The 72,089-nt window shown below is 39.5% G+C and overlaps 5 protein-coding genes across 5 annotated transcripts; 4 read left to right on the forward strand and 1 right to left on the reverse strand.

Moving 5' to 3' along the window:
- Positions 1-3,313: 3,313 nt before the first annotated feature.
- On the forward strand, positions 3,314-6,115 carry LOC308705939 (C-type mannose receptor 2-like; the record flags this gene model as incomplete). Its single annotated transcript, XM_081391255.1, has 4 exons — positions 3,314-3,350; positions 3,443-3,775; positions 5,259-5,579; positions 5,748-6,115. The coding sequence occupies 4 exons, from the start codon at positions 3,314-3,316 to the stop codon at positions 6,113-6,115; spliced, it is 1,059 nt and encodes a 352-aa protein (XP_081247381.1).
- A 25,463-nt stretch (positions 6,116-31,578) lies between these two features.
- On the forward strand, positions 31,579-35,167 carry LOC308705946 (C-type mannose receptor 2-like; the record flags this gene model as incomplete). Its single annotated transcript, XM_081391265.1, has 4 exons — positions 31,579-31,615; positions 31,708-32,040; positions 34,291-34,647; positions 34,812-35,167. 4 exons carry the CDS (start codon positions 31,579-31,581, stop codon positions 35,165-35,167), a joined length of 1,083 nt encoding a protein of 360 aa, XP_081247391.1.
- Positions 35,168-38,189: 3,022 nt separating this feature from the next.
- On the reverse strand, positions 38,190-41,022 carry LOC308687426 (uncharacterized protein). The gene is made up of 5 exons (XM_081359981.1): positions 40,676-41,022; positions 40,404-40,525; positions 39,944-40,107; positions 39,720-39,852; positions 38,190-38,994 (listed from the first exon to the last, which is right to left on the reverse strand). The coding sequence occupies exons 1-4, from the start codon at positions 40,755-40,757 to the stop codon at positions 39,777-39,779; spliced, it is 444 nt and encodes a 147-aa protein (XP_081216107.1). The 5' UTR covers positions 40,758-41,022; the 3' UTR covers positions 38,190-38,994; positions 39,720-39,776.
- A 3,148-nt stretch (positions 41,023-44,170) lies between these two features.
- Positions 44,171-47,261, forward strand: LOC308705954 (C-type mannose receptor 2-like; the record flags this gene model as incomplete). The annotated part of the gene is made up of 4 exons (XM_081391278.1): positions 44,171-44,207; positions 44,299-44,655; positions 46,358-46,741; positions 46,906-47,261. The coding sequence occupies 4 exons, from the start codon at positions 44,171-44,173 to the stop codon at positions 47,259-47,261; spliced, it is 1,134 nt and encodes a 377-aa protein (XP_081247404.1).
- A 367-nt stretch (positions 47,262-47,628) lies between these two features.
- LOC308705964 (C-type mannose receptor 2-like) lies at positions 47,629-57,880 on the forward strand (the record flags this gene model as incomplete). The annotated part of the gene is made up of 6 exons (XM_081391288.1): positions 47,629-47,787; positions 48,571-48,676; positions 49,506-49,544; positions 49,637-49,993; positions 55,268-55,621; positions 57,513-57,880. The coding sequence occupies 6 exons, from the start codon at positions 47,629-47,631 to the stop codon at positions 57,878-57,880; spliced, it is 1,383 nt and encodes a 460-aa protein (XP_081247414.1).
- Between the last annotated feature and the right edge of the window lie 14,209 nt (positions 57,881-72,089).

Genomic DNA, 72,089 nt, shown 5'->3' on the forward strand with positions numbered 1-72,089 from the left:
GTAACAGATGATCGGTTCACGTGCACTTGAACTGAGGCGCTCAGCGATCTGTCACGTCACATTTACAAGCGCCAAACGTATTTTTGTCTGAATTTCGTAATAAAATTGACGGAATCTAAGAGCTGAGAATTAGTTTAATATTAAAAGTACCTCTTTGCTCCGCAATTTTTCTGTGCGTGAGAAAATGGATGTGTGGCGTGAGAGCGTGTGAAAAGTGTCAATTGCGTGAGTCTCACGCTCAATGCGTGAGAGTTGGCAGCCCTGTATATATATACCCCAATCGTATCGTTAGTACAGCAGCAGCACAACACAACCCGGTTCCGTTGCAGGAAAGGTCGGGTTTATGACAGGAGAAACACTGTCCAATAACCACAACTGCCCCACGAACGCGAGAGGACCCACAGCGGAAGTGCGCCTCTGACAACACCGTAGTGTCACGAGTGCTCACCCTCTGCCCATATAGCACGCAGCTACGTCCTGATTGGTCCAAAGGGTGTGATGACAACACCAATCAACCAATCAACCTGCTACATGAGCAAAACAGTTTATACCTTTTGTCCACAGGAAAAAAAACAAAACAAAACAATTGTCTTCCTTTACTCTTCATTATGTCTATTTTAATTCCTCAAAGCCTCAAGCCCCAAACTCCCTCACTAGTCAAACTCACTCCTTCATCTCACACGTTTCTTTCTCTTTGACTGGAGCCTGAAACATGGGTTTTTAAAGGCTCTCAGTAACCAGTATCACCAGTCTTCACTACTGAACTCAACCCTTCTCTGTTCAGGTCAAACAGCAACAGATAAAAGTGGCCCAAAACAGAGAAACTCAAACATGGGGTCTGTCCAAATACCCACACTTGGCCACTAGAGAGTATGTGCACGCAACAGGCTATAAGTGAGCACATTTTACTGGTGCAAAGACGAGTATTTTGTTATTTGTACAACATTTGCAACTGCTTTTTATCACTTAAAGCTGTAGTCCGTAGCTTTTTAGGGTTAAAAATTATCCAAAATAATTTTTTGAGCAAGTACATAACCAGCCAGTGTTCAAAACTCTCTGCTCGACGTAGCTCGATTCAAAACGGTAAGCTTGTAATAATGTGTTTAATTCCAGTGGTACTGGTGGATTTCCACTGGAAATTCAAGCATGTCTTTGCGTCATTACGTCACATCTGTACACATAAAGAAGAGTCTCGGCTAGTAGGCTATGAGTGTGAGGATGCTGGAGGTGGAGATTTATAGCCTTTACCCACAGCACTTGATATAATTAAACTTATTAATTTGATGGCGGATCCAGAAAGGTTAAAACGACAATAACCAGTGACAACTGGAGATTCACCCATTGTAAAACACGAAAGACTTCGGACTTGGGAGAAAAAACTGGCAAAACAAGGATAAATAACAGAAGGGCATTAAATGTAGTCACGCAATGCTGACATTAACAATTTGAGAACAAAGAATAATTTGCACGGTTTGACGTGATATGATAAGTGATCGTTAGATTTAATCAGCGCGATTTACTGCAATGCTTTATTCCCCTTGGTTGGTCAGAACAAAAGTGGATGTTACTTACTTGTTTAGACGACATTTTCCGGTGAAAATTCTAATGTTGTTCATATTTCCAAAACTTAGAATCTGTGATTGCGAATGACAGTATCCACACCGGCGCGGTGATTGATAGCCGCTCATTCTCTTCAAAAATTGTATTCATCTGCGCTGTGCCGTGCCGAGGCACAACGCCAGAGGAGAACTGGCCCCCGACTGAGCCTGGGTTCTCCCAAGTTTTTTTTTTTCTCCATTAGGTCACTTGATGGAGTTTTTCGGTTCCTTGCCACTGTTGCCTTTTGGCGCTTTTCCACTGCATGGTACGGTACGGTACGGCTCGCTTCGGCTCGCTTTAAATGGTACCACCTCTGTTGAGGTTCCAAGCGTACCGTACCGATACTAAAATGTGACGTGAAAACACTGCAGATCACTGATTGGTCAGACAGAATCATCTCTACCAGTATTTACAACACCCTAAACCCGCTAGATTTAAATAGCCAGTAGACAACGGCAAACGCTGTAGCACCTGTTTTCAAAGTATTTGCTTCAAAAAAATAAATAAAAAAAAGAGTATAAATTTCATAAAAAGAAATGGCTGAATCGTGCGGTCAGTGGACAAGGTGCAGACGTTCCTCTCGTTGGTTGCCGAGGAGGGGAAACACGGAATTAAAAATTCGCATTTAATATGATGATGTCATGGTAGTAGAGACGGCAACTATAACGATCAGTCCCACCCACTTTGAAGCGGTACTAACTGCAGTGGAAAAGCAAACGAGCTAAAGCGAGCCGAACCGTGCCGTACCGAGTTGAGTCGTACCACGCAGTGGAAAAGCGAAGCGAGCCGAACCGTTCCGCGCCGAGTCGAACCGTACCGAGCCAAACCGAGCCGTACCATGCAGTGGAAAAGCGCAATTAGCTTGCTCAGTTGGGGATATTTTGGGGATATTTAATTTAATTTAACCTTGTTGTATTATTTTAATGTGATAATGTGAAGCTGCTTTGATACAATTTGTATTGTGAAAAGCGCTATACAAATATACTTGACTTGACAACGCTCGTAAAGTTGATAATTCCGCGAATAACTGCAGTTGCAGATTTCGAACAGAGATGGCGACTAAGAGGAAAAACTGCGGACTGTAGCTTTAATTAAAGCACCATCATTACTTGTAAATCGTGTTACAAACAGTATATGTATATGCCTATACAGCTCTGCTGTACAGACACTTAGAGGTTGCCATTTATGTCAAGATGATCAGGGATGAAACACGAGTTATGCAGTTCAGCAATATCATTAAAGCGGCTGTTTAGTTGTGAATGTTCAAATGTAAATTGTAAATGTTCATATAATTTTTTGATTAAGGTTCATATTAATATAGACTAATACTGACACAGACGTCAATATGCAAATATAGAGAAACAGAGGAAGACAAACACAAATAAGGAGGAAAGTAAAATATGAAAATTAGTTTTAGAGAAATACACAAATGATGTGATGAGCTGAATGAGGGATGAGAGCAGATATAATAATAGCGTAGTGTAAATCTGCAGACAGAAACATCAGACTCAGGACAGAAACACACGACCTCTAAAGTAAGAACATGTTCATTCTTCAAACACAATTACACTTTCAGGTGTTAATATTGTCTGAATGATTATGTACAGTGAATTCATGCTGCTGTTCAGATACTAAATGAAATTGTCATATTTTACTCCAAAATGAATCTGGGAATGTTTGATGTCTGAGTTTTTCTCTGTGTTTTTCCTCAGAAATGGACCAAACTCTATATTTGATTCTTCTTCTCATTGGTGAGTGTGTTTGTTGTATTATTTATGGTATATAGTTTCATCAGGTTTGACTCTGTTATGAAAAGCATTAAATCAAACGCTCTCTTTCACAGCTCTCTGCTCCGTATCTGAATGTGTTCAGCGTCAGTATCACTTTATAAACGAGAGGAAGACCTGGACTGAAGCTCAGAGATTCTGCAGAGAGAATTACACAGATCTGGCCACCGTTGACAACATGAACGAGCTGAAGAAGAGTGTGAATGGTGGACGTGTCTGGATTGGGCTGCAGAGGAAATGGCAGTGGTCTTCAGGTGAACCTGCGCTCTATCTGAACTGGGGATCTGGACAACCTGATGGCAAAGATGAGTGTGCTATGATGAGAAATGGACAATGGCATGATGCGTCATGTAGTGACAGCCTGACTTTCATTTGCAATTCATCTAACAGTAAGTGCAGCTCCATACAATCACAATAAACATTCATTTATAAAAGATACACCATATTCTGTACTGTACAATCTAATTAGTTAGACTTATTTAGAAGCATGCAAACTAATTGCCTTAAAAATAAATAAATAAAGTGAAATAGAAATAGTATGTTCTATTGACAAAAGCTCAGCCAGATTTAAAAAAGGCTACCTTTAAAAATAACCACAGGTATAAAATCACAAAAAAATAAAATAAATAAATAAATAAATTACAACACATTGTGGTTAATAAATACAATTCATGTAAAATAATATATAATGTTTAAATGCACATATAACGCATTAGTGGCCACAAGTGTGGCTGTCTACAAGCCATTTTTTTGCATTATTTTTGAATGAAAAGAATGACAAAGACTCTCTAATGGTTGCCGGTTCTGTGTTCCATTGCTGTATTGCATTGAGAGAGTACTTGGGCCACAAAAGATAACGTTACATACGAACACAAGTACAGACAAGAACACAGATAGAGAAAGGCCCTTTATTTCAGCCATTTAACCAAAATCCCATTCAAAAAACCCACTGACTTCGGGACGATGGAACCAGAAGTGCTAAAATGCTAAACTCTACACAGTGATGTCATACTTGAACCACTCTATTTGATCTTGCCACTTCATAATGTAGTTCTTTTAATGATTTGCTTTTGGATTTATTATAAAATAGATTTAATAACAAATTCTTAATGCTAATAAGTAAATAATGCATTAAATATTTTTTTTGATTTAACAAATTTTTTTTTTAATTAAACTGATTTTTAAACATCTCTAAAGGACACATGTGGAAAAAATTTGTATTAAAAAAATCTTTAAAGCTGCTGTTCTGGTCTGTGTTGCTGTGGGTGTATTAGTCTGCATTTACACTACAGCACTAAATGCACAGGTTTATTTTGACAAATGTATTGTCCCGTCCATTTGCTACGGTTATCACTGTCAATCACAGCAATTTCAGGAGTGACTGAGGAACAGTGTAGCTGATTCATTCCCGTAATTACATATTTTTTTCTTGGCAATTTGGAGTGCAGTTTTCATACTCTATGCTTTTCCTATCCAGTTTTATAAAGTCCATTCCATTTCTGGCCTCACCCTCTCTCTCTGTGTGTGTGTGTGTGTGTGTGTGTGTGTGTGTGTGTGTGTGTGTGTGTGTGTGTGTGTGTGCGTATGTGTGTGTGTGTGTGTGTGTGTGTGTGTGTGTGTGTGTGTGTGTGTGTGTGTTTAAGTTTCCTCGGAAACTTACTTGAAATACTTCCATATTAATTAAAGTGTTTTCCTTACAAATTATATTATCAGCATGACAATTTGAGTAAATGTAACTGTGTAAAATATAATAACAAAATTAGTGTATGTAATTCATGTAATGTGTTAGTGAATATAGAACAGACTGTGGATAAATGTCACACTTTCAATGTTGAGTCAATTTCTGAATAGATTTTTTTTATGAAAACACAGGACTCGTCTTTGTCGATCAGAAGAAGAACTGGACAGACGCTCAGAGTTACTGCAGACAGAATCACATTGATCTGGTCAGTGTGAGGAACCAGAATGAGAATCAACAGATTCAGAAGTTGACATCTAATGATGTCTGGATCGGTCTGTTCAGAGACTCATGGCAGTGGTCAGATCAGAGTAACTACACATTCAGAGACTGGGCTCCTGGTGAACCTAATAATAGTGGAGGAAATGAAAACTGTGCAGTGATCATTCCGAACGCTCAGGGTCAATGGCATGACATCTCTTGCAACAGCCAATTTCCTTTTGTGTGTCATGAAGGTGAGCAGATCCTCACAAACACACACACTCCATCCATCACCTCCAGATATCTTAAAGTTCACGCTACATGTCAGACATGACAGATTCCTCCACAGTGTTTGTTCTGCATGTTGTTTTTGATCAGTCTCTCTCTCTCTAGTTTTTGCTTGTGGTTTGTTTTGTGTCCAGATAAACTGATTCTGATCAAAGAGACTCTGACGTGGCCTGAAGCTCTGAGATACTGCAGACAGAATTATACGGATCTGGTCTCGGTTCATTCAGTCGAGATGCAGCGTCGTGTGATGAATGTGGTTAAACGTGCGTCTACTGAGGCGGTGTGGTTGGGTTTACGTCACTCCTGCACTGTGGGCCTCTGGTTCTGGGTGAGCGGAGAGACCGTGTGCTATCAGAACTGGGCTCCAGGGAACGGCACAGGAGACGAGGACTGTGAGTCTGGAGTGAGATCTGGAGCAGTTCAGTCTGGAGGAGACCAGCGCTGGAACAGCCGTCCTGAACACGTCAAACTCAACTTCATCTGCAGCAGATCTGAGGAGTGAAGGATGTGTTTGTGTTCAACTGGTGAATGTTTTTTAACTGGCAAAAACTTTTTGCATTGTTTTAATCATCAGATAATGTGCTTATATCAGTACAATAAAATTTATTTATGTTATTTAAAAGTATCATATGAGTAATTAAAATACTAATGTGCACTATATGTTTTAAAGACCCCATGACATCAAAACATGAGTTTTCATCTGTGACTGTTCAGTCAAACATACTTGCTGTTAAATAGAAAGTAGAAGATCATGATTCGAGGATGTGGCTCAAAGCATATCGGCTATTTAAAATAAAAGCAAAGCACAAACCACAAAATGTTTTTATCATTCAGCATCTTCAAACAAAATCGTTCTAAAAGTGATTCCAACGATTGTTCTTCTGTGCTGTTATAGACCTTATGCGCCAGAGAAACAAGTGCGCAGCATCTTCAGAATATTGACTTTGAGCTTCAGTTTTAGCGGCAGCTCTGTATATCTGTGGCATCGCTGTGGAAGAGTAATTAGCTGGTGAAGTGGATTTACTTTTTGTAGAGTTAACGAAAGTTATCATGAGCATTGTAATGTTTAAAGCAGATGTCTTAACAAAAGTCAGTAGACCAGGAAGATTTTAAAAAGAACAGTTCATTCATAAATACTTAAGATCGCTGTGGAAATACAAACTGGAAGACAAAAGACAACAAGCGCAGCGCTGAAAAGGTGCAGGGCTACATAAGGTCTATAGTTGTGATGTAAGGTGTGTTGGACATCGGCTGCGGCTGGATGTTGAAGTACATTGCTTTGATCAACTGTGGTAATTAACACATTCATTTACACTTTTAGTTAATAAAATAAGTTATTAAGGAATTAATACACTGACACATTTCATTAATAACAATTCATATATTACTTAATCTATTAATCATTTAGAATCTGTATTAGTTGCTGATGCAATAATCATTAATTAATGGTTTAGTTCTTCCTGAGTCATACATTAACACATGATTATCTGTGCATTAGTTAAGCATGAATTAATGCATATTAGTGCCCCCGTATTGTAAAGTGTTACCAAATAAAGTTCAACATAAGCTTATATATAAAAAACAATGTAGTGGGGTCTACGTTTTTATATCAGTTATATTTTGATAAACTTGACACAATATAACATCGACTAGATGAAAAGAGATTTTACTTTTATAAAAACAAATTTGTGAACAAACTTTAGTCTCTGTTGTCCTCTTGATAATTTTCTTCTCCTCTTAAGTGTTGGATTGGGTAGCTCGCCATCAGTGGAACTTTCCGGTAAATAATAAAAAAAAAAAACTGACCACATCCAGTATTTTCACACGATATACTTCAAGATTTACATCCACACGAACATAAAAATGAACTGGATTCTTTCAACATAACGGTCTCTTCATGAAATCCAAACGTTTTTAGACAAAATCAACAGTTTACAAATATATATTCCCTTCTTTGTATATAATTCTTGCTCTTGCTTATTGCTCTGCTTTAGTTGCTTCGTTAGATCAGCTTCTACTGCCTCAGCAGGGCAGAGTTTCTCAGTCTTCTTTCATTGGTCAATTCTATTATACATCTTATTCAAATTATTCTATTATACATCTTATTCTTCCTCTTTCACATTTTTTCCCCTCCTACATTATATTTCAGTTAACAATCATATATTGTATATAATATATACCTAGAGATTGACATGGGGTACTTTCCATAAGATCATCTCTCAATGCAGATCAAACCAGCTATTAGGCTAACTGAAATAAAACCATGCCAATCTCTAGGTATGGTGAAGGCTATGTGATGATATGGGGCTATTTTAATTCCAAGGGCCAAGGTAACTTTATCAGGATGCATAGTATCCTGGATGAAGTAACTGGCCTTTAAAAATAAAAATCTGCTCTTGAACAAGACACCGAACCCCCAATCGCTCCCCGTGCGCCGTAGCAAAAATGGCTGCCCACTGTGTGTTCGCGTTGTGTGTGTTCAATACTCTTTACAACTAATGTCCAGACACGCTGGAAAAAAAAATGTAAAATGTACTTAATATTTATTTTGCGCACATACTTTTGAAGTAAACTTTTAACTAAATACTCTCTTAACTAAGTTAAGTTAACAAAGAAAATAAGTAACTTTACCTTTGCCAGTAAAAGTTTGTTGAATAATTTGTACTTAGTGGAAGTTTAGTTTGTAATACTTTTTAGTAATTTCACAGAATTACACCACACTTTTAAACTGTATGCTTTACTTAGAAACAGCTATATAAATATTACAATAGATATAGTGCAGACAGCATATCTACATAATAGAAGTAACACTGTACTCACCCAAACACAGAGACCTCAATATTTGGTACACAATACACAATGAGGATAGTCAAGTCACCTTTATTTAAATAGTTGTTTCAAAGCAGCTTTACAGTGATAGCAGAGAGATAATGCAATAAAGTTTGTTTCTGCTGTTCAAGTTCATTGACGGTATCATTCGATGGATCATTTTGAGTAGAAAATGAACCCCAGATGTCACAAAACAGCAAGTCACTAAACCTAAACTGTAGGATAAAACTGTATAAACAAAATCATTTTCATCATATTATTGCACTTATTATTAACCAGTTAGACTTTATTTCTGCCATACATCTATAGAAGCTCTTGTTGAGAATTAAATGTTGATATTTTATTGAAAATGTTTGGTTTCACGTCACCATTATGGCGATTAGTGTTTGTTTAGTTGTGCTCTTGACCCTTGACTTTTTTAATATTAGTTATTCTTTGACTGCTGCAACTTTGTGTTTGTAAAGCACATTTGTTATAGCAAGAGAAAATATGATCTGGTCATAATGGTCATGTTTTGATCATCATTGACATGCTATCAACATAATTTCTTTTCTCTGATTGCTGTAACAGTGTTTGTGAAGCACATTTGTTATTGCAAGAAAAATGTGAACAGGTGATGGTGATGTAATCATCATTTAGTGACCTGATTCAGTCATTTGATCTAATTCTAATCTTTGATTAAGTAAGTGTGTTATTAATTGTATATTATTGATTGTAGCATCCCTGTGGTTATACAGCAATATGAGCTCCTGCATCAGTCAGACACACAGACATCACAAATCAGCATATGAATCTCAACATGTTAATAATGATCAACAAAAAGTTTCATGCTGCAATGCATGCTGGGAGCCACCATGTGTGACGTGCCTCTGAGCCTGTCCTCCTCTAGCCGGCTGTGTGATGGGACTCTGTCACAGTGTCTGTTTGTGTATCACTGGTGTTCACTAGAGGTCCTCGTCTCCACGGTGTCATCCCATTCATGAACTGCATTTCCCACAATCCTTGTCAATACCAATCACTGTTCATTGCACTCAGCTGTTCCCTGTCATCATTGTACCCAGCTGTTCCCTGTTATTCATTGTTAGTTCTTGTTATATATACCCTGCCTGTCTAGTGTTTGTCACGGATTCCTTGTCTTATATCACGCCACTTCCGTTTCCTGTATTTCCTGTTTTTCCTGTTTGTGTTCTTGTTTCTTGGATGGATTAATTGGATTTTGACCTCTGCCTGGAAGACTACGATTTTGGATTATCCTAATAAACCCTTACTGCACTTGGATCTTTCCTTTTCCAGTTCCTTTGTGTGTGGATCGTGACAGAAGGAATCCGTCACAATGTACAGATCCAGCAGTACGGGCATTCGTATCGCTCCTCCTAGAAGTGCTGAGGAGAGGATGGAAAGATTAAGAAATCTGACCAATCTACGTCAGCAGGGCCAGTCGGTGGGTGGTCTATCCCAATTTTTTTGGACTCTCTCGAGAGGTTTGGGGTACAATGACACTCTACTAAAAGATATTTTTAATAACTGTCTTGACGAACCTCTGCCTCGTTGGGAGATGAAGGGGCTGGAGATCCTGGACTTTTGGGGGTTCACAAGATACCTAGATCATCGTAGCCAGTGGGATACCCCAGTCCCGCCACCGGTGGTCCCGATTCCGGTGGTGCCGGTGGTCCCAGTTCCGGTGGTCCCGAGTCCAGTGGTCCCAGGTCCGGGGGTCCCAGTTCCGGTGGTCCCGAGTCTGGCAGTCCCAGTTCCGGTGGTCCCGAAACGGAGGAGGAGAAGAAAGACTCCCTCCGTGACTGTTCCGGTGGATCCTGTTCCGGTGGTCCCTGTTCCGGTGGTTCCAGTTCCTCTGCCCGCACCGCCCAGGCGTCTTGCTCTGCCCGCATCGCCCAGGTGTCATGCTCTTCTGGCCCCGCCCGAGCTGCTCGCACTGCCTACACCACACCAGCGATCCTTCACGCCTGCTCAGTCAGAGACTGTTCACGTCACATCTGCTGGGCCTGTGTCTTCGGACAAGATGGCCGCCACAGAGACTGTTCACGTCACACCTGCTGAGCCTGTGTCTTCAGACAAGATGGCCGACGCCGAGCCTGTTCACGTCACGTCTGTCGAGCCTGTGTCTTCGGACAAGATGGCCGCCGCCGAGCCTGTTCACGTCAGGTTTGCCGAGCCTGTGTCTTCGGACAAGATGGTCGCAGCCGAGCCTGTGTCTTTGGACAAGATGGCCGCCTCCGAGCCTGTTCAAGTCACGTCTGCCGAGCCTGTGTCTTCAGACAAGATGGCCGCCGCCGAGCCGGTGGTGTCTGTTCCTGAGCCGGAGCCAGTGTCTGTTCCTGAGCCGGAGCCAGTGTCTGTTCCTGAGCCGGAGCCTTTGGTGTCTGTTCCTGAGCCGGAGCCGTTGGTGTCTGTTCCTGAGCCGGAGCCGTTGGTGTCTGTTCCTGAGCCGGAGCCGTTGGTGTCTGTTCCTGAGCCGGAGCCGTTGGTGTCTGTTCCTGAGCCGGAGCCGTTGGTGTCTGTTCCTGAGCCGGAGCCGTTGGTGTCTGTTCCTGAGCCGGAGCCGTTGGTGTCTGTTCCAGTGCCTGAGCCAGTGGTGCCAGTTCCAGTGCCACTTCCGGTGGTGCCAGTTCCAGTGCCACTTCCGGTGGTGCCAGTTCCACTTCCGGTGGTGCCAGTTCCAGTGCCACTTCCGGTGGTGCCAGTTCCAGTGCCACTTCCGGTGGTGCCAGTTCCAGTGCCTGAGTCGGTGGTGCCAGTTCCAGTGCCTGAGTCGATGGTGCCAGTTCCTGTTCCTGAGCCGGTGGTGCCAGTTCCAGCGCCTGAGCCGGTGGTGCCAGCTCCAGTTCCAGCGCCTGAGCCGGTGGTGCCAGTTCCAGTTCCAGCGCCTGAGCCGTTGGTGCCAGTTCCAACGCCTGAGCCGGTGGTGCCAGTTCCAGCTCCTGAGCCAGTGGTGTCTGTTCCAGTTCCTGAGCCATGGCCGCCCGAGGGGTCGTCTCCACCGTGGCCGCCCGATGGACTGTCTTCTGCTCCACCTTGGCCGCCCGAGGGAAAGTCTCCGCCCTGGCCGCCCGAGGGAAAGTCTCCACCCTGGCCGCCCGAGGGAAAGTCTCCGCCCTGGCCGCCCGCGGGAAAGTCTCCGCCCTGGCCGCCCGAGGGAAAGTCTCCGCCCTGGCCGCCCGAGGGAAAGTCTCCGCCCTGGCCGCCAGATGGACTGTCTGCTCTGCCCTGGCCTGAGTGGAATTCTCCGCCGTGGCCGCCCGAGGGGTCGTCTCCGCCCTGGCGGCCCGATGGACTGTCTGTTCCGCCCTGGCCGCCCGATGAGTCGTCTGTTTTGCCCTTGCCGTCGGCTAAGCTGTCAACCCTTGTCCTTGTTCCCCTTCATGGACCTGGCCCTCCATCCCTCCCCCTGATCCTCCACCATTCCACCTCCCGCCTGGACTCTTGTTTTGTCTGTTGTCACGACTTGGAGCGTCTGGTAGCCGCTCCGTTGAGGGAGGGTTATGTCACAGTGTCTGTTTGTGTATCACTGGTGTTCACTAGAGGTCCTCGTCTCCACGGTGTCATCCCATTCATGAACTGCATTTCCCACAATCCTTGTCAATACCAATCACTGTTCATTGCACTCAGCTGTTCCCTGTCATCATTGTTCCCAGCTGTTGCCTGTTATTCATTGTTAGTTCTTGTTATATATACCCTGCCTGTCTAGTGTTTGTCACGGATTCCTTGTCTTATATCACGCCACTTCCGTTTCCTGTATTTCCTGTTTTTCCTGTTTGTGTTCTTGTTTCTTGGATGGATTAATTGGATTTTGACCTCTGCCTGGAAGACTACGATTTTGGATTATCCTAATAAACCCTTACTGCACTTGGATCTTTCCTTTTCCAGTTCCTTTGTGTGTGGATCGTGACAGACTCATAATGTGAAACACCAGCAGAGAATTATATAATGTTTTGGTTCTCTGACTTCACTCTCTTCGGTTGCCCTTTTGTCTTCTGTTGCTCCTTTGTTATTTGTTTATCATTCATTTGCTTCATGTATTAGTTTCATTTGGGGATTTATGTTTATAGGCCTGTACTGTATGTATGTGGGAACATGTCTTTAATATGTTGTGCTGTAAATTACGCTGCTTATTCTTTATTTACGTTGATGTTCCGAGTGGAATGTTTTCCGTAGCTGTGTTTTTCTCATTTAGTTATGAGTTTTAAACTTTATTTTTATTAATAAATACTTTTTGATTCGCTTTGCCTCCTTCATTTGTCGTGGCTCTGAGCCGGTCGTGACTCCATGGTAGAAAACTCCCAGCATGCACTGCAGCATGAATAAATGCAGCTGAATAGTCTTACTATTTTATTTATTTGTTTTTATTTTTTTATTTGCTTTTATTTGCTGCTGTTTTTTTGTGACTTTCTGTAGCCTGCTTTGTTATGTTCAGAGTGTATATTTTTGTGTAAAAAAAAGATCAAGTTTTTGATCTCTGTGAAGTACATTAATTTTTTATATGAACGACGTGTTTAAAAAGCTGATTGTTGTAGTTTCACAGTGGTACTAATGTAGAATTTAAGTGTGTTTGTTAGAGCCATAATATACATTGTGCAAATCTGATAATATTGAAGTGTTGTTAGATTATTACTAATTGTACTTGTATTTTTTACAAAGATTAATAATGTTTATACTGTAATTATTTATGCTTTTGTTATGTCCTTGCTAACGGATGAGGGGATTAAGACGTCATATCCGTGTGGTGGGTAGTAGCAACTGACGGAGCGATACAGTTTTTTGACCGCCGTTCCATATTTTGTTGTTATATAAAGTTAAAAGGTTGTTCTTGCTTTGAAGTACAAAATAAACAGGAATGAAAAAGGAATATAACGACTTGGATGAGTTTGTCACATCAGACTGGTTGCTTTGAACGAATGGTACATATTGTAGAAGGAGTGCCGTTTCAGTGTTCACAATATGACACATATGTGGCGAGCAGGACGAGGCGGAGGGCCGTGAGAGAGCGTCGCGAGGCCGGTGGCGTGAATGCTAATGAGCAACACCTGCGCGACACACTGGTCTCGTATCTCTCACGGAGGAGCGGAAGCATAAAAGGAGGAGCGACGTCCCTGGAGGCACATCGAGAGAGGCCAGGCCTATTTGATGTTTATGTTTTATTTGATGTGACAGCAGTCCTCCGTGAGGGGCTGCTGTCTTTTACTTTCGTTTTGTATTTGTTTTATTTTTTGTATTAAATTATGTTGAATGTTCGCCAGTTCCCGCCTCCTTCTTCCAACAACATTGAACCTCGTTACAACATGTATGATAACTGATTAAACACTGGATTATATCAGTAAATCAGGGGCCGCACTAGTGCTGGGCGGTTTGACCAAAAATCAACATCACGTTTTTTTTCTAAATTATACCGGTTTCACGGTTTTTACCGTTTTTTTTTTTTTTCAAGCATGATGGGTGTTAACCACATTTTCTACTGAGTGAGAGAGGAAATACTGCAGTAGATTTACTTATAATGCCCTATTTTATTGTCATGAGTGAATATTATAGAAAAAATCCACACTAATATTAATAATACAGGTTTGCAAGGCTGTTTACAAAGAGGTGCCAGCAGGACGCGCTTTAGGAGCGGCAGAAACAGTGGTTTCCCCGGTAACGGCTGTACACAAAGCAGCAACGCTCATAAACACTGCTTTATCAGGAAAGATAAAGAAAGATTCAATCGTAATAACAAAGAAACTTTTCTAAAGACCGTCAGTTCACTTCAGATACGTTACAAAAACACGCGCGCCGTGAGAAAAAAGACACTCTCACCCCCACACGTCTCGTGCCCATTCTAGTCAATTCTTGTGTTTCAGATCGAAGCTTCCCAGAAGCGGCTCTCCGCGCCTAGTCTATTTCTAAATATAGGCGCCTATTCTATTTTGACGCACCGCGTGGAGGACGGAATAAAACCTTGTCGCAGCTGTAATGCGCCGCAGACGTGTGTTGTAAATGAGGGGTGAGACTGTGTCGCGCAGCGCCGCGTTCCGATTAAAGCGACATACACCGGTATTGCGGTATATTAAAAATCCATATCGTAACAAAAATAAAAACCGGTATTCGGTATGAACCGGTCACTATTGTACATGTATGGGCCAACCATGATGTAATAAAAAGAATGACACCTTGACTGTCCACCACGGTTGCCTCTAACAGCCTGTAGGCTCAATTGTGTGTGGAGGAGTCGGGCCCGAATCGGCGCGAAAATTCACAAAATGTCATGCGCGTTCTTGTCTACTTGGGCTTACACCAGTACGGCACGGCAGCCATTATTAGTAAGCAGCGGCAATCGGTAGTGTTTTCAAATGGTGTTTTCTTACCTCAAACATTATGCTGGTGAATCTCGATGAGCCGTCAGTGGTTGCTACGGCAACCCTGGTTGATTTGGTCGTGCTCTATGAGCGACGCGTGTGCGCACCGAGAACGAGCATGAGACTGGCTGCAGTTCCTCTAACGGCCACTGGTGTCAGTAACCGTTAGAAATTTTAGAACCTACGCAATGCTCCTTTAAAGGAATAGTTCACTTAGGCCCGAAACAACACAAGGGCGAGTACACAATGACAGAACTACCACCCCAAAGCGAACCAATCCTAATATCTGTGCAATAATAATAATAATAATAATACAAGAACGTTAACAGGTATGACAATAGTGCAGATGAAAAAAATCCACTGTGCAATGCGTACATAGCATAAGAGAGAGAAGATTGAGGACAATTAGCAGGTACATAAATCGGTCAAATGTTCAGAAAGGAGTAATTTAAAGGCAACTGGTGATATGAGTGTTTCAAGTTTTAATTTTTTTTGTAATTCATTCCAGTCATTGGCGGCTGCAAACTGGAAGGATTGGTGGCCAAATGTTGTACAGACTTTCGGGGTGACTAAGGCGATATACCTAATAGATCATAGACTGCGAGTAGGTAGAGCAATATTAACTAAACAGCTTAAGTACAGTGGGACTTTACCGAGCAGAGACTTGTAAATAAGTTGGTACCAATGAGTTAAACGCTGAGTAGTTAATGATGGCCAGCCAACTAGTGCATAGAGCTTGTGGTGGTGGGTGTTGTAAGGAGCATTTGTAACAAAGCGTATGACACTATGGTAGGTCACGTCCAGTTTTTTCAGCAGAAAGTTTGAGGCAGTTCTATAGAGGACATCGCCAAAGTCGAACATTGGAATGATAGTCATTTTCACCAAAGCAAGTTTGGCAGCATAAGTAAAGGAGGCCCTATTGCGAAAAAGGAAGCCAATTCTAGATTTAACTTTTGACCTTAGTTTGTTAATATGCGGCTGGAAGGATAGAGAACTGTCTAACAAAACACCTAGATATTTATATGTATCAACATATTCTAGCTCAAACCCATCCAGCGTAGTGATGTTAGGTGTTGGCAGAGAACGGTTGAAAAGCATACACTTAGTTTTACCCGAGTTTAATAATAACTGAAGATTTTGGAAAGAATGTTGAATGATATTGAAACTCTCCTGAAGATTTTTGAGCACAGTATCTAACAAAGGGCCTGACGTGTACAGGATGGTATCGTCTGCATAAAGATGGATCTGAGAATCACCAGCAGCGAGAGCCACATCGTTGATGTAGAGGGAGAGTAGAGTCGGCCCAAGAATCGAGCCCTGTGGCACCCCAATAGAGATAGGCATGGGTCCTGACAACAGGCCCTCTGATTTAACACGCTGGACTCTGTCGGAGAGATAGTTGGAGAACCAGGCGAGGCAATCATGGGAGAAACCAGACTATTGAGTCGGCTGATGAGAACACAGTGATTGACCGAATCAAAAGCCTTGGACAGGTCGATGTAAACGGCTGCACAGTATTGCTTTTAATCAATGGCGGCTATGATGTCGTTCAGAACCTTTAGAGTAGCCGTGGTGCAGCCACGACCAGCACGAAAACCAGACTGCATAGCAGAAAGAATGCGATGGGATTCCAGATGACTGACAATTTGTTTGTTGACCAGTTTCTCAAAAACTTTGGAAAGACAGGGTAGGATGGATATTGGTCTGTAGCAGTTAGGGTCGAGGGTGTCTCCCCCTTTAAACAGGGGAATGACTGCAGCGGATTTCCAATCTCTCGGAATTTCAGAAGATAAGAGAGAAAGATTAAATAGACTACTGATAGGAGCAGCAATAATATTTGCAGATAGTTTTAGGAAAAATGGGTCCAAATTATCCAGCCCAGCAGATTTATCTGGATCCAGCTGCTGCAATTCTTTCAATACATCGGCTGTCTGGATATGGGTAAACGAAAAGGTGGCTGAGCACGGAAGTGTTGTGACTGTAGGGCAGCAAACTTGAGGGCGAGTATTTAGATGAAAAGTAGTGCTGGGCGGTTTGACCAAAAATCCACATCACGTTTTTTTTCTAAATTAAACCGGTTTCACGGTAAATGACTGTTTTTTTTTTTTTTTTTTTCAAGCATGATGGGTGTTAACCACATTTTCTACTGAGTGAGAGAGGAAATACTGCAGTAGATTAACTTATAATGCCCTCTTTTATTGTCATGAGTGAATGAAAAAATCCACACTAATATTAATAATACAGGTTTGCAAGGCTGTTTACAAAGAGGTGCCAGCAGGACGCGCTTTAGGAGCGGCAGAAATGGTTTCCCCGGTAACGGCTGTACTCAAAGCAGCAACGCTCATAAATGCTGCTTTATCAGGAAAGATAAAGAAAGATTCAATCGTAATAACAAAGAAACTTTTCTAAAGACCGTCAGTTCACTTCAGATATGTTCATACAGTATAAAAACGCGCGCCGCGAGAAAAAAAAAAAACACTCTCACCCCCACACGGCTGCGACACGGCTACCGGAGCTGATCGCGCCCATTCTAGTCAATGCTTGTGTTTCAGATCGAAGCTTCCCAAAAGCAGCTCTCCGCGCCGCTTCGCTAAATATAGGCGCCTAGTCTATTTTGACGCACGCGTGTGGAGGACGGAATAAAACCTTGTCGCAGACGTGTGTTCTGTGTTGTAAATGAGATGCGAGACAGTCGCGCAATGCCGCGTTCCGATTAAAGCGACATACACCGGTATTGCGGTTTATTAAAAATTCATATCGTAACAAAAATAAACACCGGTATTCGGTTTGAACCGGTAAACCGCCCAGCACTAATGAAAAGCATGGCCGGCTTCAGCGAAATGCTTATTAAAGTTTTCTAATATCTTAACCTTATCTGTAGTAACAATATTGTCTGATTTTAGAGCTGTAGAAAGTTGGGAGGAGATAACTTTGCTCTCCAGAGTTTTAACAGTGTCCCAAAACTTTTTGGAGTTGGTGTAGCAGGCAGCAATTTCTGTTTAAAGAAGTGGGCCTTTGTTTCCCTAACTACCTGAGTATATCGGTTTCTGGCTTCTCTAAAAAGTTGCATATCGTGAGGCTTGTTTGAGGCTAGCGCGGTACGCCACAGAGTGTTTTTATGTTGATTAAGGGAGGTCAGTTCTGTGGTGAACCACTGACTATATCTATCTTTCGTTCGAAACTTTTTAAAAGGGGCATGCATATTTAAGACAAAGAGAAATTCACTTTTGAAGTACAGCCAAGCATCCTCCACTGACGGGATGAGATTAATATTTGACCAGGAAATAGCGTTCAAGTCATTTAAAAAAGCCTGTTCGCTAAAGTGTTTTAAAGAGCGTTTGACGGAGATAAGGGGTGGTCGTTTGACCCCGGTCCCATTACGGATACAGACAATAAGGCAGTGATCACTGAGATCCTGGTAATAAACAGCAGAGGTATATTTACAAGGCAAGTTAGTCAGGGCAACGTCTATGAGGGTTCCCTTCGTCGCTGATTTGAGATTGAATCTGGTTGGTTCAATTATAATCTGTGTGAGGTTAAGTGCATCGAGCTTAGAAAGTAAAATAACTGGGGGGTTGAGCATATCCCAGTTTAAGTCTCCAAGCAATAAAAACTCAGAGGATAGGTGTGGGGCAATGAGTTCACATATAGAATCAAGGGCACTGCACGGGGCTGAGGGAGGTCTGTAGCAGGCAGCAACAGTAATAGCCTTATTTCGAGATAGCTGGATTTTTACAAGTAAAAGCTCAAACTGTTTAGGTACAGATCTAGACAGAATAACTGAGCTCTGTAGCTTATCTCTGCAGTATATTGCTACTCCACCACCTTTCGTAACTCGATCTTGCCGAAAAATATTATAGTTAGGGATTGTTATTTCAGTGATGTTAACAGACTTCCTAAGCCAGGATTCAGATACAGCTAAGATATCAGGGTTGGCTGAATGTGCAAGAGCTGTAAGTAAGTCTAGCTTTGGGAGTAGACTTCTAATGTTGATATGCATGAACCCAAGGCTTTTACGATCACAGAAATCAGTGAAAGAGATTGCCTGGTGCTCTGGGAGGGCACTAGTGGTTTCCGGGCCAGGATTGAGCTCTATGTCTCCAGATGAACAGAGGAGAAGAAAAATAAGAGTATGGCACATGGCTTTAAGGACTGGGCGTTTAGAGCGGCAGGTAGCATTATACAAGGCAATAGACATCAAATCACACTTGATTCATTAAACTTAAACTGGGATATGTCTCTGATCATTACTGTTCTCTGATCATTACTGTATTTTCTTTGATTTATTGATCTCTCCTGCCATTGAAGTTAGATCTGTGTCTGTCAAGAAGAGATGCCTAAATGAGAACACTAGTGTACTATTTATGAAGGCCATATCCCTAAGACCGAGCATATCTGCTGACTCGGTTGATTCTCTCCTTGATTCTTTTAACTCGAAGGTTAAAAATGTAATTGATGATATTGCTCCTGTGAAAGTCAGGAAGAATGGTAAACAAAAAGCACCTTGGAGAAACTCAACAGCAGTGCAAATTATGAAAAGACAATGCAGAAAATCAGAGCTCATGTGGCGAAAGACAAAACTTGTAATCCACTATAAAATCTATAGAGACACCATTCGTGCTTTCAATATGGAACTAGGCAAAGCTAGACAGACTTTCTTCTCCAATATCATAAACAGAAACCTAAATAATACTCGAAATCTCTTCGCTACTGTCGACAGACTAACAAATCCCCCAAGCCAGATTCCCAGTGAAATGCTCTCCGACAGCAAGTGTAGTGAGTTTGCCACCTTTTTCTCTGAGAAAATCAATAATATTAGAAAGGTGATCAGCACATCCTTGAGTTGCGCTGGGGTCAGTCAGATCAGACTACAACCTGAGAAAGTAGTTACTATGTCTGATTTTGAAGAAATTGATGGCAAAATTCTGAAAGAAACCGTTCAGCACCTTAAAACATCAACCTGCGCCCTTGACACACTTCCCACATCTTTTTTTAAAAGAGTGTTAGACTGTTTAGAAGCAGATCTCCTAGAAGTGGTAAATGCCTCACTTTTCTATGGAAGTTTTCCAAACTCTCTTAAAACTGCTGTTGTCAAACCCCTCCTGAAAAAGAGCAATCTGGATAAGACTATATTAAGCAACTATAGACCGATCTCAAATCTTCCTTTCACAGGCAAAATCATTGAAAAAGTTGTCTTCAACCAGCTGAACAAATTCTTAAACTCAAATGGATACTTTGATAATTTTCAATCTGGCTTCCGACCGCACCACAGCACAGAGACAGCGCTCATTAAGATAATAAACGATATTCGCTTAAATACGGATTCAGGCAAATTATCAGTGCTGGTACTACTCGACCTCAGTGCTGCATTTGACACTGTCGATCACAAAATACTTCTAGACAGGCTGGAAAACTGGGTGGGGTTTTCTGGGATAGTCCTAAAATGGTTCAGGTCATACTTAGATGGGAGAGGTTATTATGTGAGTATAGGAGATCATAAGTCTGAGTGGACATCCATGACATGCGAAGTCCCTCAAGGCTCAATTCTTGCGCCACTCCTGTTCAACCTGTACATGCTCCCAATGAGCCAAATAATGAGAAAGAACCAAATCTCTTACCACAGCTATGCAGACGACACACAGCTCTACTTAGCCCTATCGCCTAATGATTACAGCCCCATTGACTCTCTGCTTCAATGCATTGATTAAGTCAACAGTTGGATGTGTCAACTTTCTTCAGTTAAACAAAGACAAAACTGAAATCATTGTGTTTGGAAACAAAGATGAAGTTCTCAAGGTGAGTGCATACCTTCACTCTAAAGGTCAAACAACTAAAAATCAGGTCAAGAATCTTGGTGTGTCTTTAGAGTCAGACCTTAGTTTCAGTAGTCATGTCAAAGCAATAACTAAATCAGCATACTATCATCTGAAAAATATTGCAAGAATTAGATGCTTTGTTTCCAGTCAAGACTTAGAGAAACTTGTGCATGCTTTCATCACCAGCAGGGTGGATTATTGTAATGGACTCCTCACTGGCCTTCCCAAAAAGACCATAAGACAGTTGCAGCTCATACAGAACGCTGCCGCCAGGATTCTGAGCAGAACCAGAAAATATGATCATATCACACCAGTACTCAGGTCATTACACTGGCTGCCAGTTACTTATAGGATTGATTTTAAAGTATTATTACTAGTATATAAATCATTCAATGGCCTAGGACCTCAATACATTGCAGATATGCTCACGGAATACAAACCCAACAGATCACTCAGATCACTAGGATCACATCAGCTAGAAGTTCCAAGAGTTCACTCTAAGCAAGGAGAGTCTGCTTTTAGCCATTATGCCAGCCGCAGCTGGAACCAGCTTCCAGAGGAGATCAGGTGTGCTCCTACATTAGTCACATTCAAATCCAGACTCAAAACACTTCTGTTTAACTTTGCATTTAATGAATGAGCACTGTGTCACTGTTTGTCCGACTGTTTATACTGTGTCTTATTTTAGTCTTTATTCTAAACTGTTTTAATTATTTTTAGTTCTTTCTTGTTTCTTTATTTTAAACTGCTTTGTATATTCTTATTTCTTCTGATTATTTTTAATAGTATGTAAAGCACTTTGAATTACCATTGTGTATGAAATGTGCTATATAAATAAACTTGTCTTGCCTTGCCTTGCCTTGCCTAACTGCAATGCAGTGTGAGAAGCTAGAGATATGACAGTATAAGTGTTCAGCTTAGGTAAACCTAAGTGTAAAGTGATAAAAAAAGAGATTGCATCCCTGTACAGATAAAAAATGCCAGAGGTGCCTGGCTCTGTAGTCAATGAAGTAGGAGAATTAGCATAATTGAAACAGAGGGGATTGAATAAACTACATAAAAGTAGGGCGATGAAGGAAAACAAAAACAGCAGGAAACACGACATAATTTGATGTAAACAAAACAGGGACGTCACAGGTAATAGCTAGGACTGAGCAAAGACAGTAATCAGTATTGTGGCCTAGCTTAACAAACAAAACAGTACCGTGATGAATGTTGTTATTGTCCTCCAGCCGATGATATGCTATGACGGCTTAAACAACAAGCTGGGGAAAGCAACATTAGCTGTGCATGCTCCGGCTATATAATGAGTCCAATGAAAGTCCGGTACACACGTAGAGTAGACTAGTAGACAGTCGCTGTGTTGATAATTAGCCCACGATAGCAGGGGGAAAAGCTATGAGCCGAATACGGAACAGAGCTACTAGCCGTAGTTCATTAGCCGTTTATCGGATCGATTCCAGATAGCTGGCTGGCTGTGATGATCCGATGATACACGGCAGCAAATGTCCAGTGGCAGCAAACAGTACCGTGATGTATGTTGTTATTGTCCTCCAGCCATTGATATGCTATCACGGATTAATCAACAAGCCGGGGTAAGCAACGTTAGCTGTGAATGCTCCGGCTGTATAATGAGTCCAATGAAAGTCCGGTACACACGTAGAGTAGACTATTAGACAGTCGCTGTGTTGATAATTAGCCCACGACAGCAGGGGGAAAGCTATGAGCCGAGTCCGGAACAAAGCTGTTAGCTGTAGTTCTTTAGCCGTTTGTTGGGTCCGTTCCAGATAGCTGGCTGGCTGTTATGATCCGATGATACACGGCAGCAAATATCCAGTTCCAATGGAGCGGTCGAAAAGTCCTGTTGTATTATGAGCAGTGGAAAAACCCAAGTCCGCCGGGCTGGTGGTAGTGTGCTGCGCGGGTTAGCGGGCGGATCTAGGCTCTGAGGAAGCGAATCTGAGGGAGAGCAATCCGGCTAGCTAGAGACTGAAGCCGCTAGCTGTAGCTGGTTAGCTAACTGTTAGCTCACTAACGCCGGTCGGTCGGCGTTAGTAACGAAAACGAAAATCCCACATAATAACAGAAAAAAAAAAATGGTGACAAGCAAATGCTTAGCTCGTAACTTACAAAATCATAAGCGAAAAAAAAAAAAAACAAAAAAAAAAAACAAGGACTATATACAGGAACAAAGACAAAACACGTCTGCACAGTTACGCCATCTTGGATTGAATGACAACTTGACAATTGTGTCACATTGGCCATAGAGGGTGCTGGCTGTGAGCATTGCGACACGCTTCCATTGCGTAGGCTCCGATCCCGCCTGGCTCTATTTAATCAGGATCGCGTTCCCCAGGGCTCGGGTCGATCTCAGACCTGGGGTTCGCAAATGGATCTGTCAGTGGATGTTGAGACGGGCTCCGCCTTATCTCAGCCTCTTTCTGATAGATCCAGTGCCTCTCATCAGGGTGTGGAAGCACGTGCTGCGGTTTCTTCCCCCCTGGTGGAGGTGTAGCACACGTGACTAAAATATGCATAAAGCACTTTCTAATACTTTGGACCAGATCAGAAGTCTAAGTTCGCTCTTAAGCCAGTGTTGCAGCAAGACAAGGGAAATGACGACAAGAGACAGAACTACGATTTGAAAAAGTGAGTTTTTTTTTTTTTTATGATTTCTTGCATTAAACGGTTTCTTGTAAAGGGAAAAGGAAAAACAAGGAAGAAAAGAAAAAAGGAAAAAATGGCAGCAATGGAAAACAAACAAAAAAATATATATATAATTCACACAAGTTTCTTTTTTATGTTAAACTTGAAATAAAGCTGTTTAATTCAATGACTCCTTGTTTGTTATTTAATTCTGTAGTTATGCATACAAATATATATATATATATATATATATATTGTTTATATTTTATTTATTTAGTCTGTTATCCCTCAATTAACCTTAGTATTCCTATTTTACTCCGTTTAACTTCCTAGCTTGGTTTGGTTAGCTGAATACCTTTAAACAACCATTCCTTTTACATACTTGTGGTATAACCCGTTTACACAACTCACAGTTTAATAACAGCTTGTGTTCACTTTTCAGAACCAAAGAACAACTTTTCAGATAAAAAAAAAAAGATAAAGCAAAGATAACAAAATAACAGCAATAGAGACAATGCTCAAGAAAATGTCAGATGACACCGAATCAGAGTCCTTTTCAATTGATTGTCTTTGAAACAAATAACTCAAGCAATTCAACAGGAGTTTAGCACAGTTCAATGTTCTTTCGTTCTCCTGTTCCAGTGCTCTGTTAGTGTAAAGAGCGCAGATACTCAACTCCAAGATGCAAAATGCAAAAAGGAAAAATAGTTCTTGTTCACAGAATAAGTGAGATCCTACCACCTCGAAGAAACAATGATATGTTTTGTTCAAGCTCGGGAAAACCAGGTTGGCTCGCCAGTCTCCACCAACGCTGAGCACTCCTCATTGTTGACAGAAACAGTAACTAAGAACTCCTCGTTCGGTTCCAAGAGACAAAAAAAAAAAAAAAACCTTGCAAAGACAAGGCAGAAAATCACAATTAATCCCATTTAACAACATTAATATTTCAAATTATCATTTTCAGCACAATAAATGCTTCAAGGGACATGTTAACACTTATTTCTTATTTTCTTTTCTTTTTTTTATCACATTTCTCAACAGAAATATAACTATTAATAAAGAATAACATCATGAAGTGACGTATGTGCACTCAATTAGCTTGTAGCTCATAGCACATGGCCCGCATGGTTAGCAAAAACTCCACGTGAGCTACGTTACATTCGTCACACTCAAAGTTAGAAAACGGATATAATCACTTTTAAACAGCAAAACAACAGCTAATTTAAGTGATATATATACACATATAAACTCATTTCTCAACATATTTCACAAGAAACATAAATCACAGTATCAGTTAAGAACACCTGACTCCACAAAAGATTGAAAATGATAACTAAAAAAAGAAGATTTATGAGCTCACTTACCAAGAATAATCAACAACGATCAGAAATGAACTCGATGTATCAAGGGAATCTGTTTTATGCAGTTTTGTCAGACGAATTCGCTCAACTTCTCACTTAATCCTTAAAGTCAATAGAAACGTAATTAAAACTATTTAAATAACATTTTCTTGTTAACGATGCTTCAAACTATACATTTCAATAGTTAATCTAGTATTCCTCACTTACTTTCTTGACTTTAGAACTGCCATCGACATGCATCACTGCTCAAACGGCCATTTCACTTCACTCCGTGATGAGAGATTGTTTACGGAGACAGATGACGCAACACCCTAAGGGCGGAGATATTCCTAATTGTTTAAATATTTTTCAATTTGCGACATTTTCTACATTCGTTCAAAAAATATTACATTTTTTTAAACATTAAAATAAATCAATAAATTTGTTTATGCGAATTTCAATTCTTTTCTCTATCTCTTTTTTTTTTTTATAGGTTTGACATGGGCTATAGTAACCTTGGTTACAGAGGCACCAACACTGCAATTGGGGATTGCGTCCCATTTTAGATCTTCGAGTTCTGAACGAGTCAGTCATGCAGCTCAAGTTCAAAATGTTAACATTGAGACAAATCGTGCCACAGATCATGTCCGATGACTGGTTTGTCACGATAGATCTCAAGGACGCATATTTCCATATTTCCATCCGTCCGTGTCATTGGAAGTTCCTGAGGTTTGCTTTCGGGGGCAAGGCATACCAATATCGAGTTCTTCCATTCGGCCTAGCTTTATCACCCCGCACTTTCACCAAATGCGTGGATGCAGTTCTGGCGCCCCTGCGCCTTCAGGGTATTCGCATCATGAACTGCATCGACGATTGGTTGATTTTAGCTCAGTCGCATCAGATGGCGGATCGACATCGAGATGTCGTTCTCGCCCATATGAAAGAGTTGGGGTTACGGCTGAACGCCGAGAAGAGTGTGCTCTCTCCATTTCAGAGGACCACTTTCTTAGGCGTGGTTTGGGATTCAGTGTCGATGCAGGCGCGCCTGTCACCGCCACGTATAGAGTCCATCCTTGCAGCTGTGAAAAGTGTAAAGCTAGGCCAGCTACTCACTGTCAAACAGTTCCAGAGACTATTGGGTCTCATGGCAGCAGTTTCCAACGTGATACCTTTTGGACTGCTACACATGAGGCCCCTGCAGTGGTGGCTCAGGACCAGGGGGTTTTCCCCGAGGGGCAACCCTTTTCGCACAATCAAGGTCACGCGGCGATGCTTACGTGCCCTGGTTATGTGGAAGAAACCTTGGTTCCTGTCCCAGGGCCCAGTGTTGGGAGCACTTGTCGTCGCAAACTGCTAACGACGGATGCTTCCCTCACGGGTTGGGGAGCGATTCTAGAGGGTCGCTCATCTCAAGGTCTGTGGGAAGACCATCATCGTTCTTGGCATATCAATCGCCTAGAGATGTTAGCTGTCTTCCGGGCTCTGAGGAGCTTTTTCACAGATCTCAGGGGACACCATGTGTTAGTACATACGGACAACACTTCGGTAGTCGCCTATATAAATCACCAAGGGGGTTTGCGCTCATGCCCATTATGCAATCTGGCACGCCATATCCTCTTGTTGTCCCAGGGGAAGCTGCTGTCACTCAGGGCAGCTTACATCCCCGGGGTCCAGAATATAGGAGCAGACACTCTGTCGAGACAGGGGCTGAGGCCCGGGGAATGGAGGCTCCACCCCGAGGTGGTGGAGCAGATATGGAGGGAGTTTGGCCAAGCACAAGTATATCTGTTTGCATCTCGAGAGACGTCTCACTGTCCACTTTGGTTTTCCCTCACGCATCCAGCTCCTCTGGGGCTGGATGCTATGGTGCAGACGTGGCCGAGGCTACGTCTGTACGCTTTTCCCCCAGTTGCTCTGCTTCCGGGAGTTCTGGAAAGAGTTTGCAGGGACCGGGTCCGTCTACTTCTTATAGCCCCGCGCTGGCCGGGCAGAGTATGGTTTCCCGATCTGTGTATCTCCTCGACGGGCCTCCTCTGAAGCTACCCGTCAGGAGGGACCTTCTGTCCCAAGCGGAGGGCTCGATATTACACCCCCGACCAGAACTGTGGAACCTGTGGGCTTGGCCTCTGAGGGGGCCCAGCTCATAGAGTCAGGTCTCTCAACTGAGGTTGTTGAGACCATTCTACAGTCCAGAGCTCCCTCCACGAGGAAACTTTACGCCCTGAAGTGGAGAGTATTCACTTCTTGGTGTAGTGACCGTCGGTTGGACCCAGTTAACTAATGTGGCTAGACCGATTGTTCTGCAGGCCTTCTGTCCTCCTCCCTTTCAAAATGCGGACCAGGAGACGAATAATTTGCTTTGCCCAGTACGGGCATTAGACGCCTATGTCCACAGAGCTGCCCTGTGGCGTAAATCCGATCAGTTGTTCGTGTGTTTTGGGTCCCCGAATAAAGGGTCCCCGGTGTCTAAGCAAAGAATGAGCAAGTGGGTGGGATTGAGGCTATTTCGCTTGCTTATGAAGCGGCCGGGCAGCCTTCTCCTATGGCTGTCCGGTCGCACTCTACAAGGAGTATGGCGGCCTCCAAGGCCCTTATTTCAGGAGTTTCTCTCCAGGACGTGTGTGATGCGGCGGGCTGGTCCTCACCGCACACCTTTGTCAGGTTTTACTCCTTGGACCTGGACTCTACACCAGGGTCTCAGGTCCTGTCATCCTAGTGCTGCTCTTTTTGATTTCACACAGGACAGACATTTGTAGCTATGGTGGCGTTGGTATAGACGTTCCCCATAGCGTCAATCTCGACGCAACGCGAGTTCCCTTGAAAGGGAACGCCTCGGTTACGACTGTAACCTTGGTTCCCTGAAGAGGGAACGAGCGTTGTGTCACCTTGCCATATCTCCTTCATGCCTGCCAGCGACTACTTCAGACTTTACGAAGCTTTCGCTTTCTGTTTTCGGGCCGGCTTTATAGTTTCCTGGTACGTGACGTCACCCGCCTCTGACGTTCCGCCACACCATTGGACTGATTTTACATGTGCTCCAAGACGTCATCACGCAAAGCGTTCCCCATAGCGTCAATCTCGACACAACGCTCGTTCCCTCTTCAGGGAACCGAGGTTACAGTCGTAACCGAGGCGATTTATAGTGTTTTGGAAAAGAGCTCCTCAAATAGTCTCAGCCATCTTTTTTTTTAAGCTAAGCTAACAGGCTCTTACTCTGTGGAGAAAGCTGACTGGTGGGCTAACCACGATGTCGAAAGATAGTTTTGAAGATGATATGGCAGAAGGGGATTTTGAAGATCTGGTGGGCGAATCCGATGCTCGTGGCTGCCTCTACGAGCCACAATACAGCGATGAACAGATGCGGATGATGGAGGAACAAGAGGCGGCCGGAGCAGCTGCGGATTAGGAGTGGCCTCGTAGGGGCAGCGAAGCAAGTGCATTCTGGGAGTTGTTGTCTTTCATCCACATGAGCCAAAAATACATTTTCTGGCTTCTCTCAGTCTAGAAGGCTCCAACTTCTAAAATAATTTCACATTTCTACTACATAAACGACCCAATTTAAATACACATTCATCTTTCCAGTGGAGAAATATCCCTTTAATAAAACTAACAGATGAATAAGAAAGAATGAGACCATGGAATGTGTCAATAACATGTACAATAACACACTGTTTCTGCTTCTGTTTCACGTCAGAGATGTAAATATTGTCCACCCTGAACGTCTAAATGTGGACCTAAACAAATGAGTGATGAGGATGTGTTAACATGCAAATGTGTTCATGTTCTATAAACTAAGAACAGCAGGAGTATGACACGAAACACAATAAGAATTTTCTAAATAAGACTAATTCTTAAAAATGTAACAATGTTTTAATGAACACATTCCAGCCAATCACAATTAAGTATTTAGATGGAGGAAATAAAGACTAATTTATTCTGAAACAGCAGAAGATGATGATATTATTTCAGTGGGATAATGAGTCTAATAATCTTTATTCACATTAGAAATGGACTTCAGGGGAATGAAAGCATGATATGAGCACTTTCATGTCTTTATCTCGTCTCTGTTGTGAATGTGACGGGTCTCAGCTTTCAGAAGAGGAAAAAAAGAAGCCTATAAATGAGTAAAAACGTTTCTATTTTTTTCCCAAAGAAAAAAGAATTGTCTTCCCCTCCTCTTCATTTTGTCTTTTTTAATGCCCCAAACTCTCTCACTGGTCAAACTCTCTCAATATTCACACTTTAAAGGCTATCAGTAACCAGTATCACCAGTCTTCACTACTGAACTCAACCCTTCTCTGTTCAGGTCAAACAGCAACAGATAAAAGTGGCCCAAAACAGAGAAACTCAAACATGGGGTCTGTCCAAATACACTTGGCCACACTGTAAAAAGTTTAACTATTATTTACTCAATTTTATTGGTGAAACATTTTTACACTCAAAAAAATTGAGTAAATTGTAAAGCTGTGAAATCAATGAAATATACTGTATGAATTGAGTAAATGCAAGTAAAAAAAATAAGTAAATCTGAGTAACTGCATCTGGTACATTAACAAATAAAATTGAGTAGAAATAATTTAACATTTAAACATTAAAAAAACAATATTTATGAGTAATATTAACTGTTTTTATTAATGAGTAATATTAACTTTTTTATTTTCTCTAAACCTTTGTAAAATAGTACTCCAGACAACCACCATTATACATTACATTGGCCTTTATTTTCAATGAGTACAGCAATACAGCACATTTTAGACTGTTTTTTTCATGTATACAATATTGCCTGCATTTAAACTTATTTAACAAGTAAAAATGAAATATTTAAACATTCAGGTAGCCAAATTCAAGTGTAATCAACCACTCTGTTATCCAATATCCACCGAATCTGCGCTGGTCCTCGTGCCGGAGACAGACTCGCGCTCTGCGGGTGAACTTTGAACTTCATACCGCCGTCCTGCGTTTCACTCACAGTCACTGTCTGAGGCACAGCCGAAAGATACTGCGAGCGACTGACATAACCTGCCAATAAACAAAATGTGATAGTTCTAAGGACATTTTATCATCCAAATGATAATAATTATATTCATTATCATTATGAAAGTCAGTCATGTGTTTATGCAAAGCGTTTCAATCACGCAAAAAGACAAACGCGGCTCTCGTCTCGTTTAGGTGTCGAATTACGCCTCTGTAGGCTATGTTGTTTTGCATTAAATATGATTTAAAGCACAGTAATGATTTTATAGATAAAATAAAACATACACCAACCTGAATTTCACAGTGAAAATGCACCAAATCTGCGACGCTGAGAAGAGAGCTGTTGTTCTGGAGACTGGAGAGTTCAAACAGCCACGCTCACTCCAACCGTCGAGTTTTCGTCACGTCAGAGGGTGGGGGAGGGGGAGGGGGGGGGGGCATTGTTTTAATTGAGTAAACTTACTCAATTTTAAGAGCGTGTTAAATATATTAATAATATTGATTTGAATTAAGTAATTTTTTTGTTTCTTGAAACAGATCAGTTTAATTAAACATTCTCAAATATTTTGATAGAAATTTCACATATATATTAAGTATATTATAAAGAAATAATTGGTTAGTCAAATACTAAATTATTTTATTGAAAAAAACTTAAATATATCTGTAAATTTTAGCTAAAATTAACTGTTGGATTTTTACTCAATTATTTTGGTATGTTTAACTCAAACAATCAAGTAAACGATATACAGAGATTTTATTAAGTTAATAAAGTAAAACATTTCTGTAATATTTACTAAGCCACAGAATAATTTTTTACAGTGCACTAGAGAGTATGTGCAAGCTACAGGAAATAAGTGAGCACATTTTACTGGTGCAAACATGAGTATGTGTATTTTGTCATTTGTACAACATTTGCAACTGCTTTTTATCACTTAATTAAAAGCACCATCATTACTAGTAAACTGTGTTACATAGGCACTGCTGTACAGACACTTAGAGGATTATTTAAACACTTAATAAACACTTGCATTTTTACAACACCATAAGTGTGTCAAATTAGGTAATCAAAAGTACTACTGTCATGATTCCTGTCTTGTGTTCCCCTTGTCTTGTGTGGATTTTTGTTATTTCCTGTCCTGTGCCATGTTTTGTAGTCCTTTGTAGTTTTTCTTGTTTATTAGTCTCCCCAGGTGTTTCTGATTAACCATGCCCCCTTGTTATCTTGTCTAGCTTGTTTGCCTGTGTATTTAAAACTCTGTGCTTCAGTTGTTGTTTGTCGGTCGTTGTAGCTGTTTCCATGTTTCTGTCCTGAGTTCTATGTTCCATTGTTTGCCCTGGTTTTCCTGTTTCATTAAATTAAGTGCTTGCATATGGATTATCTCTATCTGCTTCATTCCTGCCTCTTCGTAACATCTACACACACTTGAACACTTGGCCAAATACAAGGAAAAATCTATAGTAGACAAATGGTGAAGTGCAAAGATGGCAAGTGTGGATGGACGACGATTTCAAGATGATCAGGGATGAAACACGAGTTATGCAGTCCAGCAATATCATTAAAGCAGTGTTTAGTTGTGAATGTCCAAATAATCTTTTGATTCCATAAGGTCCATATTATAGACTAATACTGACTGACACAGAAGCCAATATGCAAATAAAGGGAAAGACAAGGGTGGACAAATACACAAATATAGAGGAAGTAAAATATGAATTAGGGGTTTTCAGAGAAATACACAAATGATGTGATGAGCTGAATGAGGGATGAGAGCAGATATAATAATAGCGTAGTGTAAATCTGCAGACAGAAACATCAGACTCAGGACAGAAACACATGACCTCTAAAGTTCATTCTTCAAACACAATTACACTTTCAGATGTTAATATTGTCTGAATGATTATGTACAGTGAATTCATCCTGCTGTTCAGATACTAAATGAAATGGTCATTTTTTACTCCAAAATGAATCTGGGAATGTTTGATTTCTGAGTTTTTCTCTGTGTTTCTTCCTCAGAAATGGACCAAACTCTATATTTGATTCTTCTTCTCATTGGTGAGTGTGTTTGTTGTATTATTTATGGTTTATAGTTTCATCAGGTTTGACCCTGTTATGAAAAGCATTAAATCAAACGCTCTCTTTCACAGCTCTCTGCTCCGTATCTGAATGTGTTCAGCGTCAGTATCACTTTATAAATGTGTTGAAGACCTGGACTGAAGCTCAGAGATTCTGCAGAGAGAATTACACAGATCTGGCCACCGTTGACAACATGAACGAGCTGAAGAAGAGTGTGAATGGTGGACGTGTCTGGATTGGGCTGCAGAGGAAATGGCAGTGGTCTTCAGGTGAACCTGCGCTCTATCTGAACTGGGGATCTGGACAACCTGATGGCAAAGATGAGTGTGCTATGATGAGAAATGGACAATGGCATGATGCGTCATGTAGTGACAGCCTGACTTTCATTTGCAATTCATCTAACAGTAAGTGCAGCTCCATACAATCACAATAAACATTCATTTATAAAAGATACACCATATTCTGTACTGTAAAATCTAATTAGTTAGACTTACTTAAAAGCATGCAAACCAACTGCCTTAAAAAAAGAAAGAAAAAAAAAGTGAAACGTGAAATAGGGATAGTATGTTGTACTGACAATAGCTTAGTTATACAGTAGTTCAGTTATATAAGAGTTCCAGTAAAAATAACCGGGAGTACTTTATAATTTACATGGCTACTGGACAACCTGAAGGCAGAGATTGTGGAATAATGTCAAATGGACAATTTCATGATTTGTCATGTAGTGATACTCGTCATTTCGTCTGCAACAACAGTGAGTGCAGCTATTTAAAACTACCGTTCATTTATAGATGCACCATATACCAAATATGACGGCTCCAAGACAGTTTCTACTAACACACACAGTCTTAACCTATAAATTAAAGGTAGAGTAGGCAATTTCAGAGAGGCCAGCAATATCAAGCTAGCTTTGAAAGCATGAGATCCCACTTTTCCTTCAGAGTCTCCAAAGCCACGGCTCCTTTAAAACACAAGAACACACAGCAGAGTCGGCTAAGCGTCACAAGCAAGGTTATAATCATAAACGAAAACAAACTAAAAAATGAAAACTAGGTGGGAAAAACATTGTCATTAACTGAAATAAAAAGAAAAACAAGGCATTACAAAAAAAACGATAACTAATGAAATCTGTAATGTGTGTTTGGCAAAACTAACTAAAATAAAATAATACAGTAAATGTCCTTAGTTTTCGTCTGTGTCAATGTCTTTCATAGAGCAAATAACGTTCAGCGTTCAGCTGCATTTCCTTTCCCTGCTCTCCCTCCGTCTCTGTCACTCACGCGCACACACACACACACGCGCGCACACACACACACACACACACACACACACACACAGCCCCTCCCCTCCGTGCACACCGCGTCTCCATGAAAACGAGTGTTCGATGAAAGCAAGTTTGCTAAAGGTCGGTATCTCGTGAACACCTTTACATAATCACACATTAAAAAGTCTTAGAAAGTTAACTAGTCGCAAGTTTGAGGTAAAAGCTAACACTAAAACTAATAAAAAACTAAACTAAAACTAAGCATTTTCAAAAAAAAATAAAAAATAAACTTTAAAAACTATTTATAATTCAACTGAATTTGAAAAGAAAAAGTCAAAATTAAATAAAAACTAATAAAAAATGCAAAACTATAATAACCTTGGTCACAAGAGACTGTAACTACCTCATGTCTCAAACCACATAATGTAATTGTCACAGTGGATTGCAGGAAGGCAGTCTGAGACGAGGATGTATTTCCAAAACGAAGGTTTATTTGTAATTAAACACAGGGCGGCAGACACACACACCAAGGCTCAATCCCAATTCACCCCTTGGCCCTAGCCCTTGCCCCTACCCCTCCGTTTTGCGCGTTCCCGTGAAGGGGTAGGGCTGTCTCGATTCTCTTTTGGTTGGAGGGGTAGGGGTAAGGGGAAGGGCCAGATAGCCCTTGAAACGAAGATTTTTCGTGACCACACTTCAAAAGAAGGGGTATGAGAAATGTCCCTGCATACACCGGCTACAAAGGCAACATGACTGCCAATAATCGTTTTCTTTATGTCACATTCAATCTTGTGTTCATATTTACGGTCATGTTCTTCAAATAAACAGTTGCAAAAAAATCGCTAAAGTCCGTTAACAATATGACGCGTCTAAAAAGCAAAAGTTTGAAGCGAAGTGGATGCGCGAATGAGGCGAATTCGCATCCACCACACCGCGCTAAACGCCTCATTCGCGCTGCAAGACCTCCAGACGTGCGTAAACGTGTCTTAACATTCAAATCACTCGCGCCAGACGCTCTATTCGTGTTTGGTGTGAACACAACATTCTTCAGAAGAAAAATGCAAAAAAATAGCTGTAACTCACGCAAGACTACAGCTGACGACGGCATCTTGGAAGTTTGTGATAAACATTGGCGCATCTCCTGTGACGTAGGCGCTAGCAACGACGTATAATGACGTGTAACGGTGCAGTAGTGGTGTCCCATTTCTTAGGGGAATATTTTCATCCCTACGCCTTGCCACTCTGTTTCAAGGGGCAAGGGTAAGGGGTAGGCGAAGGGTTAGGGGTAGGCAAAGGGGTATAAAATAGAATTGGGATTAGGCCTAAGGGCCAATCTCATTTCTCTGTCTTCCCCCTTCCCCTTCCCCTTCCCTTTTTTTTCTTCATACAGCGAACACAGGACTCGTCTTTGTCAATCAGACGATGAAGAACTGGAGAGATGCTCAGAGTTTCTGCAGAAAGAATCACACTGATCTGGTCAGTGTGAGGAACCAGAATGAGAATCAACAGGTTATGAATTTCATTAATGGTCTTAAGTTATCCGGATCACGGATCTGGATCGGTCTGTTCAGAGACAGAGACTCATGGCAGTGGTCAGATCAGAGTGACTCCTCTTTCAGATACTGGGCCTCTGGTGAACCTAATAATAGTGGAGGTGATGAAAACTGTACAGCGATTGAACACAATGATCTGAGACAGTGGATAGACATCTCTTGCAACCACCAATTTCCTTTTGTGTGTCATGAAGGTGAGCAGATCCTCACAAACACACACAATCCATCCATCACCTCCAGATATCTTAAAGTTCACGCTACATGTCTGACATGACAGATTCCTCCACAGTGTTTGTTCTGCATGTTGTTTTTGATCAGTCTCTCTCTAGTTTTTGCTTGTGGTTTGTTTTGTGTCCAGATAAACTGATTCTGATCAACGAGACTCTGACGTGGCCTGAAGCTCTGAGATACTGCAGACAGAATTATACGGATCTGGTCTCGGTTCATTCAGTCGAGATGCAGGAGGAGGTGATGAATGTGGTTAAACGTGCGTCTACTGAGGCGGTGTGGTTGGGTTTACGTCACTCCCATATTTTGGGCATCTGGTACTGGGTGAGCGGAGAGACCGTGTGCTATCAGAACTGGGCTCCAGGAGAGGAGAACTGTGTGTCTGGAGTAAGATCTGGAGCAGTTCAGTCTGGAGGAGATCAGCGCTGGATCAGCCGTCCTGAACACGACAAACTCAACTTCATCTGCAGCAGATCTGAGGAGTGAAGGATGTGTTTGTGTTCAACTGGTGAATGTTTTTTTAACTGGCTAAAACCTTTTTGTATTGTTTTAATCATCAGATAATGTGCTTGTATCAGTACAATGAAATTAATTTATGTTATTTAGAAGTATCATATGAGTCTTTTTAATATCAATGTAATGTTCTTTGGGTATTTAAAATACTAATGTGCACTATATGTTTTAAAGACCCCATGACATCAGCATGAGTTTTTATTTGTGACTGTTCAGTCAAACATACTTACTGTTAAATAGAAAGTAGAAGATCATGATTCGAGGATGTGGCTCAAAGCATATTGACTGATTAAAATAAAAGCAAAGCACAAGCTCGTTCTGCATGTGTTCAGGCCGCCCATAGGGGGATCTCACTCACAGAATGTAGAAATAGTGTCAGCCATCTTTTTTTTTTAAAGGGTAACTAAACCCCTGGTCAGAGCCTGACTCCACCCACTGGCAATATTTGAAAAATGCTGGAAAAGTAGGCAGAGCCCAGTGGAGAGGGGGCGTGCATCTGAGACTTATGGGGATGGCTAGTGCCTACGTCATCGTAGCCAAATACGTCACTTCCGTGTCCAAACCGAATTGGGCTAGAATGGTGCAGTGCTGTGTCCCAAGTTGTAACAACAGAAATGATGTCAATAAAACGATTAGTTACTACCGCTTTCCTTTGCATGACAACGAGAAGAGGAGATGGCTTAAACTGATACGGTAAGCTGGATATCTAACCATGAAAAATACATTTAAGTGCGGGCTAGCGCCAGTATTTGCGCTAAACGTTAGCCGAGATAACGTTACCTGTTGCTGTTAACGATGGAGTGGGGCCACATAAAATAATCGAGATTAAAGTCATTATTTACGGGAATAAAGTTGCCATTTACTAGTTTAATGTGACTGAGTTTAAAGTCGTTATTTATGAGAATCAACTAGCTAGTTATTTATGAAAAGTCATATTGTAAGATATTAAACTTTTTTACAAAAAACAAACATTTTACAAGAATGAACGAGATTAATTACGAGATATACGTAATATTTTACAGAATTAAGTCGTTTACAAGTCCTTTTTTTAGATTTACGTGACAATTTACCAGAATAAAGTCAGTATTTACATTTTTGAGAATGAAGCCATTAACAATATAAAAGTCACTATTTATGTATATACAGTTGCCAAATTGTGTTGCTTTTGTGGAACAGGGGTGAGAGGGACAAGGGTTCTGCATTGGCAGAACCTACTTCTTTTTGTTTATCGCCACAGAGTTCTTTATGTAATGTTTTTTTCTTTTATCCAGGCGTAAAGATTTCACACCTAACTACAACTCAAGGGTCTGTGGATGGCATTTTCCACATGGCAAAGCAGCGGGGCCCACACGGTTTGCCTGGAATGAGGGAAAGGCTTTTCCTCACATCAGCCAGCCGACCAAACGGCAAAAGAAAATGCTCCCGGCGACTGTAGAGGACGAAGGAGGAGCTGAACCAGGCCCAAGTCACCTTGACACTGCTCAGAAGACCCCAAGTAGTTCAAGTGTTTTGGTGCTTGAAATTGAGAATAAGATGCTCAGAAAAGAAAATGACAAACTGAAGAAAGAATTGGAGAAACAAAAACAAACATTTTCATTTAGTCAAATATCCTCCCACCCAGACATAGTCAACTATTACACTGGCTTGCCAGATGCTGCCACAGTCTTATTTTTGGAGACCCTTCTTTCCAAATTTGATCTCCAGTATCACTTTGATTGGAACGTCCAAAAAATGCCCTTAATCGATCAGCTGCTCTTGACTTTGATGAAACTCCGACTGAATTGTGGTCTTGTTGACCTTTCTGTGAGGTTTAACTGCTGCCGGGCCACAGTCACCAACATCTTTATCACCATCTCCAGTGCCCTGTATGACATTTTGTATGTCGGCATGATGGAAAACAAAATTCCTTCCAGATTCAAGAACCAAACCTCCCTGCCACATTGCTTCCAACCATTTCCCAATTGTCGGATTGTGCTCGACTGTACTGAAGTACCTGTGTCCAACACAGAAAGTTTGGACACCCAAAGTCATCTGTACAGTCATTACAAAGGAGGTACCACGCTTAAGGCTCTGATTGGTGTGGCACCTAATGGATTCATTACCTTCGCCAGTGACTTGTATGGTGGAAGCACATCGGACAAAGCAATAACAGCAGACTGCGGAGTACTTCAACAGCTAGAAGCAGGTGACATGGTGATGGCTGACAAGGGCTTCACTATTCGTGACATTTTACCTGCAGGTGTTTCACTGAACATCCCAACATTCCTTGTCAACGGACAGTTCACAATGGAGGAAATCAACCACAACAGACTTATTGCCAGTGCAAGAGTTCATGTGGAGCGTTCTATTCAGCGCCTGAAAACATTTCACATTTTGTCATACATTCCGTACCAGTATAAAAAGCATGCAAACAAGATACTGAAAGTGTGTGTTTCTCTCACAAATTTACAGACACCCATCCTCCGTGAAATAGCATGAATTTCCTCTCACTGTTTGCCACAATGCCATCATCAGCATTGAATTTTTCTTTAACTGTATTCCATATGAACTGTATCAATGTTGTTTTTTACTTGCTAATCAATTTTCCTAAACTCACATGTTAAATGTTATATTTTTTAAAGGTTTGTTATACATATTATCAACACAACTGTGTTTGATCCTCCATAAGCTGAATGAATAATTTTGTTCCGTTTGACAGCCTGGATGCAACTGAAGCTGAACAAGACAATTAAAAAGTCTTCACACTGATTATGTTGCTCCCACTCAATTTATTTGAACTGCATGTTACTGCTTTTCTTTTTCTTTTTTAGAATAAATAAAACAACAAAACACACAAACATCATTTTAACTGGTACAAATGCACAGATATTGATATATACAAATTGGGAGAGGCTACAACATTCAAACTGAAAATAATGCTTTAGAACTAGGAATGTCAAGATTAACTGATTTTTACAATAACCGCAGTCCATAAATCCACTCAAACGCATGAAGTCAATGGCAGGTTCATAAGTTAAATGTGAAAATCTTATTTTCATAGCGGCCAAAGGAAGAGTTAAAAAAAAAAGGATCATGTGCAGCCGCGTTTGTCACGTAAAAATGGACATGAACCGTGTAAGCACATGGAAAGACATAGATCTTTCAAAAACATCCACATAAATCTGCTTTCTTATAGCTAGCTAGGTAGGTATAGGTATTGCTAATAATGATAATAATAATAATAATAATAATGATATTCTACTGCCTATTTATAAGTTTACTTTTTATTATATTACTTTTTTATATATATTTGAATCCTGACATCCCTATTTAGAACATGTAAACAAATGCAGGGTTAATCATTTAATATCGGAGAGAATATGGGGCAGGAAAATGTCCTTATAAAATATTTCTAAAACACTAATGTTGTTTGCCCAAGCTGGATCTTTATGGATGAACAGAATTACAACATCCAGCGGAGTCCATACCACCAGGTGGCATGTGCCAGCTCCCGTAAGGTACAGGTTGCCCTGAATTTGATGCCAGTAGTTGTGAGTCGGCTTCATTTTCAGTAGGCCAGTAACTTCATCCAGTTTGAGATAAAAGTCCTTTGCCTCTGCTGCCTGAATTATGGTCTTGTTTCTGGCTGCATAAGGACATTTCCCCTCAATGATGCAGTCAGCAGATACTGTCCCATCTGGAGAGCCACCAAGCAGGCCACTGTCAGAGAGAAACACTCCGCTCTCCTGGATGGTCACACCAGTGCGCTTCATGTACTCTTCTTTAGCCTTTGGCTCATGAACGATTCCCCAATCACAAGCCTGGGGGTTGAAAGGGAATTTCATACACAATGGCATCACAAGGTGCTTTATAAAGGGAGAGAAGGAAAGAAATATCAGCCCAACCCTTGTAGTACAATCTTTGTTTACACTTGTTTGATTTAAAAATTACCCTAGGGTCTCTATGTGGGTTTTTTTCTGCCACCAAAGGGTGATATGTAGAACTAATTGACAATAACCTTCACTGTATTTGAGAGTAAAAACATTTTTGGTGAAGAAACTTAATTGTACATAAATTTTGAATATGTGATAAAAAATAATGTAAACGGTCTAAAATACACTGTGGGCAAATGTACAACCCTTTCAAACCTAGTTTTGGCTGTTTAAAAGCCACAACCATTACAGCTGAAAAAACCTCTGATAAAAAAATTTGATCAACCTTTTTTCCCCAAACACTATTCATCAAGCTCAGACCTGATCAAAACAATTATTTTTTTGTTTTTAAATAATGGATTTTAACCTTGTGAATGCCTTTCATATGTGATTTCACTGCAGTGTCATGGTTGAATGAAAAATTGTGGTTATAATGGGAGTTGCTGGGGAGTATTACTTAAAATTTGATGCTGCAGAAAAAGTAATGTGCCAAAGCAGATGTTTTCACAAGTCTTTGGAAGATCCAGGAGTGTGATAGCATATAACAAATATAACTAAGGATATGTTTTATTACAGTACCCAAGGGTTAAAAGAACTTTGTGTCCATCACTTACATGAGCTCCTTGCTTGAAGTTGTAATGACCAAGCAGCGTTTTGAATAATGAAGGAGGCTAAGAGTTCCTCTTCACTGCCGCCAACACAAGACCAAAGTTGCTGGCTGTAACTCTCTTCTTGCGATATGCCATCCTGTTATAAAGAAACACACAACAGTTAACCTCACAGTCACTAATGACTTTTAGTACACATGAAATCAATCGATCCTTGTATGTATTATTACCATAAGTCATTCTGAGTTTGCCCAACTGTGGCCCTCTCGATGGCTTCCTTTTGTTGTGGGCTCACAGCAAGGGATGAAAGGAGATGTTGAGCTTTGTCCTCACAATACCCGGAGTTGGCCAATATCCCATCAAAAGTTTTGACGTGATGGCAGGGGTCAAAAGTCTGTCCCAACAAATATCATTGAATCAGAATAACAACAATTAGATCCCTTCATGTCAACATTGTTCACAGACATACATATATTGAGTTGCCTTGTGTACGAAATGCGCGGTTTGAATAAAGTTAAAATTAAAGTCTGAACAGGTTTATGTCTGATTTGCAATTTAAATCTGTGGATATGTCAAACTAAATTTACCATCTTACTAGGGATATCGTCAATCTTTGTAACTGATTTAATGTTGTGTACATGTGAAGTTTCTGATAAAGCAGGACATGAAACAACAAAACACAAGTCAAACCTGAGGCAGTGCAGGAGGTTCTGGAGCTAATATCCAACCCAGACCTGTAAAACGGTCAAGCTGTGCCAGAGATGACGATGCCCATTCTCTGTCCTCCGGGGTGACAGGGCGTTTAATTCCAGCTGAAAAAATAGCATAAAGGATATGTTGGTAACTGCTATCTAACCCAGGCTTAGATTTTACTATGAAAAGAAAACATATGGTCATTGTTTTTCCAATGATAACAAAACAGAAAGCATGACAGATATTTCCAAGTTACTCGAAGAACTAACCTTGTGATGTGGAAGGTGCAATCACAGACACTTTCTTGGCCGTGATTTGCTCTGTTTTGGGTGTCGTGGGCCTCTTCCACATACACTCGACATCCGTGCGGGTGAAGTTCTTCTCAGCCCAAATGAGGAGGGCTGCAACATGGTGGCACTTGGACCTCCCGATGGCACAAGAGCAAGAACTTGCCTTCACTTCCTGTCCCTCAACGTGTACCTGAGTGAAATCAACTTTGCTAACCCTCACAAAAAACTCTTAACAATGCTAAGAGGCAAAGCTTTGTAGTGCACTCTGTAAGCCTGCACTGCTAACTTTTTTTTATTATAGTATGTTTATTTTTTTATTGTTTATACTTTTTGCCCCCTGAAGTCTGGTAGTCACTGTATAAGATACCTCCTATATTTACTATTTAATTGTTCGTTTCCTGTCTATTCTGCACACCCTGAGTGTTTTCTTGAGAGCTGAATGTAACAAGTGAATTGTGAGATCAATAAAGGTTTTTCTTATCTTTGTGTTGCACTAGGTGGAGCCAACAACTAGTTAGGTAACGTCTAATCTGTATTGGGCGAGCAATACTTTTCCAGAGTTTTAAGTTGTCAACAAACTATAGGTACTTATTCTAACATAGCTAAGTACAATAGTTAAAGTTACACTTGTACAGTAAAGTTAGCTTGGTGGCCGACAGCCTTATGTTAGCGAGGTAACGGTAGCTACTAAAAACTTGTAACGTTTGAACCGTGACAAATGTACAATCTTTTTATGGTAAAGGGCGACAGCTTAATGTTTGATTAACAATTTGTTTTATGCTCATATAAAACAACAAAAGTCATAGAAATTTGTGCCATTTGACGAGTCACTCAAGAGTCGGGACCTCACCTCAACCTCGTAAACTTTACTTTTCATTGAAGCCTGTACTTTCCCTTTCAGACTTCCACCTGCCAGCACACTAACATTTACAACTCTGTTGGAGTTGTACGAGTTCAAACCCTTTTTCACGGACTTTGGGGTGTCCGCAAAATACGATGTCACCGTAAAAAAAGTGACCGGTTCCTTAGCTACTGCCATTGTGTTTACATTAGACGCAGCGGCTTGGACACGGAAGTGATGTCGTGACGTCACACTAGCCATCCCCATCTCTCTGCAGGCAAGGGCGTGGTTAGCTGGTACCCTCTGACGTCAGAGTGTACCACAACTTCCAATAGGAAAATTCAACTGCAGTAGCCACTGTTCAACCTGAAGAGGGCAGCACTCAGACGTTTTTACACCATATTTAGTAAAATTAAAATACTTTAAACACAAATGTCAAAAAAATTACTTGAATCAATGAACAGCACTAATAAAGCCCCATTCTTACAGATCATTAACTAAAAAAAGTTGGTCTAGGGTTTAGTTACCCTTTAAGCTAAGCTAACAGGCTCTTGCTCTGTGGAGAAAGCTGAGTAGTAGGCTAACCACGATGGCGAAAGGTAGTTTTGAAGATGATATGGCAGAAGGGGATTTTGAAGATCTGGTGCGTGAATCCGATGCTCGTGGCTGCCTCTACGAGCCACAATACAGCGATGAACAGATGCGGATGATGGAGGAACAAGAGGCGGCCGGAGCAGCTGCGGATTAGGAGTGGCCTCATAGGGCAGCGAAGCAAGTGCATTCTGGGAGTTGTTGTCTTTCATCCACATGTGCCAAAAATACATTTTCTGGATTTTCTCAGTCTAGAAGGCTCCAACTTCTAAAATAATTTCACATTTCTACTACATAAACGACCCCATTTAAATACACATTCATCTTTCCAGTGGTGAAATATCCCTTTAATAAAACTAACAGATGAATAAGAAAGAATGAGACCATGGAATGTGTCAATAACATGTACAATAACACACTGTTTCTGCTTCTGTTTCACGTCAGAGATGAAAATATTGTCCACCCTGAAAGTCTAAATGTGGACATAAACAAATGAGTGATGAGGATGTGTTAACATGCAAATGTGTTCATGCTCTATAGACTAAGAACAGCAGGAGTATGACACGAAACACAATAAGAATTTTCTAAATAAGACATTCTTAAAAATGTAACAATGTTTTAATGAACACATTCCAGCCAATCACAATCAAGTATTTAGATGGAGGAAATAAAGACTAATTTATTCTGAAACAGCAGAAGATGATGATAATATTTCAGTGGGATAATGAGTCTAATAATCTTTATTAACATTATAAATGGACTTCAGGGGAATGAAAGCGTTCATGTCTTTATCTCGTCTCTGTTGGGAATGTGACGGGTCTCAGCTTTCAGAAGAGGAAAAAAAGAAGCCTATAAATGAGCAAAAACGTTTCTATTTTTTTCACAAAGGAAAAAAGAATTGTCTTCCCCTCCTCTTCATTTTGTCTTTTTTAATGCCCCAAACTCTCTCACTAGTCAAACTCTCTCAATATTCACACTTTAAAGGCTCCCAGTAACCAGTATCACCAGTCTTCACTAATGAACTCAACCCTCATCAATCAGATCATTAGTGGGTTGTTCAGTTCAAACACAAACAGGTAAAAGTGACCAAAAACAGAGAAACTCAAACATGGGGTCTGTCCAAATACCATCACTTGGCCAATAGAGAGTATGTGCACGTAACAGGCTATAAGTGAGCACATTTTACTGGTGCAACCATGAGTATGTGTATTTTGTCATTTGTACAACATTTGCAACTGCTTTTTATCACTTAATTAAAAGCACCATCATTACTAGTAAATTGTGTTACATAGGCACTGCTGTACAGACACTTAGAGGATTATTTAAAAGTGCAAAGCTTTGAAAATCAAAATAAAGCTCTGTAAACACTTGCATTTTTATATCACCATAAGTGTGTCAAATTAGGTCATCAAAAGTTCTACACACACTTGAACACTTGGGCAAATACAAGGAAACATCTATAGTAGACAAATGGTGAAGTGCAAAGATGGCAAGTGTGGATGGACGAGGATGTTAAGATGATCAGTAATATAACACGAGTTATGCAGTCCAGCAATATCATTGAAGCTGCTGTTTAGTTGTGAATGTTCAAATATTAATATAGAATGTTCAAATGATTTTTTTTTTTCCATAAGGTCCATATTATAGACTAATACTGACTGACACAGAAGCCAATATGCAAATAAAGGGAAAGACGAGGGTGGACAAATACATAAATATAGAGGAAGTAAAATATGAAATAGGGGGTTTCAGAGAAATAAACATGATGTGATGAGCTGAATGAGGGATGAGAGCAGATATAATAATAGCGTAGTGTAAATCTGCAGACAGAAACATCAGACTCAGGACAGAAACACACGACCTCTAAAGTAAGAACATGTTCATTCTTCAAACACAATTACACTTTCAGATGTTAATATTGTCTCAATGATTGCTAAACTGCAATTAATTATATTATATTTTATTAATTAATTATTTATTTTTAATTACATGATCATGATTTCCTCATATTTGGGATTTTTCTCTGTGTTTCTTCTTCAGAAATGGACCAAACTCTATATTTGATTCTTCTTCTCATTGGTGAGTGTGTTTGTTGTATTATTTATGGTTTATAGTTTCATCAGGTTTGACCCTGTTATGAAAAGCATTAAATCAAAGCTCTCTTTCACAGCTCTCTGCTCCGTATCTGAATGTGTTCAGCGTCAGTATCACTTTATAAACGTGTTGAAGACCTGGACTGAAGCTCAGAGATTCTGCAGAGAGAATTACACAGATCTGGCCACCGTTGACAACATGAACGACATGAACGAGCTGAAGAAGAGTGTGAATGATGGAGGTGTTCAATATATCTGGATTGGACTGCAGAAGACGGGTGTTGATAAATGGCAGTGGTCTTCAGGTGAACCTGCGCTCTATCTGAACTGGGGATCTGGACAACCTGATGGTGGAGATTATTGTGGAATGATGTCAAATGGACAATGGGAGGATTTGTCATGTAGTGAAACTCTTCGTTTCATCTGCAACAACAGTGAGTGCAGCTACTTACAATTACAACAACCGTTCATGCACCATATACCAAATATAACGGCTCCAGAACGTTTTCTACAAACACACACAGCATTAATTTATAAATTAAATTTCCGAGAGGCTAGCAATATGAAGCTAGCTTTGAAAGCATGAGATCCCACTCTCCCTTCAGAGTCTCCAAACCCACGGCTCCTTTAAAACACAAGAACACACACAGCAGAGTCGGCTAAGCATCAAGAGAGACAGTGTTAAATTACCTCATGACTCAAAGCACATAACATTACAATAATAATTGTAAACAGCATATGGAGCTCTAGTCCTGACTGCTGTAGATTCATTTCGGCGTTGACATAGAAACACATGAATCCGAGTCTGAGGACGTGAACAGCTCCTGGTAGAGTTTGTCATCTCATAATTACGGTTCCTCATGGTGTGAGCGCAGCAGGAGCTCGTTGTTTTGGTTCAGGAGGAACTGTAAAAGACACTGTGTGTGTTTGTGGCGCTCAGTGACTGTGTGTTTCTGCAAAGCCTTACAGAACGCGCTGTTGATGTGTGACGTCTGCACAGAAGGTGCATATGCCATGATTTATCAAAATTAAAACACAAAGAATACAATCAGGTAGTTTCAGGTGGTTCTCGAATCTGATCAATATTTTCACAGTAACCTCATTGTAACTGTTTCACCGCTTGTATCCCTCCGCTTGCGCCGACTGTCATGGCAGTCGAGCAAATCCACCATATTTTAAATAAGACATATATAGCAAGAGAGTTCAAATGTTAATTTCCTATGTTTTCTCAGAGTTGCCCTCTCTTCCAGTCCTTCCAGTTTCTCCAGTCTTACAGTTTTTATAAATATATTAAAATGCAATTCAATATAGTTTAATGCACTTCAAATAAGCATGTTGGGAATACAAATGTATTATAAACATACTACTTTCAAGTATATTTTTAATACACTTAATACTACGTCTTTTTTTACCTGGGGTAGTTATTTTCATGTTTTGCTTTTGGATTTATTATAAAATAGCTGTAATAACAAATTATTCATTCTAATAAAATAATGCATTAAATACTTTTAAATATTTTTAGATTTAAATATTCAAAAAAAAAAAAAAAAAAAAAAAAGATTCAAATAGGCCGATTCAAATTTTAAAACACTGCTTTAAAAAGTGCACATGAAAAAAAGTGTGCTTTAAAAAATGACCTTTTAAGCTGCTAAAATTTCCCAGACTTGTTTTCTTATTCTCGTCTATGTTGCTGCAGGTCTATGAATATCTCAAATCTCAAATTAATATCAAATTTAATTAATATCAAATATCAAATTAACAGCGTGATGTAATAATGTCAATGTAATATTAGTCCATTAAAATAAAATCAAGCATCAAAATACACTCCAAATTACTAATATACAGTACAAGTAAATATTTTAGTGGACTAATTAATTAACATATTTAGGTGCAGTGTAACATCATACTCTGTCTGCCGTTTCTCTCTTCAGGCTCTTAATCAGTATTCTGAAGAAGAAACATAATGGACAAAAAGAAAGTACTTTAAAATCATCATAATGTTCAGAAATATACTTCATGTCTTCCATTGCTGCTCTTGTTCACATCCAAACCATAAAGCAGCGTAAGAATAATGAACAAACTGATTCATGAAACAGTTTTTTATTTTTATTTATTGTTTTGATTCTTTTTTTAAAGCGAACACAGGACTCTTCTTTGTCAATCAGAAGAAGAACTGGAGAGCCGCTCAGAGTTACTGCAGACAGAATCACACTGATCTGGTCAGTGTGAGGAACCAGAATGAGAATCAACAGGTTAAGGATTTCATTAGTGGTCTTCAGTTATCAGGATCATGGATCGTGAATACTATTCTTCAGTTATGGGGATCAGAGATCTGGATTGGTCTGTTCAGAGACTCATGGCAGTGGTCAGATCAGAGTGACTCCTCTTTCAGATACTGGAAGACTGGTGAACCTAATAATGCTGAAGGTGTTGAAAACTGTACAGTGATCAGACCAAACGCTCAGGGTCAATGGCATGACATCTCTTGCAACCACCAATTTCCTTTTGTGTGTCATGAAGGTGAGCAGATCCTCACAAACACACACAATCCATCCATCACCTCCAGATATCTTAAAGTTCATGCTACATGTCTGACATGACAGATTCCTCCACAGTGTTTGTTCTGCATGTTGTTTTTGATCAGTCTCTCTCTAGTTTTTGCTTGTGGTTTGTTTTGTGTCCAGATAAACTGATTCTGATCAACGAGACTCTGACGTGGCCTGAAGCTCTGAGATACTGCAGACAGAATTATACGGATCTGGTCTCGGTTCATTCAGTCGAGATGCAGGAGGAGGTGATGAATGTGGTTAAACGTGCGTCTACTGAGGCGGTGTGGTTGGGTTTACGTCACTCCTGTATTTTGGGCATCTGGTACTGGGTGAGTGGAGAGACCGTGTGCTATCATAACTGGGCTCCAGGAGAGGAGAACTGTGTGTCTGGAGTGAGATCTGGAGCAGTTCAGTCTGGAGGAGATCAGCGCTGGATCAGCCGTCCTGAACACGACAAACTCAACTTCATCTGCAGCAGATCTGAGGAGTGAAGGATGTGTTTGTGTTCTTACATAACTGGCGAATGTTTTAATCATCAGATAATGTGCTTATATCAGTACAATGAAATTAATTTCTGTAATTTAAAAGTATCTTATGAGTCTTTTTACTATCAATGTAATGTTCTTTGGGTATTTAAAATACTAATGTGCACTATATGTTTTAAAGACCCCATCACATCAGCATGAGTTTTTATTTGTGACTGTTCAGTCAAACATACTTACTGTTAAATAGAAAGTAGAAGATCATGATTCGAGGATGTGGCTCAAAGCATATTGACTGTTTAAAATAAAAGCAAAGCACAAGCTCGTTCTGCATGTTTTTAACCCACCCATAGGGGGATCTCACTCACAGAATGATATGGCAGAAGGGGATTTTGAAGATCTGGTGGGCGAATCCGATGCTCGTGGCTGCCTGTACGAGCCACAATACAGCGATGAACAGATGCGGATGATGGAGGAACAAGAGGCGGCCGGAGCAGCTGCGGCTCAGGAGTGGCCTCGAAGTGCAGCGAAGCAAGTGCATTCTGGGAGTTGTTGTCTTTCATCCACATGTGCCAAAAATACATTTTCTGGATTTTCTCAGTCTAGAAGGCACCAACTTCTAAAATAATTTCACATGTCTACTACATAAATGATACACATTCATCTTTCTAGTGGAGAAATATCCCTTTAATAAAACTAACAGATGAATAAGAAAGAATGAGACCGTGGAATGTGTCAATAACATGTACAATAACACACTGTTTCTGCAGAGATGTAAATATTGTCCACCCTGAACGTCTAAATGTGGACCTAAACAAATGAGTGATGAGGATGTCTTTACATGCAAATGTGTTCATGCTCTATAAACTAAGAACAGCAGGAGTATGACACGAAACACAATAAGAATTTTCTAAATGAGACTAATTCTTAAAAATGTAACAATGTTTTAATGAACACATTCCAGCCAATCACAATCAAGTATTTAGATGGAGGAAATAAAGATGGAGTCTAATAATCTTTACTAACATTATAAATGGACTTCAGGGGAATGAAAGCTTTCATGTCTTTATCTCGTCTCTGTTGTGAATGTGACGGGTCTCAGCTTTCAGAAGAGGGGAAAAGAAGCCTATATACGAGCAAAAACATTTCTATTTTTTTCCCAAAGAAAAAAGAATTGTCTTCCCCTCCTCTTCATTTTGTCTTTTTTAATGCCCCAAACTCTCTCACTAGTCAAACTCTCTCAATATTCACACTTTAAAGGCTATCAGTAACCAGTATCTCCAGTCTTCACTACTGAACTCAACCCTTCTCTGTTCAGGTCAAACAGCAACAGATAAAAGTGGCCCAAAACAGAGAAACTCAAACATGGGGTCTGTCCAAATACACTTGGCCACTAGAGAGTATGTGCAAGCTACAGGAAATAAGTGAGCACATTTTACTGGTGCAACCATGAGTATGTGTATTTTGTCATTTGTACAACATTTGCAACTGCTTTTTATCACTTAATTAAAAGCACCATCATTACTAGTAAATTGTGTTACATAGGCACTGCTGTACAGACACTTAGAGGATTATTTAAAAGTGCAAAGCTTTGAAAATCAAAATAAAGCTCTGTAAACACTTGCATTTTTATATCACCATAAGTGTGTCAAATTAGGTCATCAAAAGTTCTACACACACTTGAACACTTGGGCCAAATACAAGGAAACATCTATAGTAGACAAATGGTGAAGTGCAAAGATGGCAAGTGTGGATGGACGACGATTTCAAGATGATCAGGGATGAAACACGAGTTATGCAGTCCAGCAATATCATTGAAGCTGTGTTTAGTTGTGAATGTCCAAATAATCTTTTGATTCCATAAGGTCCATATTATAGACTAATACTGACTGACACAGAAGCCAATATGCAAATAAAGGGAAAGACGAGGGTGGACAAATACACAAATATAGAGGAAGTAAAATATTCAGAGAAATAAACATGATGTGATGAGCTGAATGAGGGATGAGAGCAGATATAATAATAGCGTAGTGTAAATCTGCAGACAGAAACATCAGACTCAGGACAGAAACACACGACCTCTAAAGTAAGAACATGTTCATTCTTCAAACACAATTAGACTTTCAGATGGTAATATTGTCTCAATGATTGCGAAAACTGCTATTTTTTTATTAATTAATTATTTAATTGATTTTTTAATAACATGATCATGATTTCCTCATATTTGAGATTTTTAATGTGTTTCTTCCTCAGAAATGGACCAAACTCTATATTTGATTCTTCTTCTCATTGGTGAGTGTGTTTGTTGTATTATTTATGGTTTATAGTTTCATCAGGTTTGACCCTGTTATGAAAAGCATTAAATCAAACGCTCTCTTTCACAGCTCTCTGCTCCGTATCTGAATGTGTTCAGCGTCAGTATCACTTTATAAACGTGTTGAAGAACTGGACTGAAGCTCAGAGATTCTGCAGAGAGAATTACACAGATCTGGCCACCGTTGACAACATGAACGACATGAACGAGCTGAAGAAGAGTGTGAATGATGGAGGTGATCAGTTTGTCTGGATTGGGCTGAAGAAGACGAGTGTTGATAAATGGCAGTGGTCTTCAGGTGAACCTGCGCTCTATCTGCACTGGAAACCTGGACAACCTGAAGGCAGAGATTATTGTGGAATGATGTCAAATGGACAATGGGAGGATTTGCCATGTAATGATAATCGTCATTTCATCTGCAACAAAAGTAAGTGCAACTATTTAAAATTACAACAACCGTTCATTTATAGATGCACCATATACCAAATATGACAGCTTCAGAAAATGTTCTACTAACACAAACAGTATTATGTTCTAAATTAAGGGTAGGGTAGGCATTTTTCGGAGAGGCTAGCAATATCAAGCTAGCTTTGAAAGCATTCAAGAGCGTCTCCAAACCCACGGCTGCCTCAAAACACATGAACACACATAGCAAACAAAGCATCACGAGAGACGGTGTTAAATTACCGCATGTCTCAAACCACATAATCAAATGTAGTTCTTTTCATGATTTGCTTTTGGATTTATTATAAAATAGCTATAATAACAAATCATTAATGCTAATAAAATAATGCATTAAATACTTTTAAATATTTTTAGATTTAATTAAAAAAATCAAAAAGGTAGATTTGTAAACATTGCTTTAAAATGGACACGTGAAAAAAGAGTGCTTTATAAAATTATCTTTAAAGCTTCTAAAATGACCCAGACAACACAGATCTGTTTTCTTCTTCTGGTCTGTGTTGCTGTGGGTCTATACGTCTGCATTTACACTACAGCACTAAATGCACAGGTTTATTTTGACAAATGTTTTTTCCAGTCCGACGCTACGGTTATCACTGTCAATCACTGCAATTTCAGGAGTGACTGAGGAACAGTGTAGCGGATTCACACCCGTAATTATATATATTTTTTTCTTGGCAATTTGGCTGCAGTTTTCATAATCTATGCTTTGCCTATCCAGTTACTCAAAGTCCATTCCATTTCTGGCCTCGCTCCCTGTGTGTGTGTGTGTGTGTGTGTGTGTGTGTGTGTGTGTGTGTGTGTGTGTGCAGGTCCGGCCCGAGGCATAAGCGAACTAAGCGGCTGCTTGGGGCCCCCTCGCCACCAGGGGGCCCCAAGCGAGTTTTTTTTTGTTTTGTTTTTTGTTTTTAACATATTAATTAAATTAAACAAGTGACATAAATGAATAAATGAATTAATAATTCAAGACAAGAAAATACTGATTTCATGATCAATATACCTGCCTACAACTGCTGCTGTGTCTGCCAGTGTTTGAGTCATGCGCATAACCTCGCGTGCATAGACAATTTGTGCGCACAGTCACGGTAATGTTAAGCCATGTCACAAAAATTTGATTTGATCAATGATTTATCCTTTAAATTTAATGATATTCAGAACAGAACAAGAATAAAAAAAATAACTATAAACAAGCCAAAACGAAATAATTTAAAGCGAAAGTGAAAGCGGCGTTGGGCTCACGTATCTCTCTCATTAGAATCAAAATATTTCAACATTCGCGATGGATTTGGATGGTAAACTATTCTTTATTATAGGCTTCTTTGTACTTCACCCACGTTCCAATATCGAGGGGAAAAATCATTCTCTTCACATGCGCAAAAATGTGCTTGGAAACATCACAGTGGAGCGGTGCTAAATGGTACGAATTGTAGGCTACTGACTATTTAAACAGAGCAGTGTAATTTTTATGTTAGGTTGACTATTTTATTATTATATTTTATTACGGCTATAACGAACAGGCTGCGATGTGAAGATTGCAATGCTGGAATATGTTGTGTGTGTGTGTGTGTGTGTGTGTGTGTGTGTGTGTGTGTGTGTGTGTGTGTGTGTGTGTGTGTGTGAGGCGCGGGCGCGATCGAACAGTGGAAACATAAAAACATAGTCTGTCAACATCATTCAAACTGCAAAGTGTTGCAAAACGTTTGAGGATATTTTGCAAATAATTTTTTTAATATGTTTTGTGACTATTTGTTTTCAGAAGTTTCAAAGAGTTAGTAAAAGAGTAAAGAAAAAGTTAAAACATTTTTATTTAAGTATCTATTTTTTATTAAGTATTTATTTTGTATTGATACATAACCTCATTGTATTAATTTATAATGTAACATTATAGAGTGACATTTGTGTCAATAATCGTCAAGCACAGGTGACTCCGCGTGGTGGGAGGGGGCCCCCAAATCAAATTCTGCTTAGGGCCCCCAAAAGGCTCGGGCCGGCACTGCGTGTGTGTGTCAGAGGTGGGACAAAGTCATTGTGTTGCAAGTCACAAGTAAGTCTCAAGTCTTTGCCCTTGAGTCCCAAGTCAAGTCGAGTCAAAGATGAGGCAAGTCCCGAGTCGAGTCAAAAGTCAAAGCTAACAAGTCTCAAGTCGAGTCCAAAGTCCTACCATTTTAGTTTAGAGTCATTTCAAGTCCTCTTACCACAGAAATAAAATGTATACAAATCATGTATGTCTGTAAGATTTGTATTTATTTAAAGGAGCTGTATGTAAGAAATCTATTTCAATTAATCATAAAATTGCCCTGATGTGTCACTAGACATTAAGAAATCATGTTCATTTCAAATACTTATATCACTGACAACAGTAGTATGGCTAGGATATTGTCATTTAAAAAGTGGACTTGCAGCCCTCAACTGATGTTGATGTTGTCATTTTGTGTTTTGGCCTGAGCGCCGCCCTCCACCTATCGACCAATCACAAAGTCAGTAGTGTTTCGGGATCCGGGTTGCCAGCTTTGCTCTAACCTAACCTACCCTAACTCTAGTCGGATAAAAATGTCTAACGTTACTAAATCAAAAAGACCTCGTTATAATTCAGAAATTCGTTGTGACAAAGTCCGAAATAAAACCAGAATTTGTATAGGAGATGCTTTTGAAAGATGGAGGCGGCTGAAAACGGAGAAGAATTTGAACACAGACGCCAACGTTGCTAATTTTCTCCTAGACAGGTAAGATTCATCTATGCTTGGCTAACTTGTACTGGATGTCAATGGACATTTCATATATTCATGACAGTCGAACAAAGTTATGCGTGTTCAAGCAACGTAACGTTAGCTCACATGGACGTATGCATTTGCAATGCATTATAGGAGCCCGTTTCTCTGTCATTATGCTGAGACGCTGATGAAAACATTATCACGACCATTATGGCAATTTGAAACGTAATTGAGACAAGCCTAACTTTACCTCAGAAAAAATTATTCGTCATGTTCTTCACGTATATCGTGGACTAAGTTACACATGCTGCAAGTTGACCTGTATGACCATTGCTAATGTAATTTAGTTACTCTAACAATATTTTCTGATGGGACTGAAAACAACCCTGTGATAGCCATTGGTGATATTGAATTTGTCCCGTGTTATAATTTTCTGTGGCAAATGTTTATTCTGTTTTTAGCCTATAATATGACAAAAACTTTAGCACTTGTAAATCAAGGTTTTTTTTTTTTCGTATTGAAAAATAAGGAAGTATTATTTTGTTGTTTAAGTCTATATGTTTTTTGTTTTCTTTTACTATTATCCTTTTTTTTTCCTCAGATTTTTTTTGAATTGTAATTGTATTTATATGTTCAAAATAAAGAAATCAAATCAATTTAAATATCAAATCAAAAACGCTTATCTCTTCAGCTATTATGGCCCCAGCACCTCAACAATTAGTACATTTTTTAAATAAGTAATTACTCATCAAAATATCTCTCATAAAGCATAAACACAATTAACAGAAAAAAAAACTTACTGTGTACGTCTCGTCGTATGGCCATTGGAAGCTCATTGAAGCAGCCTACGTTTCTGCTGAATCCTGCAGCTTATCTGGCAACCTCGAGTCAGGGGGGAGGGGGAGGGGATACACGGCTCTACAGTATTTTTAAAGTGATTGCAGTACCAGTTTTGGCCACAATCCTACATACGGTACCTTTAAACCTCTTTTTATACAATGACATTAATCAAATACAGTAAAAAACAGAAAACTTAATTTTCACAAAAAATTTCACATGAATTTATTTCTTCTGCTGAACAGGAAGGAAGATATTTAGAAGAATGGAGGGGGGGTGCAATTGTGATGAAATTATTAATAATTGTGATGTAATTTTAAAAATAACACAAATTAAATATAATGCGTTTTTTTTAATTATAATAACAACTTTATTTAATGATATAGGTAAAAATACAATAAACATGCAATATAGTACACATATTTAGCAAAATACTCTCTATAGCTCTTTTTTTTCCTAGCCAACTAACGTGCCTATATTATGGTCATTAAATGCTTTCCTGAGGTAAATGTTATGTGACATAATTGTTCTCCAACTGTTTTATTGACCCCTTTGATTGATGGGTCGATATTATGTATGAGGAATATACATTTCGGTAAGTTGTACTTTATATTTAAACAGTGTTCATTCGTGTTTAACGTTATTTACTATCAGCCAGAGATGATCGGTTCACGTGCCGCTAGGGATCTGTCGTGTCACATTTACAAGCGCCAAAACGGTATTTATTGTCTGAATTTCGTAATAAAAGTGACAGAATCTGAGAGCAGAGATTTTTTTTATATAATAAGTAACCTGCTCTGTCTTGCTGTCGGTCTCCGTGTCCTCTTTGCTTCGCGTTTTTTCTGTGCGTGAGAAAATGGATGTGTGGCGTGAGAGCGTGTGAAAAGAATGCGTGAGAGTTGGCAGCTATGTAGCAGCTAGTAAGTTATGGTACATCCAATAAGGTGCTTAGCATTCGTTCAAATTCGTAGCATGCGTTGTGCTTGTTGCGCTTCATTGGTTGTCTTGCAATGTGCCTTAGATGCTGTCGAATCAAAACAACGTGGGACTACAGTGATTGGATGTCGTGCAGGCAGCGCGCGTGCTCTCTGCATGCATACAGGTGGTGCACATTTTTTCCTCAGATGCAGATAAACAGAGCGGCGCGGCCGTGTGAACATTTTTTCCCCAGTTTTCATGGAAAGTAGCAAGTCTTCTCGAGTCAAAAGGCGCAAGTCCAAGTGAAGTCACGAGTCATTGATGTTAAAGTCCAAGTCGAGTTGCAAGTCTTTGTACATTTTGTCGAGTCGAGTCTGAAGTCATCAAATTCATGACTCGAGTCCACACCTCTGGTGTGTGTGTGTGTGTGTGTGTGTGTGTGTGTGTGTGTGTGTGTGTGTGTGTGTGTGTGTGTGTGTGTGTGTGTGTGTGTGTGTGTGTGTGTGTGTGTGTTTGTGTGTGTGTTTAAGTTTCCTGTGAAATACAGTACTTCCATATTAATTGCAAATTTTTCCGTACAGTTATTATCAGCATGAGAATTTGAGTAAATGTATCTGTGTAAAAGGTAGAGGATGATGCCCTTTAGAACAATGTGCATTTATGTTTAAAATGTAACATTTTCAATGTAATGGAAACATGTTTCTAAAAACCATAAAACAGCACAAATGAACACTGATTTATGAAACAGTTTTTTAAACTGTTTTTTCTTAAAGCGAACACAGGACTCGTCTTTGTCAATCAGACGAAGAACTGGACAGACGCTCAGAGTTACTGCAGACAGAATCACACTGATCTGGTCAGTGTGAGGAACCAGGATGAGAATCAACAGGTTACGGATTTCATTAGTGGTCTTCAGTTATCTGCATCATGGATCTGGATCGGTCTGTTCAGAGTCAGAGACTCATGGCAGTGGTCAGATCAGAGTGACTCCTCTTTCAGATACTGGAAGACTGGTGAACCTAATAATAGTGGAGGTGATGAAAACTGTACTGTTATCAAACACAACGATCAGGGTCAATGGCATGACATCTCTTGCAACAACCAATTTCCTTTTGTGTGTCATGAAGGTGAGCAGATCCTCACAAACACACACAATCCATCCATCACCTCCAGATATCTTAAAGGGATAGTTCACCCAAAAATGAAAATTCTGTCATTAATTTCTCACCCTCATTTCGTTCCAAACCCGTATGATTGTGTGCTAAAAAAAACAAAATAACAACTTTATTCAACATTTTCTTCTCTTCCGCATCAGTCTCCGACACGCGTTCACGAGAGCCTTATAACCTTATGTCTAAGGTTAAGCCACTGAAGTCACATGGACTATTTTAACGATGTTGTAAGAATTGATTTTCCTGCTAAGACAAAAGCTGAGATAAAACTCACCCTACAATAAAGCAATGAAACGCACCCTGGACAGAAGATCGCAAAGAAAGAGCACAGGGCATTGTCCAGAGTTTGTGTTGTCCAAACTTTTCTCCTTCCTTATCTCTGCATCCCTCTCTCCCTCTCCCTCCTCCCTCCTCTCTCCCTGAGTCAAGTCACCAGAAGTTCACTGAGATTGTCTATATAACACATATGATGTATGCTGTGAATCTATTGTTTTGTCCTTTTCATGTTTGGTATTATTGTAAAATGGTCTTAATTTCATTGCAGTCATTGGTTTAATGAGAAAGATTGAGAACTTAGGAGAATCCTGTTCTCCTCTCTGAGTGATGTCTCTTCAAGATATCTCCCGAAACCAGGTGTTACCCCCTGGGGTACATGAACTGACCCAAAACTACTCTAAACAATATTGGTATAACCCTTTTGTTCTGGTCTGGGGATTTAAGGGGAAGCAGAGCAGTCTTTTGGGAGCCTGTAACCAGGAAAACCCCCGTACAGTGATGTTTCAGTGTTCTCCTGCTGGAACACACTCACACACCACTGTGTGTCTCTGTCAGGAATGCATTGCTTTCTTTTAGTCATCTTTGAGTAATTGATGTCATGTATTTATTATTTCTGAATTGGCTTTTAATCATTTACTTGTGTAATTGGTATGATACATTTTTACCTGACAAATAAAATGTTATATTTGATTTATTCTGCATTATTCTGAAATCATTATTCCTAGTAGATGAATGTGTAGTCTGGTGTTTCTGCAAATCTCTACCAGGATAGATCAAACCGAAGGCACTAATGAATGGAGCATGGGGCACATCATTAAGGAGACCTTCTGATTACTGACTTAGCACGTTGCATATTGCGACTATTACAAAATTACACCTTTTGTTATGAGTCAGCAGTGAGTGGCCGCTTAGGGTAAAATAGTTTGCACTGCACCCTCTGACTATTTCAGGACTGGCTAGTTTGTGATCGTGAGCGCACATTCGCGACATGACGTCTCAAAGCAACACTGGGTCCTTAATGAACGAATAATTGAAAATATGGGATACTCACAGTAATCAAATATCTAAATTAAGTCAGTATCAATATTTATGACTATTTTCTAAAAAGAAACACGGTCGAAATTTGATTATCATTTGAAATTGGAGTCAGATTAAGCGTAGAGCTAAAGTAATATTGAAACTAAATTCTAATAAATTAAGCGACCTTCACTGAAGCGCTGAAATGGGTGGTCCTTACAATGTTTTTCCTACCTTTTTTTTGGGCCTTCAGAGCATTAATTAAATTGCTGTCAATGGACAGCACCCATCCCCCCAACCCCCAACCCGAACCCAACCCCCCCACCCCCATCGGATTTCTTCAAAAATATCTTAATTTGTGTTCTAAAGATGAATGAGGGTCTTTTGGGTTTGGAACGACATGAGTAATTAATGACAGAATTTTTTGGGTGAACTAACCCTTAAAGTTCACGCTACATGTCTGACATGACAGATTCCTCCACAGTGTTTGTTCTGCATGTTGTTTTTGATCAGTCTCTCTCTAGTTTTTGCTTGTGGTTTGTTTTGTGTCCAGATAAACTGATTCTGATCAACGAGACTCTGACGTGGCCTGAAGCTCTGAGATACTGCAGACAGAATTATACGGATCTGGTCTCGGTTCATTCAGTCGAGATGCAGCGTCGTGTGATGAATGTGGTTAAACGTGCGTCTACTGAGGCGGTGTGGTTGGGTTTACGTCACTCCTGCACTGTGGGCCTCTGGTTCTGGGTGAGCGGAGAGACCGTGTGCTATCAGAACTGGGCTCCAGAGAACGGCACAGGAGAGGAGGACTGTGAGTCTGGAGTGAGATCTGGAGCAGTTCAGTCTGGAGGAGACCAGCGCTGGATCAGCCGTCCTGAACACGACAAACTCAACTTCATCTGCAGCAGATCTGAGGAGTGAAGGATGTGTGTTTGTGTTGTTCTTAAGCAAAAGATTTTTTAACTGACAAACACTTTTTTTGTTTTAATCATCAGATAATGTGCTTATATCAGTACAATTAAATTAATTTCTGTAATTTAAAGGGGACCTATTATGCAAAATTCACTTTTGCATGCTGTTTGGACATAAATGTGTGTTGGCAGTGTGTGTACACAACCACCCAATAGTGATAAAAATCCACTCACTCCTTTTTTATTAATCCCCATAAATCATCAGCACTGTCTCCCAACGACCTGTCTTCAGAATGCAGCTTTAGTGACGTCACTAAAACAGGCCCCGCCCACGAGTGTTGACAGACACTGCCGTTTAACATAGACCCGCCCTGATCGAGTTCACAGCCATAGATGAGAATGTCTCCCAAGCGTTGTAGGTGTTGTGTGGCTGGATGTATTAATCCACATAGCTCTCTCTCTCTCTATTTACTCCCTAAATCTGAGGCAGCCGCTGAAGATGAGGAGGAATTATTTTGTTTTCAAAGAAAATGCTCCCTCAACTCTACCGAAATTCATTTATGTACTTACGCACTTCTTATACTGTGTTTACTCAGCTCTTACGGTGATTTTGTGGAGTAAAACTGACGCTTCATCTTTTGTGTGATGTACAATAAACTTTATTAAACTCATCAGTATATGTTTAATCATCATTCGGACCTGGTCCGAAACAGCAGACTTGTAGGCTATTAATAGTGGATACATACAAGCAGATGACAAATACGTTATACCCGTAATTAAACTAAACTATACCTGTTGCATCTCCATACAGCACTCTGACTCTGTAGGCATTATTGTCCGACTCCGGGTTGAAATGAACACCGTTAATGAGAGTTTCTGATATTATCATCATCATTCCGTGAGGTGATATTGTTCTTCTGACACTGAGCGCGAGCTCGTGAGGCTCCGCCCCCTGTGACGTCCAGCAGCAGCTTATTTGCATTTAAAGGGCACACACTAAAACAGCGCGTTTTTCTGAGCAACAAAAAGTGACAATTTAAACATGCTGTAAAAAAAAATTATCTGTGGGGTATTTTGAGCTAAAACTTCACATACACACTCTGGGGACATCAGAGACTTATTTTACATCTTGTGAAAAGGGGCATAATAGGTCCCCTTTAAAAGTATCATATGAGTCTTTTCTCTATCAATGTAATGTTCTTTGAGTAATTAAAATACTAATGTGAACTATATGTTTTAAAGACCCCATGACATCAACATGAGTTTGTTTTCATCTGTGGCTTTTAGAAACATTTACATATTAGTTCTCTTCTGAAAAAACGGCTCATTATTTTTACAGACCGTTCAGTCAAACTTGCTGTTAAATATAAAGTAGAAGATCATGATTCGAGGATGTGGCTCAAAGTATATCGGCTGTTTAAAATAGAAGCAAAGCACAAGCCACGTCAGTTGATTTCATGGGATCTTGTTATTCTGGTGGTGTGGCTTCTTTCTTCTCCTCACTCCTGTGTTTTGCACTAGTCATATATTTACTAATTACTTGTTTGAAAATGAAATATGGTTTATTCTTAAAGAAAAACTAAAAGCTGAGTATAAAGTATCTGGCAACCTGTAATTCAAAGGAGAACTCAACAACACCATCTCAAATAAACTTATTTACAAACAGCATTTTTGTGTTGTGACATTTATAAAACACAAATATATATACAATTTTAACAAATAGAAAATGTTGAGTGATGGTAAACATATTAATTTTTATTAACAACTCAACATTCTACACAGTAAAATCCTCAGTGTTAAATGGACACTACTCAGTGTCTGTATGGGTCCAATCTACAGTCCAAAACTCCCGTTAATTAGATATTTATGTGATTAAAGTTTGACTTTATTTCAGTCATACGTCTACAGAAGCTCTTATTGAGGGAATCACCTGTTTAAAAATGCAGAAGAAAGGAGAGTCTGCTGGCAAAAAGAGAGGCTGACAGAGCTTGTAATAAAACAAGAATCAACATAAGCTTGGATTTTCGGAAGATGAACTGCGAGTTGCGAGAACTGAAGGATTTGAAATGTGGTAAAAGATGCAGAGATTGTGTTTTTATTACTCAACGGGTGAGTAAGGTATTTTAGTGAGCAGATAAATTGCCATATGTACTGTAGCTCTAACATACTTCACTGTAAAGCATTGTCTATTGTAATGGGTAAAGCTTTCTAGTCAGCTTGAGATCCATTTACATACTATACATATTGATTTAAAACTTATAGTTGGTAAAATTAATTCCAGGTGTCATCTATAGGTGAAGTGTACAGTAGATCAAGAACACTGGAAATGGCCTCATTACATTAGGCTTGTTTGTTCACTGCATTGAGGGGAGGACTGAAATAAGTGCAGTCAAAATGGACAGTTCTCACTTTTAATAATGGATCAGATCAGAGTCGAGATCAACAACGGATATTGCGTGATCGACACTGATGTGCTTTGTTGCTAATAAACTGGATGAAATTTAAGTCCTGTTGATGCCAAAACTCGCTCACATCAACAGACATTGGGCCTCATTTATAAAATGTTGCATAGAAACTGTCTTTGATCTTACAATAATTTCTCAAATGTGCGAATGTGTTTCAAAGAATGAACATACTCACAGAAAACGTGTGTACGTCTCTCTTCCAGAAGTGAAATTTATAAATTGCTAAAGAAATGAATCTTGAAATTAAAGTTGAAATTATGTGCAGCTGAATGGTTTACGATCTCCTCTTTGTAAATGCTGCCTAATTAATGTCATTAACATATAACAGATCACCAGTCAACATCCAAATGCTTCACTTGAGAACGGCGAGCGGCAAGAAGTGCTTACATTTCCAGATACCCGCAGTTCCCCGACTCTCTGTTTTTGTTCACTGTTCCTTGCTTGTGGAACGAACCCATTTATGATCTCCCTATTCTAGCTTATGCTACTCAAAGCAATATCTAAAACTTTGTATTTTGAGCACTTCTTGTATTTATTTGCCTCTTCACAATAAATCGCTTACTGTATTCCTCATTTCAAAGTCACTTTGGATAAAAGAGTCTGCAAAATGAATAAATGTAAATGTCCTGTTAAGTGGATCATAAAATTTGCATGAAATTGTCTTTTCGGGTGTAATTTTAGCTTGACATTTGTATGCCAGAGTATAATTTCAAATTCAAAGTCAAACTTTTATTAGTTTGTACTTGGTTGGGTTTTTTTCTGTACACATTCTGATATGCTGAAGTGGCACATTTCTTTCTGGTTATAATTATCCCAAGACCACATCTGAATTTACGTTTTTATTCAGCGATCGCCAGTGTCTGTCTTACACTAAAATCTGATCAGACCTGCTCATTTATACATAAAAAAAAAAAAAAAAGCATTAAAGAAGCCTGGGTTTGGGGTTTCACTCTGTTAATCTTCAAACAAAACTATCACATATTTCAGTACAACTGCATTATACAAACACAGTAGAAAGAAACATTACATTTAGCAGCTACTCACAAAGACAGGAAAAGTTTTTTGCTTACATTTTCAAAACATCATGTAAATAAAGGCCACGTCCCAATGTACATTCTTAACATAATTAATTAGGAGTGAAAATGCTCCTTTTTTGCTTCCTAAATTTTCTTTGAGCATTATCCTAACCAGCGATATTGATTTAGTGACTTCATTATGAAAACCCGAATATGGACCCTTACCTAACCTTTGCTACTACTATAATCAATACATATTTCTACGATGAAATATACTGAACATTACAAACTGCCAGCTCTGATAATTATTAGTTAGAAGTGTTTCTCAGTTTGGGTGCATTGCGTCTAGTAGTGTATCCAGGATCGCTTGAAGCTCTTCTGTTGTCTCCTTTATTTCTGTGACAAATGTCATGGTCTCAGACTTCAGCTCTTCTGCTTGTTGAGTGTCTGTGGGCAGCAGATCTGCTGTGTCGCTGTTATCTGATGCCTTCTCAGTCGACCCAGTGGTTTGGTTGCTGGTGGATCTTGATTCTCGTTGACTCTCTCTTAAAGCGTAATCTTGGCGGATGTTGTGGATTTCTCTGGAGTCGAGAAAAACGAAGAAGATGTCAACAGCTACAAAAAGTGCAGATAAAACTCCTGTAGCTGTTTCAGCCACGCGGACGGCTCTCGCAGCCTGAGCTGCAACTTTCCCAACATTTACAACTTCAATTAAACGGAGAATCTCCGGAATTCCTCCCAGTCCTCGTCCAAGTCCAGCTCCAGCACTCGTTTCAGCTTGTGCATTGGGAAACAACCTATTGCTTGTTGAAAACTCTTTTTCTAAAGTTTCCACTGCTATTTGGATGTTTAGGATACAGCAAATTGTGGAGGTAATTTTTTCTTGGAACTCTGTTATCATCATTTTGATCTTTTGTCGGTTTGTTTGCTGGTTAACCATGTTTGTTAAGTTGCTCACACCAGATGTTACTCCACCAGCTACCGCTACACCGACTCCCACTCCTGTTACTATCAGAGAAGCTCCGAGAGTGAACGGAGCCAGAATAAGCCCAACTACAGATGTGATTCCTCCAGCCAATCCCACTACACCTCCTGTCAGACTGCTGACGGTTGTGTTGAAGTGGACCTTCTCCAAACCATCTGCCAACTCTCTCAGTACATCTAGAGTCTTGTAAAGGTCTCCAATAGTTTGTATGCTCTAAAAAAAAAAAAAAAAAAAATTCTCAGTTCAGGCTTCAAAATTACCAGATGGTGCCATTTTTTCACTTTTGGCCTATAAAGCAAATACTCGCTTTATTTCTGTTTTCTGCTTTGGCATATTATAGAGCCAATTGGATAAATTATGCAGCGATAATTGTGTAATAAAAAAAAAGAGTGTGTGCTTGTAATATTTGAGAGACAAAAACTCTTCTATATTAAATCACAAATCCAACCGCTGTGTGCACCAGTGGAGTTTTGCTGCATTTAATGGGGAACGTTTGGTACTGCGCCCAAACAAGATCCCACTGAAAGCTAATTTTTTTTAGATATTATCCTCAAATTTGGAACACAACTTGTTTAGATTCATGGCTTTGATTTTCTAGCAGTGTTGGATTTTAACATGTTTCAGAAAATACACATTTTATATAAATTGTGTATATATATATATATATATATATATATATATAATTTATATAATAAATGTAATGTTCATAAATCTTTTTCATGTCTTTTTCAATGTTTTTAATTCAGCAATAATCTGCCAAGGGTCTTCTTTAAAATTAGACCAAAGCTACAGTTTTATAATGAACTGCACTTTAATGAACTAATAATGAACTGCACTTCTACAGAATTTATTGATCTTTGTTAATGTTAATTTCAACATTTACTAATACATTATTAAAGAAGTATTATTATAGAAGTAAAACAAAGTTGTACAATTAAAGTTTAAAAAAGTTACATAAGTTTAAGTGTATGAACATTTAAAAAATATAAAATACATATTGCTGTATTTTATATAAAGTATATATATTTACAAAACATTTTCAACTTTAAAACTCCATCTATTGGTATTTATCTATTGCTGTAATTTCTTTTGATAATGAGTCTCCAAATATAGGCTAAATAATAGTCTTAAAGCTTTCAAATTATAGTTAGTCAAGATCACTTTAGGTTTAGACTAAGATATTATTGTATAAATGTAGAATGGCAAGTGAGGGGCAGTCTTAAAAATCGTGGTTAAAAACATTTTAATAAATCAGATATTTATTCTTTGTATTGTGTGAAAAGTATTGATATTAAAAATGTATGTTATATATAGTGTGATTTTTGGGGAATTGTATTGAATCCAGTTAGGCTAAATTTGACCCGAACCATACAGTAACCTGAAATCTAACAGTGCATGAGGGTCAACGATTTACTGACCCTTCGCTAAGCCACGCCCGAAAACCGCCACAGGCCACGTGGCTTAGCAACCATAACTAGGCACGGGAGGTCTGGCAAGCTTTCGAGCGAGGGAAACATGCCGAAGCTTTGAGTGTATGGATTGTGCAAATCTGTAAGGCCCGTGAAATTGGTCCAATGGAGGTTTTCCAATAACACAGGGAAGGTTATCACGTGCTCTGTCCTTTTCTCATGCGAAGTATTGGTTGGTTAAATTTACAATACATTTAGTTTTGTATTCTCTCGTTAATTCATCTGACTCCATAAATGAAAGGTTTTAATAATATCTGTGCCTCACTAAAGGTGAGTGAATATTTGACTATTCCTTTTAGCCATTAAATGAACAATGTCAAGATCCGTTAGAATAATCGAATGTAACATTTTAATGTTTCAGATATCAGAAATTAATTCCACAATCAATTCAAATATCTAGAACATGGTTATACATTGGTTACACCAAAGAATCTTACCCAGCTTGTACCTGAGATAGGGAGAGAGAAAGAGAAAGAAAGAAAGAAAGAGAGAGAGAGAGAGAGAGAGAGAGAGAGAGAGAGAGAGAGAGAGAGAGAGAGAGAGCTACCACCTATTCCGTTTCTCACCAGCCAAGTACAAGAGACCAGATAGAGCAAGCACACCTTCCTTTATACTGTTTGCCCAGGTGACATGGGGGATGGGGAAGACCACCCTCAAATGGCTTAACCAGTTTTCTCTAAACTTCTATAAACCTTATTACCTTTTATTTTATCTATCTGGATATGAGATATCTGTACCACTCACTTTGAGACCTTTCAAATGACACCAAAAACATACCAGTCAATCATAAACATTTACATTAAACTATGTTCTTTTGTGAGTTCTTTGTTGTTTCTGGGAGGAAGTCAGGCTGTATGGGGAGGTCGAATGCTAATTAGCCAGCAAGGCCCTTTTGTCTCAGATCAGGGCCCCAACCAGTATTTTCAGTCTTACACCCGGTATCCTAAAAGTTTGGATGAGGGGATGGAATTTTTTCCCTTCCCGAAACCTAAAATCCAAGGGGAGAAATGCCGGGCGTGGATCAAGCAGTGTGGGATGCCCCATTCACAACTAAGGCCGGTGACACACTAGCTGCGTGGCGTGAGCGTGGCGTTTTCCATGTCTTTGCACACCAGAAGCATGTCTGACGCGGCGCTGCTGCTGCTAGGTGATAAGCCTCATTGGTGATATATTTGACACATGGGGAGAGAGTTGTAGAAGGCCTATACTTCATGTTGAAAATGTTTTGGCCTAAAAAAACGCGTGACATGACTAAGGCCGGTGACACACAGGCTTGTGCACAATTCAGAATTGAATTGAATTTGAATTGATGTCAAAAACGGGATCAATAATTACAATTCGAATTTGAATTAAAGGAGGCAGAATTGCAATTCAATAAAATTTCAAAGAAATTCTATATTTTAAGTGAAGTGTTTAACAATTAAGCTTTACAGTATATGTCAGATATGATTGCATTATAAATGATATTAGTTTGAACTACTTGTACAGATTACATTAAAAGGATATGTTTTCCCCCAGCAATGAATTTTAAAAGCTCTAGTCACAGAACAAATAATTTAGTTTGATTTATTGTAATTGTAATTTTGAGGAACATGATGGAACATAACTCCATTTCCCAGAATGCTTTACTTTAACCAAGTATTTAACCCTTGTGTTATGTTGGAATTCTGTGCACTCCCCTTATGGTTCGGGTCAAATTGAATTGGATTCAATACAATTCCTCAAAAATCACACTATGAAAAACAACACAGATTCAGGTACAAACTGTAAACTTTTAATATCAACATTTGTCAAATATTCCAAAAAATAATATATCTGAAGATATGATTTAATGAAAATGTTTTTTAACCATTTTTTAAAACTGTTTTGTTTTGACAAAATTTGAATATACATTATATTTTTATATATTTGAATATACATTTTTTAAAATTATTTTATTTTATTTATTTTTTGCTTAGAACATCATAACTGTACAATTAATCTGAGCTAATTTTTCCTGCTGTCTATGTCAAAGTCTCAAGATATTTCATATATCTTGAATATATAAATGAGAGCTTATTTTACTATCTGTGTCTGTCAAAGATTTTCATTTGTAATTTGCAATTAATTCTGAACACCATGATTTAGCTTTTTCAAGTGTGTTTGGTTTGGGTTTGAGCACTTTTAGATACACTTACACTTTAGAACTGGAGTTGATGCCCTGACATACATAAAGAAAATGTTTTTATTTTGCGTCTGCACAGTTGCTTTTGAATAGCTGCCTATGATGGTCACTGTATTGAAATAAGTGTGGAAAACCTATTTTTTTAGGTAGTAAAAAAATAAATAAAGTATAACCAAGAAATGTTATTATTTTGGGTCCGTACAGTTGCCTTAGAGCGTTAAAATATGCAGGTCAAATTGACCCGCAAACATCATGAAAGTAACAGTAATTTTGTTTGTAAATGTCAAAAACACCAGCATGTTGAAACTTTGCATGCATGTTCGTGATGATAAATGAGAAAAAGTCACAATATCAAGAAAAAAAACATAGGTTAACCAGTATTTCCAGCAACTATAAGATCTAAACGGGTCAAATTGACCCACAACATAACACAAGGGTTGCTAAACAATTTGAGGTGGACATTTGTTTGAAAGCACAATTTGATGGGCAACACTGGACTTTTTAAGTTTCAGAAGTCCCTTACAACTTCACTCTGCACCTGTTGAGAGAATCTTTAGTGTTGCAGGAAAGATATTCAGACCAGAACGGTGCAGACTCAATGAAAAAACATTTGAGGAGCTATTGAGAATTAGATGCAACAGTGTTGCTCAGTAATTTTTTGGATTGGAATAAATGATAACTGCATTTACAACAACTTTGTGTTTGTGTGATTACTTTGAAATAAAAATGACATTGGAACAAAACTAATTAAACAACACTGAGGGGGTAATTTATTTCAAGAATTTCATCTATATCTATTTTAAAACAAAATGTATGCAGGGTTGAGGAGTAAGTAGTTACGTCAAATGAAATATCTGTTATTAAATTACAAAATTAATGTAATTGTAAAAAATATAGTTTATTAAACTATAAAAATATAGTATGTTTTTGTATAGGGATGACTACGAGAAAATTGAAGATCAGACTATCAGAGCATAAAAATGCGATAAGAGTCTGCAATCCGTTATACCCCATGGCACTGCACTATAGAGATATGAATCATGGTAGTCCTAATACATTAAAAATTATAGGTATTGAACATATCCCGAAATCAATAAGAGGAGGAGATCGAACTAAAAGGTTGTTACAGAGAGAATCTTTCTGGATTTATACATTGAAAGCAACTACATTTCCGGGTTTAAATGGAGAACTAGATTTTGTACCATTTTTGTAATGTATTAACTCTGTATCTTGTTAATTTGATGGGTTTTTTTTTTTTTTTTTTTTTTTTTTTTCTTCTCGTTTGTTGAGAAGTTATATTACAAATTCTGACATGTATGTAATTTGACTTGTGTATTTGATTCAATTGTATTGTGAAAAACATACTCTTTGAAAGGTAGCCCTATCTTTAAGCTGATCAGGTCAAGATCAGGTGTTTCTAATTCGACTAATTAACTCTTGTTAAATGAACTGAGATGAAGTTTGTTTTACACACCCTGATGAAGGCTAGCAGCCGCAACGCGTAGGTGTAGGCCTACTTTTGCTTCTCACCGTAACAATTTTAAAAGTTATAGCCATGAAGAAATAAAGGCTTTTTAAAATTTTTTTCACCAATTCGAGTGCCTTGGACTTTTTCTAATATCTTTAATGTAATTGTATTTAGTTGTATTACTGAGGTAAAATGTTTAATTCAATTAGTTACTAATCAACTTAAAACGAAATTGCTTTGCATTGATAAAGTTATCCAAATAAAGTAATCCAAACCACATCTATAATGGGTAACTAAAAACAGTAAGCAATAACATTTCCAAAGTAATCTCCCTAACACTGAATGGATTCGAGACTCAACCCAATCTTTCTGTTGTGTGACTGTGTGGAATTGCTTTGAATTGCCGTGAATTTAATTCCACTTCCTGTCATTCCAATTCAAATTCAATTCAACGTCCAGTGGGGCGGAGTAAATTCAATTCAAATTCCAATTCATGAATTGAATGGAGGCCAATTCTGAAATTCTGAATTTTGCACAAGCCTGAGTGACACACTGGATGCGTGGCGTAAGCGTCTCAGCTGCGTGGCGTGTCCGTTTTTATTTCGCCTCCCATGTTAATAGTTTAGAGCTTGCACACTGCGTGCGTGACACGCGCGTCTCAGGCGCGGCTCGAGCCGTCAAACGCGTGCATGTTAGAAATAGAACCGACGCCTATTTTTCACGCGACACGCAAGCGTCTTGGAAGCGTTTCCAAGCAAAATTGAATAGGAAAAGATGTTTATATGACATTTTGACACGAATACATATTAATAAATGTCATTTTGATGTTTGAAAGTGTCTAGGGTTTGACATAAATGCAAATATAAATGTAATTTCAAAAAATATTATCGATTTTCAAATACTGCACAGGTCAATACAGAACGAAATATTCTATAGTCTATATTGCCGTCAACACTGCCGACGTTGTCTTTGCTGCTATATATTTATGTTTAACATGAAGTATAGGCCTTCCACAACTCTCTCCCCATGTGTCAAATATATCACCAATATGTCACCTAGCAGCAGCAGCGCCGCTTCAGACACGCTTCTGGTGTGCAAAGACATGGAAAACGCGACGCAGCAGCCACGCAGCTGACACGCAACAGAAACGCCACGCTTACGCCACGCATCCAGTGTGTCACCGGCCTTAGAGCCATAAACATAAATATATAGTAGCAAAGACAACGTCGGCAGTGTAGGCTACAGAATATTTCGTAGGTATTGACAGGTGCAGTATTTGAAAATCAATATTATTTTTAGGGGTTCAAGCACGAAGTGCTGAAACCCTATTGTAATTGTACTGATTTTTATTATTATTATTATTATTATTATTATTATTTTCCCCTTAAACGCATCGTGCAGACCAAACCGTAAGAGCTGGAACCTTGAAACTTGGCCAAATGGTAGTCCTCAATTTGGGGAGAACCTATAAAAGTATGACCCCGATTGGCCCATAGGTGGCGCTATAGCAACCAAAAGCGCAAAACTGCTCATAACTACTAGACCGTATGTCGTAGACTCAAGTGTCTTATATCATTGGAAAGCTGGACGCCTGACGAACAAAACGTATATCTCCGATTTCATTTCCGCCATGATAGATTTTCCGCCATTTTGAATTTTGTCAAAAACCTACTTTTGCGAACTAGTCCTAGGTTTTTCGCCCGATCGGAACCAATCCAGTGCAGAAATGTTCTCTTGCGTCTGAATATCAAAAACTATCGAAAAAAAGTTGAAATTTCGATTCACGGACGCTAAGGGGCGCCAAAACGTACGTCGTGGGCAGGGCCTATTTTACTAAAATGGCTATAACTCCAGAAGTAAATGAGGTATCTTCACCAAACTTGGTACACATGTGTAAGAGGTCAATCTGAGGTCACAGTAAAAAAACCGCGGCGATTGGCCACATGGTGGCGCTATAACATAAAAAAAACATAAAACAGGCTATAACCACCTGACCGTTAGTCCGATTGACTTGAAAATTGGTATGCAGTGTCTTGGTCCAAGGTGCCATGTATGTGTATGAGGACATTGGCGTATCTCAAAAAACATGGCCGCCATCGGCCAATGAAATTTGAGCACCTATTAGACAAGGTTAACGGAGGCCGATCGGAACGAAACTCGATGGGCATGTTCGACTCAAGGCCCTAGAGGTCTGTAAGAATTTTGAAAGAAATCGGCCACTAGTTGGCGCTAACGAGTTTTATGGCTCTGTAATCACGTGGTGTTACAAATATCCACACAATATGCATATCATTTGATAGATCTCCTCATCCTGAACAACTTTGCCTCAAGAACCATTGCTGTCAATCAAACCGTTCATTAAATATTCGCAAACATGTTAAAAACCTACTTTTGCGAACTAGTCCTAGGTTTTTCGCCCGATCGGAACCAGACCAGTCTAGGACAATTCTCTGGACTCTCTAGATCAAAAACTATCAAAAAAAAGTTGAACTTTTGCATTTGGATGGCTCTAATAGGGTCATTTATAAAATGGGCGTGTCAAAATACATTAAAAAGCCTATAAATCCTAAATAAAAACTCAGAACTTCACAAAAAGTGGTCAGCATATGTGACATAACATCATTAACAAGCATGAAAAATTCTATGGAGATCGGACGATAGGTGGCGCTATAACTGTTAAAAAGCTTTAAGATCATATATTTCCTATGGTAAACTGCCTGTATTGGCTGTAAATGGTCTTTTCCATCTCTGATCATATAATTTTCATATCATAATGTTCAAAACTAGTGCAATACAATTCTCTGGACTCACTAGATCAATAATTGTCAGAAAAAGTTGAACTACTTCATTTGGATAGCTATAATAGGTTCACTTCAAAATCTGGCCTTTACCAAGTGTCCCCGAAAGCCTATATCTCTTTAATCAATGCTCAGACCTTCTTAAAAACAAGTCAGAACGTGTGAAATATCACCCTGAACAAGCATGAAAATTTTCAGACAGATCGGACAAAATTTGCCTCTATAACAGTTAAAAAGGTGAAAATGATATGAATTAATGGCATGTTAAGCCAATAAGTGGTATTTTACTGCCCCCCGCTGTTTAAAATAGTCATTTTCTCATATTGGTATTGGTATCAGCCATGGTAAATCATGATAAATGATGGTGTGTGTGTGTGTGTGTGTGTGTGTGTGTGTGTGTGTGTGTGTGTGTGTGTGTGTGTGTGTGTGTGGTACAAATATAACAAAGGTTTTATTTTCCAACATGAAAACAAACATAACAGAGTGCTAGTGCACAAACAATAACCGACAATGATAATGGATGAGAGGGGAACTTAAATACACAGATCAAGACAAGGACAACAGGTGACGGTTATGATGATGAGGAGCAGGTGATGATGAGGAGGGTGATGAGGAGCAGGTGCAGGTGATGACGACATATAGTGAATGTGATGAAGACAGAAGGTGAATGTGATGAAGGTGAATGTGACACCAATATCACTAAAACATTTGTGTGTGTGTGTGTGTGTGTGTGTGTGTGTGTGTGTGTGTTTGTGTAGCATTATTGTGTGTAGCATATGTAGCAAGTATGCATTATTGAGTTAACATGGAAACACTGGTTTGCTTTAGTGCAGAAAACTGGTCAAAATCATGAGGTTTAAAGTGAAAGTGAGCCAATAAGTGGTCTTCTACTGCCCTCTGCTGGCCATTCTACTTATTAATTAAATTTTTCCACATGTGCTTGCATTTATACTTGAATACACACTAAAAATCACTTATATATCAATAACTATTATAACACAATCATATTTTGTCAGTGTTAATCACTTTATTTGCACTGACACTTCAAATAATTGCTAGTAATGTGGTAAATCATGGTAAATCATGGTTAACTATGCTGTGTGTGTGTGTGTGTCTGTGTGTGTGTGTGTGTGTGTGTGTGTGTGTGTGTGTGTGTGTGTGTGTGTGTGTGTGTGTGTGTGTGTGTGTGTGTGTGTGTGTGTGTGTGTGTTGTGTGTGTGTGTGTGTGTGTGTGTGTGTAAGCATGCATTGAGTTAACATGGATAAACTGGTTTGCTTTAGTGCAGAAAACTGGTTTAAAGTGAAAGTGAGCCAATAAGTGGTCTTCTACTGCCCTCTGCTGGCCATTCTACTTATTAATGAAATATTTCAACATGTGCTTGCATTCATACTTGAATACACACTAAAAAAATCACTTATATAGCAATAACTTTTATAACACAATCATATTTTGTCAGTGTTAATCACTTTATTTGCACTGACACTTCAAATAATTGCTAGTAATGTGATAAATCAGGCTAGAAACATGGTAAATCAAAGTAAATAATACTAGATTGTCGTTTATCTCCTGGTAAATAATACTAGAACGTGGTATATCATGGTAAATCATGGTTAACTAAACTGTGTGTGTATGTGTGTGTGTGTGTGTGTGTGTGTGTGTGTGTGTGTGTGTGTGTGTGTGTGTGTGTGTGTGTGTGTGTGTGTGTGTGTGTGTGTGTGTGTGTGTGTGTGTGTGTGTGTGTAAGCATGCATTGAGTTAACATGGAAAAACTGGTTTGCTTTAGTGCAGAAAACTGGTTTAAAGTGAAAGTGAGCCAATAAGTGGTCTTCTAGTGCCCTCTGCTGGCCATTCTA

This window comes from Scardinius erythrophthalmus, assembly GCF_964197995.2.
Source record: "Scardinius erythrophthalmus genome assembly, chromosome: 2".
NCBI lineage: Eukaryota > Metazoa > Chordata > Actinopteri > Cypriniformes > Leuciscidae > Scardinius > Scardinius erythrophthalmus.

Coding starts and splice junctions, on each gene's coding strand:
- LOC308687426 (XM_081359981.1), bottom strand. CDS start 40,757: ATGTGGAAGAGGCCCACGACACCCAAAACAGAGCAAATCACGGCCAAG. Junction 40,526..40,675: donor TGCACCTTCCACATCACAAG/GTTAGTTCTTCG, acceptor CTATTTTTTCAG/CTGGAATTAAACGCCCTGTC. Junction 40,108..40,403: donor AACCTCCTGCACTGCCTCAG/GTTTGACTTGTG, acceptor TTGTTGGGACAG/ACTTTTGACCCCTGCCATCA.